Source organism: Nesoenas mayeri (assembly GCF_963082525.1).
Source record: "Nesoenas mayeri genome assembly, chromosome: 2".
Lineage (NCBI taxonomy): Eukaryota > Metazoa > Chordata > Aves > Columbiformes > Columbidae > Nesoenas > Nesoenas mayeri.
In genome coordinates this window covers 134,963,869-135,035,957 of record NC_137543.1, presented here as the reverse complement: position 1 = coordinate 135,035,957, position 72,089 = coordinate 134,963,869, and the positions used below count along the sequence as shown (strand labels likewise).

Sequence of the window (72,089 nt, the reverse complement as noted above, 5' to 3'; positions counted from 1 at the left end):
ATTGAAAGAGGAAATAAAGTCACAAGCATCCACTTCAATTTATGTGTGTGGTCCTTTTGTGTTTGCTATGCCAATAAGCACAGGTGGTACCTTGAAGGAAATTCTTACTATTACGCTGTTGCTCATGACAAAATATTTTGGGTACTCTCCTATGAACAGGACAGGATGGCATTCAGCTGTTCCAGTCAATCCATAGGAATGTCAATTGTCACTCATGAGATAGGACAGTTCAAAGTCTGCCCTATCTTATAGGGGTAGGGTATATCGAGTATAGAAATCCCTGTGCAGAAGACTGCATTGTTACAGTGCAGCAATGCATTCATTAATTCTTCTTGCTGAGTTATCAGAGTTCTAGATAATCTAGATGTACCTAAGGATACTTACTGAAGCTTTTTTTTTTTCCTTAGTAGAGTGTTTTAATAGAAATGACTTTCAAAACATACGAGTGCTCGTGTGTATACAAACTTCTAGGCAACGTACCTAGTTGTTTGCAGAATTTGAATTACTATTCAAATTTTTTAAACTGTTAGAGAAATGCTCTTAATTTCATATGAAATTCAATCTATTTCTGCAAATGGATATATATCATCTATATTCCACAGGCAGGAGAATATAGTTTTTTTCATCCCAGGTTAATGCCACTGTTTTAACCCACCTCTTTCTTGCTTTAAACTGAAGGTACAAGGAGTTTTAGGAGAACATTCCAGTCCTGGGTTCATGCTCCTGGAACATGTTCTGCACTGAAAACCCTGCTTTTCTTTCACAAATATTTACCTGGAAAGTTGAAACTCTACCATTCACTGCACATCCGATATATACCAGACAAAAGCATGTCAGCTTTAGCATTATAAAAGCTGATTTATGAAAACAAGAACCTTTATTGCACCATGTTATTACACTTGTAATGCCTATATGAAACCCCAGTTGGATATTACATTTATTAATGATAATGAACCATCCTAACATTGGTTAAGTACTAAAGGAGTATTTTCTTGCCAGTGATGATGTTTACAATAGAATTAAAATGACAAAGGGCAATTTACTGAAACTTTTTTTTTTTTTTTTGGCTATAGTTTGCAAACTAGAGAAACTCCAGAGATCTGACAAATAAAAATGTAAAGGTCAGTTTCTGTTAATGAAAGCAAAATATACATAGAAGGAAGGAATTTTCATGAAAAGCTGGGCCGCTGTGGACTAATTGCTCATTACTCTCATCATCCCTTAGGAAACAAGTAGTTAATCCTATTTCAAGACATACAGCAGAGCTGAAATGTAGGCAGAATGAACAAGGCTTGAATGTACTACAAAGGACCATATATCAAAGGTACAAAGGACTCACTTCATAGCTAAGGCAGGAACTGTAAAAATCCAGTCTGGTTGAAGAAGACTGGGGAGACTTTCCCAGATTTGCCTGTAGAGAGCTAAAAATGTATCTCCAACAGCATCTTTAAGTGTGCTGCAAGAAATCACTAATCTATCAGTAAGAATAAATATAACATCACTCATTCCAGCCCTATCAATGTACTACTTCTCTCTCAAGGGAGCCCCCTCACAAAGCAAGATGGAATAAGATCATGCTCTTTGGCCCTGGGATCAGAAGCAGCGTGGTGAAAAAAGATCTCCCAGGCTGTCATTTGTTTCAATTTTTAGCCATAAAGTTGTACAGAGTTTTTTCAAGTAGAACAAATGCATTATTTCTATCCACATGCTATATAAGTAGCATGTGTTTTACATAAAAGATTTAAAGGATCTGGTCTGGCAATGCAAAGGTTTGTGGGGTCTTTTCATTCACTAAAAGCAGGTACCAGATCATATAATCACTAACACATAGGAACTGAACATGACCACTAGAAGTGGCCAATTTTTAATGCACTATAATATGAACAACATAATTTTCAATTTTAAACCTCTTATGTTCTTTTCTGTGTTGGATTGCTCAGGTATGGCCAAATGCATGCTGCATCTCACTAGGATTTTGGCTCAGAAAAACTGAAACATCACCATTGCAAGGGATAGGATCAAGGCATGGCATGCCTGTCAAATATAGGAATTATTTTCCACAGTGAGTTTTCTGTTTGCTCTTTATCCTCAATTTTTTTGTGATGGTACTTTTTTTAAATTTTTTTTTTTACAAAAAACGTCAATTTTCTACTAGACTGAAACATTACATAACATACACAAATACTAATTTATTTTTTTTCCCAATACCATAATACCTCCTGAAAGATGTCTTGTTGTCTAAGGTGACTTGACCAGTGACACAGCAATCTGCATGGTATGGAATGATCTATATACAATTATTTTGGAAATGTGGATATAGGGTATTTAACACATTTTTAGAGTATGTAGAATATGAAAATATTTTATTATGGTAGTCTCCAAAGACCTTTTACTGTCACACAGAGCAGTGTCATTCTTTAAGCTTGTATCACATAAGCATTACCAGAAGAAGATAAATCATAATAAAAACTGCCCAGCTGAAATGGTTGCAGAGTTACGTTTGTATCTTCTACAATCCCTTAGGGTGAAATAACTGTGAATGTCTATTCAAATGACTGGGTCTTCTGACACCTTAGGGAATTTTCCTTTCCTGGCTACAGAAACATTTGGTAGGGGGTTTTTGCAGATTTTATTCAGATCAGAGTTCAATTCTTTGTTTCTCTGTTTTTAAATGAGGCAATAAAGTCTCAGCATCTCATGAAAGGAAGGTGTACCTAAGAGAAAAGATGGGAATGACTAATCTGTCTCTCTTACACAAAATTCTGTCCACAAGTGCTACAGCTGAAATGAGTAGCATTCTCTAAACCTGAGTATTATAAAAGTTTCTAAACAAATAAACCAAATAAACCAAATAAAGAATAGGCAGCCCAGTTATCATTCTTGAAGTTGAAAGCAAAGTTTCCTGTAGCTTTGATGAGAATATACTGTTTCTTTGCTGCCATGTCTAATATAATACATATTTACAAGCCAAAAAAATAAACAAAGTACCTAATACCATTGACTAATACACCATGCACGTTTAATTACCTAATTAATAATAAACATTTCATTTTTGAGCTAAACTTTTCATTGAGAAACCTAATTATTTTTTCAGACTAATGCTCTACACTTAAAAAGCTAGTGCTCAGGGATTTTTGTAGTCTTGGATTTTTCTAGCTAACTTAAAAAGAAAACAAAGCAAACATAACCACATGAAAACATAACAAAACAGACCTGAGAACTAAAGAGATGGATACTCAGCTGCTTTTTAAACACTAAAGGATGAATATACTGGACTCCTAAGACTGCAAGACCCCTAGGCTGGAGGGGGCCTGGAACAAGAATTGCTTTCTCTGTGGCTTCTAACTTTGCACAAACTGAACACAAAAATGACCCACTCAGAAGAAAATGAGACGTGTTCAAAGGCTACATTGAATGAAAGCAGAAGATGGTTTCAGCAGCTGAGAGCTGCTGGGATTTGGGATTTCATTTACAGCCATTTATTTTCATTCCACTGGACACACACCACCTACTGACAAGATTGATAAACAAAATCAGAAGCATGTCTGTAGGCTCTGAGGTACACAGAAAATTATGCTTTTTTTAATATATATAAAAAATAAAAGTGCTATTGGCAGGTGTATATCCTAAACAAAATAGGTTAAAATTTTTATTTAATTTTGATGTGGTGACTAGACTTATGGTTCCCTTCCAACTCAGGACAACTCTGTGATTTTAAAGTTATGGTTTAAAGTTTATGAATATGACATTGGCTAGAAAGTAACAACATATTCCAACTTTATATGTTGCCTTTTTAAATTTTTTTTATTTCCCCTCTTATAATTGCCTCAGACCTTAGGAAGTTGTTTTATGAAGGTGGATAGAACTGACATCATCCTTACAAAGCAGACAAAATCCTCATGTGAGACGGAGAAAGAAATGTAAAGAGAGATATCTGGAATCCTATATTCTACTCCACAATGTACAGCTCATTAAATTGAAGGTTTGAATATAGTTTTAAAAGCCTTCAGGGCTATCAGTTTGTCACTCTAGAGTAACACAATATGGAAGGAAGGTAAAAGAAAGGCTCTGGCATCAAGCTTAAGTCCTGTGTTAAAAAGCACTTATGATGGCTAATTGAAAACCCTTTGAAAAGCTGTGCTTAGACTCTTCTAAAAATCAGAAAACTATTGTGATGTGTATAGGCAATGGTTTGAATTTCCAGGGAACTATCCAGCCTAATCAGAAGCTGTTGTTCCCCACTCCCTTCCCTTTTCTACAGCTGTACAGTGAGGAGTATGTTTCACAAAGCCCCTAGTGGCACTAATGATGTTATCGCTCCTTTTTGCTGAGCTGTCATTTCCCCTAATTATCATTTATATTGAGTTCTGCTACTTTCTGATATTAATATTGCCACATATATACTTTAATTGTTAGGCAACACTATGCAGTACTTATTCATAAGAGAATTCCAGCTCCCTCGACTTCCCTGAAACCTTGAAATGTTGATGAATATCTTTAAGATGCTCCCTGCTTAATGCTCATTACCAGGAGAAGAGTTAGCTGTCCATAAAACCTTTTATTTTATACATGCAAATGTCCATTGTTTGAGCAAAATGGATAATTGAGTACCTAATTAGTGAATACCTACTTGCACACACAATTAGCCAGTGTGCCAGAACAGATGCTGGTTTATGAATACAGTGAAACTAGTTGCAGTGGTATGCAAGTTCCTTTCATAGGCAACTCCCTTTGACCTCTTAAGTGTCAATTTACTCTCCTTTCCCAGAGAAGATGTGGGGAGGAACGGAAATGACACTATGTCAAGTATTCCCTTTAGGATTTTATACTTGAAGATACCATACAAATACTGTAAGGGGTCTAAACAAATCTCTAGAAATTCCCTCACCCTTAGGTCAGATCTAAGCACTGGCTCCATTACCTTCATGTGAAGCGGGACCAAATGCATTTGCTCACCTTTTCTCCTTCACATCAATCTTAGCTAAATGGAAGATCAGTTGATTTAGCAACTAATTAGTAATTGTTAAGATCTACTCAAATTTTGGTTCTATAACATTATTTCAGTAAACCCTACAGTTAACTCCTGCAACATATATTTTTACGACTGCTCATTTAAATCAGTAGGTCACTCTATTATCATAGCTATAATAAATGTTTCTTCGTCTGGAAGTGGGTTTAGTTTGCTTTTCTTTGATGAGTTCATATTCTACCAAGGAAGTTTGTTGACTATACTTCCACAGCATCATCTGATCACTTCCATTCTTTGCCTTCAAAAGAGATCTCTCAAATATTTCACAGAGGAAGATCCCTCTATGTATTCAGATATTAGAGCATCTCTCTGCAACAGATACAAAGCTAAGGTAAAGAATGGAATTTCTACAAACCATGAAAGCTGAGCTGACTATCTGGGGAGCAGTATGTATGTCACAGACAAGGATCCACCAATGCATAATTCTGGCATTTCAGCCACCAAGGCCTGGTCCTATAGCTTTGTATTGCTCTTTACATTACAATCAGAATCTTAGTTAACTAAGACATACACAGACAGGTGCCACTTCATGTAGAGTGCAGCACAGACAGATTTTCCCGGCAGGGTCACTCTGCTGTGGGACAACCTCCAATGTAGGCATCAGCAAAATCTTACTCTTGAATAAAGAGAAAAATGGAAACTGGTACAATACAGGTGTTTTGACTTTGTAAGAGAGAGGTGGAATTGTAATTAGAAAACAGCCTGATCTTTGAAGAACTTCTGTGAGATGCCAGATCTCTCAAAAAAATCTTTCCATTTTAGCTTATTTTAAGCCTTTGCAATAACTGATTTCCTTACCTCATTATAACGGATTTATTACTTCCCCTCCCAGAACTGGGAAACATCTGTTGTGGTTTGTAATTTTAAAAGTATAATAAACACAATATGCACATCTCTGGAACAAGAAGTTGTTGTTTAAAGTAAATTTTGTTTGTGAAGAGAGGTACGGGGACAGATGCTCTCTTAATTAGTGTGAAACAGAAGTAGAGCTTCCCATAACTCTAGGCAGTACTATGACTCACTCAAATTACTAATACAAACTTGATCAATTCTAATTCTGTTTTCTGCGGAGATGAATTTGCTGGTTACATTTTATTTGCTTGAAGAAGACTAAGAAAAGTCAGTTTATAACATTACACATTGAGGAACTTTCTGAGTTTCTAGAACTAATTGCTTTTACAAAGCTTAATTCTAGCTTTACTTTCTGATTTAGACAACCAAATGTTGCTGAAAGCAATTGCTCAAATATCTGGCCTTCAACAATGCTGTTCAAAGGACCAGCTTGTAAAATAGAGATATTTGAATACATATTTTGATTCAGTGCTATGTGGTATGTTTGCTTAAGAAAAAAAAAATCTACAAACAAAGCAGCATGTTTCAAAAAAGGGAGAAAATAAGAGTTGGAGGCAGGGAATATGATGACACACTCCAGTTCACACTTAAAATAAAAAACAAACAAACAAAACAAAACAGAAAACACAGGCAAAGTGGTTGTCTTACAGCCATAGAGTGACTTGGTGAATATTAGCTGTCCAGAATGGCGTAAAGTCACAGTACAGATACTTGCAACTGGAGACAACCGTGAGACCATTTAGAGCCAGTTATGGGAGGGGAGGAGCACTTTATCCACCAGTTAGCAAGAAACCATTAAAAGTCTTCTCAGCAGCCAGTATGATGCTGAAGAAAACCTGTAAATGAGTCAGCAAATGGAGTTGCTGTCTTGGAAGGGATGAAATGGAGGTCTTCTAATGTTATCAAACCAACTGTCTCTCCTTTGTGAAGCACAGAGACATACCTGTAATGTGCTCAGACACAGCAAGACCCTTCCCTCTCCATGGGCCAACCAGGCAGCCTGCATTAGAAGCAATTCAGAAGGAGATATGTGGTCTGGAATGGCCTTTTTTCCATTTTTATCTGCTCTAGACAATGTGTGGATCTATTTGTGAGGTGATCTCATTGACTTATTGTAATTCAGTACTCAGATTTTAGTGTGCTCATTATAATCTGAAATTTTTATATTAACAACATTTCATATTTTGGAAACAATACTCTTCCTTAAAATACAAGACTTTCATAAAAATCTGTAAACCTCTGGACATTAAACTTCAACTCAGATTAGCTTCCAAGCATAAAAGGCTTTCCTGTCCCTCAAAAAAAAAAAAAAAGTGATTGTACTACAATTAAGAAACAGCCTTTAGTGAGATATAAAGAGCTGTAAGTGCTAAACTCAGTCTTTTACATGAGAAAGCCACCCTTTAACCACAAGCAAATGTTTTCTTTATAAAGACAACCTCTACTGCATCTGCTAAGAACCAATAATGCAACTAGTAGCTTTCGTAGATCAAAGATGTTGCTATTTATACACTCCACTTAGGTACACCAGTTAGCAAAAACCTTCTCAAAGCTCAGGAACCAGTGTCAGCCACTTCATCATCTATTTTCATTGTCAGGCTTGGTCACTTCATTTTTAAGAATATGCTTTCATATCCTGCGAGAAAAATGGTCAACAATTCATCTGGATTTCTAAACTGTCCCTGCAGCTGCTGTTCAGCTCAACCATTTTACATTTACACAAGATCATAATTTACTTGGCAAAGAGCAAGTAGAAAATTGTTGCTAGTGTAAAAAGTTTGGGAGCTCAGTAATTTACAAGAAAAAAAATGACAGTTATTTTGACATAACATTACAATCATCAAACTAACAAGCATGAAATTAACCTAATTCACCAGGCTTGGGATTCCAGCTGAGTGTCCTTGAAGTTTGCAGTCATTTCTTCTAATTGCCCATAAGACAGTTAGTTATTATTTCTCTGTTATAGTTCTGATAATTTCATCCCACTCTGCTGCTTTAACCAGATATAAGATTTTGTTTTCATATATGTATGAATTTCACTTAGTTTCCTTGTTAAAAAAAAAAACAACAAACAGAAGAAATGACATTAAAAGCCTCTTTTCAAAAAACAGTCCAAAATTCTTGTAATAAAACATTGAAAGTTATACCTTAGTTATGCTGCAAAGTACAGTGCCTGATTCAAGGTGTGAAGCTGCTGAGAGATGACTAATATATGGCTTAAATTACTTTCTGAGGTAATCATATTCATTGAAGGAAAGTATTCATATTCACTTTTTTTTCTTCAGGAAAAAGAACATCAGTTTTCTGAACTCTCCTCTTCTGTTGCTTCCCATAACACAGGGAGAATATGCCCTCATCTGTAACATTATGGGTGTGTTATGGCACTGAAGATGGTCCAACTTTAACACTTGGAAGTCAGGAAAAGCCAGAATTATATGGTTTTCTTGGAATCCTAACCCTGCTGTGAGGCATCATTAAAATCATTTGTGAACATGTCCTCCTCAGTTCCTCTACTTCCAGGTTGCTCCTTTCTAAGTTTGTGATAACTTAATAGGTATGTGGTACCTCCACTGCAATTCCCACGATGGCTAATGCAGGCTCTCTTGAGACAGCATTGGTAAAACAGAAAAATCTGTATTTTTTTTCCTTTTGATTTCTGTAAAACTTTGCCTGTGGTAGGCCATTTCTCCTTCCAGTATCAGCTGTGGACTTCCAGACCTCTGAGAGTAACAGAACAGGAAAATTAAAATACAGTTTAAATAAACTAGAGGAAACTTAGCCTCTTATGGTAACACTGTGATTAAAGGATTTGATTGAATTATAGAGGCTTAGATAGCATGAAATGAAAGCAGAAATACATCAAGAATCAGTGTTTCATGCAGAAAAATCATAAAAGTGTGTAACGGTCCACAAGGTAATATTTATCTGGGAATAGATGACAGAGGACTTTATGAGACAGAGCTACAAGGCATGAAGGATATAAAATGCAATAAAAAAAGAATAAACTCAGGGCTGATAAAGAATAAATATACAAATATTAATCCACAAATAAATGATACACCTACCGTTTGTCCTTTCAAAAGTAAAGGGTCTTGGTATTTATCTTAAAAATTTTAAACTTTTATGATGATTCAAAAATGAAACAGCCTGCTATTTAAATTATTACTTCTGAATATGAAAATTTAATATAATTTCCTGTATCCAAAACTAAAAATGCTTTCTGCACAATCTACTTCATCTTTCAATTCATCTTTTCGGAACATGTTAGTGGTTTTAATAAAGCTTCAAAGGAAACACATTACCACAGATTTTACTTTGCATGTCTTTAAAGAAATTCATCTACTGTCAACAGTTAAGACCATCTCCTCCTTTAAATCTCCATCTATAAAGGTACGCATAATGACCAAATAATATCAAAAGAAAGGACCATCTCCATCTGTGGGTTATTGTATCTAACTGCGTCTCCAAACCACTTCAAACCACTGGACTTTGTGCCAGTATTCTGAAAGGCAGGCTGCTGATGAATACAGTAAGTTACAACATCTAAAACTGTGGTCAAAATAAAAATAGGTCAGATCCTACTAACAGTTATGCTTACAAATGTGTTGTTTTTTCAATGGTGATTGACTGTAAAGATGTTATTCAAATGTATTTAGTATGTTTATAATCATTTCCATCATGGAAGTCTGAGGTCAGTCTGCATGTTATTTTGTGAAATATTAAAAAGCCCTTTGATTTATGCCTAACAGCCAATTTTACGTCCTCAAGACAGAAAGTTTCCTCCTAGTTAACACATGCCTTTAATATCTTTAAAAGATACATCGTTTATTTTTTTTGTCCAAATATTCAACAATTTTTTTTTTCTTCTTGTTTTTCTTTTTGAACTACACTAAAAGAGAACCGAAATTAGTCTTGGACAGACAGTGCATCTGAGTTTTCTTGAGAGATCTTTGTAAACTGAAGTCTGGAATTTAACTATCGCTTTTAAGGGAATTTAATTGGAAGGTAGGTCATTACATACCATACATGACTAGACAGGAAGGTAGCACTTGTTTATCCTCAAACGAGTCAGGGCCATTATAGTTAGACTGCTGTTTACTGTGCAGGCAAGGAAATAAGAATAATTGGGTCGCACAGAAATAAACTTCCATATTTTTGAGTATCCAGTAACAAGAAGTAATGGTGTCTCATTAAATCAACAGCTCACTCCTGCACTTACCTATATTAAATTATATATTCATTCACATTACCTATTCTGCAACAGTGTTGCCTTAAATTATCTCCATATTCATATTAAGCTGGATAATTTTATGGCTGTAACATTTGCATCTCTTAACAGACCGGGATAATCAAATCTCATGCTGATGGTTGTAAAGGAATTGCCATGGGGAGACCCTCCCACTGCTGCAGTCAGCATCATGGGGTGAGGGACTTGCATCCTTCTCTCTTCACCATCTGCCTTTAGCCACAGCAGGTGGCAAGATATGACACTTAGTAGGTATTTAAGCACTCGAGATGCAGCATAATGGTGCATTAGGACATATTTTTTTGATGACTCCTGGAGGAAATTAAAGCTGATAGGAAAAAAAAACAAACCAAAACAAAACACAAAAACCCAAACAAACAAACCAACCCCACACAAAAACCACCACCACCAATGAAAAAACCCACACACAAAACCAGAACAGTTTCAGTTTGCTATAGTAAGGAAAGACATGCTGGACTCAATATAACACATTGACTTTGTCTCTGCTCTTGCATTACATACATATGAATTGCAATGAACAAAACCAAATGGACTTTCTGGCTACATACAGGCCAAGTTAGCAGCAAAAAAAGACAAGTTTGCACTTCACATCATCTTTTCCAAAAGAACAGGAGTTATCATATGACTTCTTCCATGATTTTCAGTAGGATTTTATCTGTTTACTTTGTCTTAAAGCACATTAGAACTGACCTGTTCAAGTGTAGGACTTCCCCCTTTGATCAAGCCTTGGCCACTGGTGCTACACCCCTGTTTTATCTTAGATATTATCCTTTCTATAGAGATACTGTTAAAAAAATATGTCACTTACACATTCTTGCTTATATATAGTTATTTCCAGAAAATATTACTACTCAAAGTCACATCTGGAAGTAGATAAGTTCAGAAAAAGGCACGACCACATGCAGATTTAAAAATTTTCTATAAGATTCATGCTACTGCTATTACAAGTTAAATTTAACCAGTTAGTTCACTCATAGCATAGATACAAAACCAGGTCACATGTATGCATGTTAAGAGGTATGATTCCTTTTTTTTAAAATTCACTACTATTTCCTTGTCTCATACAAAGGGTAAGAAAATATGTGTGACAACATACACCAGGCAAACCAAGAAAAAAAAAATGAGGGATGTGTTCTTCTCTGAATCTTATGCTACTTAAACATAAAACTGGTATCTTTAAGATCCTGTGCACTCTGAGTTAAAATCTGCTTCCACCTCGATGCAAACAGTACTCCTGTAAGGGGCAAGGCACACACACACAGCTACGGAGGTGCTGTTGCCTTTCTGTTAACCTGCAAAGTTTGGCCACCTCTTGAATTTTCTTCCCAGGGCTGGGTAGAAAGCTAGAATAGTAATGCACCTCTTCAGTAGTTCTTCAGTTTATTCAAATTATCTTCCCTAACCTGAGGCCAAATACTGGAAAATGAAGTAAAAAATTGTTCATGGAATGGAATGAAGAGAACAGTGTAATTCAATGCAAAATGATTGAGAATAAGATTAATTTAAACTTAAGAAAATGACATTATTTACCTTAGTAAAACTAATACAATCTAAAGTTGGAACTCAACATTAAATGCTCAACTCAATATTGAGCTGGAACTTAATATTAATGTATCATTGTTCAGTATCTTACTCAGTAATACAAATTCACTACTGCTTTTATGACCTCATAGAAGTAATGAAAACTTAGACAGGACATGTAGATGCAACCTTTCCCCCCCATATTTATAACTGAACTGGTTGTATCATGTAGAGTAGTCTATGCACATTATTATTTACTATTAGGCACGCAGAAGTCAGATGTTCTTGTCAATGAGAATATTTTAGTAGTCATTCCATTTATCATTTATTTTAGTTTAAAAATTAAGATTAAATTACTTTGGTTTCTCTCATTAAAACATAGGCTAAAACCACAACATCAGGCCAGTGTTTTTACAAGACAGCTCTTCTGACTGCAAAACATGGAAAATTTTATTAATAATTTCAGTTAAGATAAGAATACAGCATATTACGATAGTATATTCAACTTGCATGCTTAAATTCGATGTGAAAGAAATGCTAAATCTTCATTAGGACAAAAATTGAAACAAAAAACCCTTTAAAATGTAAAAAAAAAAAATGTTGCATATAAAAGTTCAATGCTACCTGAGACTCCTAGACAGAATACCTGCCTTAAGACCTTCTTTTCTCAGACCCCTGATGAAAAGTAGAATAGTACATTATCAACACTGCACCTCTGTCCCTAAACACAGAAATCCAGCATGCTGCTTATGTCCAAGTTAATACCTAGTCAGGCATTAACATCACAACTTAATGTGTGCAGGAGTCCTACCTCTGAGAGCCCCTTGTCTTCCTCTCCATATGCACTTTAAAAATAACTTGTTTGAATTTGGGATGGAGAAGGGACCAATTCAAGCAGCCGCTGATTTCACTTGAGAGCAAGCAGTTAAAAGCATCCTCAGCCTCTCAGTTATCTAACTCCAGCTACTGATAAACTGTGGTTACTAGTTTCTTTTTCTTACCATGTCATCTCCAGTGCCCCATGTTTTATTAAGTATTTTTGGAGTTGGCAAGTTGAAATGGTGATTTGTGGTTTGTTGGGTTTTGTTGTTGTTTGGGGTTTTGTTTGTTTGTTTTTGGTTTGGGGTTGGTTTTTTTTTTGTTTGATTTTTCTGTTTGTTGTTTGGTTGTGGGGTTTTATTGCCTGTTGTCATCCTTTTCCACAAAGCTCTATCTTGGTAAAGAGGCTGAGAAACATTAGTGTAGCAGGGGTGGAGGAAGGGAAAACTCAAGCTGAGGTTCTCCTCCTAAAAAATGTAGCCTGATTTGCCAGCATTGTCTGCATCTAGCTTGCACCCCTGGACACAGAGGGCAGCTCAAATTTGCCCTGGCTGTTTTGTTCTCCTCAGTTCCACAGTTCATATAGTGTTACAAAATCCAAGCATCATGTATGGGGTTAAATAAATGGCAGATTTAGGCCACAAGCCCAGGGCACTAGCCAGAGAGTACAACCCAAGGTAAAGAGCTTTTTCAAGTTGGCCCTTTACAAGCTGACCCATGTAAATGGAATCTTAGAATAACCTTTGCAGAAACTAAAGGGAGACAAGGAAAAAATACAAGGAAAAAAAAAAAAAAGACAAAAAAGCAGACAAAACCCTCTTAGCTAACACTTAGCCTAGTGGACCTTTGGTATAACACTGGGTTTGCCTCAAAAAAATCTGTGCTTCAGGAGGAAGGATGAAAATGAGCTCAGTAAACAGTGAATTAGAGGTTAGAAAGAATAAACTCAATCCTATTGCTCTCCAACTTGTGGACATTCCACAGTCAAGTAACCTTGTGGCTACTTGCCCTTTCAGCAGCCTCCTGGCCATAATAACATGGTACTTTCTAATTCATCAGTTTAAGCCTCATGTGGTACATCAGGAAATACAGCACTGCTTACAATATATTCACATTTGGATTGTACCAAAACCTCTTTTGAGATGCTTTGATCTCTTCACACTTGTCTGCAGTTAATAAAGCATTATTTTCAATTTCTCCCCTTATCTGGCTGTTTGGATTCCAGCAGGCCTAGTCAGACACTGTAGCTCCTTTGTGACAGCTGTGACCCTAGAAAAAATGCGCAGCCACAGAGAAAAGGACCAGCTCCCAAAATGCACTAGTTTGATTATAAAAGGAACAAATATTTTCCAGAACAGTTAATTGAGCAAAGAAACTTGAAGCCCAGAAAATTTCTGCTCTCCAGCTCTTTTAACACAGGACTTCTCTTGTTCATGATGTGTCTGGAGAGGCAGAAAAGCCCAAATTGCCTCATTCTTAGCAACCTGCAAGTTGGAGAACTCCTCATTAAGCTCTGTGCTTAGTAGCAAGGTCTTGCTTAGTAGCAAGTCAATCTGACATTAGTTAGATAATTTGCATCAGCTGAACTAGGTAGTTTGCTAAAACCAATAATCAAAATTCCTTCTTTGTTTTAGGGCAGTTGGTGACCATTGCTTTTCTAGAGACTGCCATAAAACACTATACCTCTGAGTGTGAACCCATCATTCGCCTCACTTCAAACCTGATGCCACAGAACTAGCCCAACAGTTTTGAAACTGATGGCAGGAAATTGTGAAAAGGTATGACAATGACATTTGAATTTTTATTGATACAGAAGCTCAGTTGTAACGTTGGTAATGGTGCTGATTTTTAATATCTAAGAATAACCTGACATTTTCTAGTGGAAAGACCTATGATTTGCTGCATGCTGGATTTGGTAATTCAATCTCACCAGACTAATTAATTCAGTTATTATTAATTATGATGAAGTAATGCACTAAAATGACTATTCCCACATAATTACCTTTGCCAAAACACTCTCCTGAAAAACAGGTTCTTACTGCAGCTGCCAGATCCAAACAGCAGCTCTTCCCACTTGTTAAAACTCAGAACAAAGCAACTGCCCTAAAAAAATACAGGAGTGATATAACTCTATAAACTTGCAGCAGCTGATTTGCAACATATGCCTTTAGCTGGAATGAAATTTAGCAATGCCAATTATAATTCCAGTATTTTCCTGTATATAGCCACATGAAAAAAAAATGACCATAGAATAGCCATAAAAATCCTCAAAAAAGGAAGAAAAAAATCCTCAGAAAGGGCTATACTTATTGCTGAGGTCAGTTTGACTGTACCCTATGACCTGTACAATTTTTTTTGAGAATATATTTGTGTTTTTCTGCCTAGTGACTGCTATTGGTTTCTAGTGGCCATATGGCAGCCCAATGGGGAAGAGGATTCTATGAACTGCATGTTCTCTGTGGTAGGGGATGCCACAGTCACAGCACTGAGGAAGGGAACTCTCAGCACTCAGCTGCTTCTGTTCCTCTACCCTTACCGCTTCCCCACCAGGGGTGCACCAAAAAAACCACAAACAAGGAGAAAACCTCCTGTGCCCACCTCCTCTGCTCCTGGCTTCTCACTTCCTCCCCGCTGAGGTCTCCGAGGTCAGGAGGAGAAGCCCCGCGGCAGCTCTCAGCTTCCCCTCGCGTGCCCCAACCCGGTCCCCGCTGCGGGTGCAGTTGTAGGAAGTCCCTGTGAAAGGAGTTCCCAGGAACTCCCTTCCTGTTGTAAGGGGCTGGCATCATAGCTATGTTATTAAATTCAATGCTGTTACGTTAGCGGCTTTAAAATGCAATGAAATCATCTAGGCCATTGTATTTGTTCAAGCCCAGTGAAAAAGGAAAGGAGTGGCATAAATAGTGCCAAGAAATTAGCATGTTAATATTCTCTTTTATTAATAACCTAAACCATTACCATTAATCCAGGTAGAAGGAACAACAACAAAAAAGGAACAACACAAACATCTCACATTTAAAGAATGCTGCCAAATTTCAAAGAGGATATCATCATCCTGTCCTGCTGCAGGCTCTCCTGCTGGCAAGCAGAGCAGTGGGGACATCCCTTGGTAGACAGTTGGTTTATGGATTTGAGACAGGTAATCCTAAAGCAGAAAACTCATTAGGGATCAGAAGGCCAACACAGCGGCTTTGATTTCATTTTGGATTTTGTGAATTTTAGATTATTAATATAAGAAGCCCAAAGAGAATTTTTTTAAAGGATAAGCCAACCAGTAATATGAGTTAGTTTCCCACAGGCACTTTTGCAATACCATTTTCTTTCATAACAGTTCGATTTTCCTTTTGTTCGCATAAAACCCATTGCAGATGGAACTGTATTCCTGTCTTCTGCAGTTTAAACCTTTGTTTGTGCACTAATGAATCTAACTAGGTGTCATAGCAGACTCTAATGAGCATCACTCGCTTTCATTTAACTCTGTGGCTTGCCATTACGCACTTTAGAAGACCTGTTGGTTTATTCATAGCAATCACTAGATATTCTTTTTCATTAGATAGATACTAGTTTTCCCTGTTGTGCTTTTCATTATTAAAGGAACGATGAAATGTTAATATTGGCCTCAAAACCCAGGCCAAAAGTACCCCCAATCCTATTTGAAATGCAGCCGCTTGTATTGTAAATGATCTTAAAGATCTGAGCTTGAAATTTTCTTCATTTATTTATGAAAGAATGAGAGAAAGAAAAATCAAGAAGGTGGCTCTGCATAACCCACTTGTCCAATTTACCTTGTTAACTGAATTTTGTGTAGTTAATTTAAGCAGCAGGACTGTAATTATAAAAGCATCCATGAACAGCTATGAAGAACTGTCATATTCCCACCCAGGTTCTTAGCTCAGACTGTAAAACTAGAAATGCTTACACTTTTCAGAGCTTTACTCTGAATCCACTTGGAGAGGGTTTTGCCCTACCAAGCTGTCTTTGTAAATGCTTGATTTTGATAACAGGAATATTGCAAAGCAGCGATATTTTAGCCATATTTTTGAAGACTTTATTGCTACCACTGATGGTCTGGCCAGATATTGTAAGGTTCAAAACACTTAGCAGGGATAAGTCCTGAAAAGAGCCAAACTCCTTTTTGTGCTAATGATGGCAGTCCTAAGTTTATATTAATTTTATATGATGTGTTGATATCTTGTAAGTTTAGAATTTTTAAAGAATGGATGTAATACTTAAATTTGGAATCCTTTTTTAAAATTAAGAATGTTTCCATGCTGCTAATTTCTCTACCTTTCTTCCATAATATTGTAAAATAGACAAATTTTAAATAGTTTCAATTAGGCCAAATATAAAGCCTTTTTATTTAATATTAAGCAATGTGTGCTATCTGCTCAGCTCTAGGTTTAGTAGAAATGTCTAGCTCCTGTTTTTATCAAATATATAAAGGGTATTCAAAGATGTATTACTTTGGATTTTAAAAAAAGAAAAAAAAACACAACAAAACAAAAAACATCCACTACCAAAACACCGAAACACAAACACAACAAACCAAACAAAAACAACACCACAAACACACACACACCCACAACACTTGCCAGAGTTTATATTTTTCCAAAGAAAGTGCCAGTTTTCATACTACTTTATCTCATATCTGTGACTGATTTAGGGTGATTGGCCTCTAAATTAAGATAAATGTAGCCGTTATTTTTATTTAAATTTCATTATTCTGTCACTTCATGCATTGAAGACAATGCATTTAATTTACTTGACAGTCAAATCATCCTTGTACATAACCTGCCAAAGAATATTGTATCCTAGAACATGTCCTAGTGCATAATCCACCTCAAATAATTTATGTTACTTTCTTGATACCCCAATAAACATTTGGCTAAACAGTATTTGTGGTTTATTACTGTGCTTTAGTTCTGCTACATAGCCATTCTCTGAGTACAAAAAGACTCAAAAGCACAAGAACCATTTTTGTCAAGTTTGGTGGTTTTTTGTTTTTGTGGTTGTTTTTGTTTGGTTGTTGTTGTTGTTGTTTTTCTGTTATAAGACTAGAGAATCTAAAGGGCAATAAAGGAGATTATCCTCAGTTCTGTTTTAACAACTCTTACAATAATGACTATAACACAATCTGTCCCCTAATAAGACAGATTTCTCATTTCACTTCCAGTCATGTGGTCTTATTCGTATAGATAGGCATAATTATTCCGAAAACTTTTTCCCCTCTTGTGCTTACCTGGATAAATATGAACATAAAATATATTGAGTATCAGCGCTCTATAGATAATTATTTGGAGTAAATAACTAATGCTTTCTTGTTATGGTTTAACTCCAGTCAGCAACTAAGCCCTGCACAGCTGCTTGCTCACCCCCTGCAGTGGGATGGGGGAGACAACTGGAAGGGTAAAAGTGGGAAAACTCATGGGTTGAGATAAAGACAGTTTAATAAGCAAAAGCCATGCACATAAGCAAAGCAAAAGGAATTCATTCACTACACCCCACAGGCAGGCAGGTGTTCAGCCATCTCCAGGACAGCCAGGATCCATCGTGTGTAATGGTTACTTGGGAAGACAAAACACCATCACTCCGAGCGTCCTCCCCAAAATACACACTAAGCACGACATCATATGGTATGGAATATCCCTTTGACCATTCTGGGTCAGCCATCCTGTCTGTGCCACCTCACAGCTTCTTGTGAACCTGCAGCCTTTGGCTGAAAAGTCCTTGACTTGGTATAAAAATTGCTTGGCAACAATCAAAACATCCCTGTGTTATCAGCATTCTTCTCACAGTAAATATGAAACACAGTGCTACACCAGATACTAGGAAGACAACTCTGTCCCAGCCAAAACCAGGACACTTCTGCTGGTTGTAACACCACACAGGAATTCTGTTATACCAAGATTAATGGCTCGAGAAGGTGTAATTCCTGAAGAACCTGATATAACCAGTAAAGCAACTGTTTATATACTAGACAGTCACAACTGTGAAGTACATTACCGGTTTCTCACAGTGGGAATGAGCAACTGGGAAGAAAATGTTTGTTGAAGATTTCAGTTCACAATAAGAAATGCAAGAATTCATCTCCATCTATAAAACATCAATAGAAATTCTTTTAAAAATTTACTCCTTCATCTGTCCATGTACGTGCACTGCAAAATAACAGACTGGTGAAACCTTGTATAAGGAATTCCCCAGAAAACCGGGCATCATTAAAACATCTGGAAAGCTTCTATTTACAGCCTCCCTTCGGTTTTCTCTTCCTCTTTTTAAGCCTGATTTCCATTATGTTCAAAAATTGTTAGCTCAGAAACTTCATATGTAATAAAAAAACCCACCCAATTTCAGTAAAGAGTAAATAAATAAACAAAGAAAAGTAAATGTGTTAGACTGGGGAAGAATTATGAAAGAAAATAGGCTCACCTCTGATAAAACCTTGTTTATTAATATATTTTTTCACAGATAGTCTGGAATATGACCCTGAAATTAAGCCATGACACATCCAAGACTGAAGAAACGAAGAAGTCCCTTTCAGTGTTTTTTGTTTGTCTGGGTTTTTCAACCTGAAAAAGACTCTGGAATTAGAAGGCAACTTGAAAAATCTCTATACTTCTCTCTTTTCTACCACCACATAATAAGAAATTGTTTCTTTCCTATAAAGCTGAATGTCAGAAGCATCCATTTCTTTCACTGAGATTTCTGTTACCTCCATATAACTTTCTCTGTATTCTGCCCTCCCCTGTAACAGTAGTTAGCTAATTATTTTTTTTCTGACAGCATGGTTAGAAGTTCAGGATTTTTTCAATTATACAAAAAAAAAAAACAACAACAAAACAACAAAACAAAAAAAACCAGAAAGTTGTCTATGTGTATCTTTTGTTAGTAAAGACATATGCCAAGAAGATACTATATATTCTTGCAAATTGTTCTCAGGATAGTTTACCCCTACAAAGAGTAAGAAGACAATCAGGTCTTTCCTGTAATCAATTACAAAGCAAAACTGAAAGAACTATAAATAAACTAAAGAACAAATACTAAAAGCAATCCACATGGTATCACCTTGCTGAGAGCATAAGTGGTTTTGAAAACTTTATCAGCATAATTTCAAATATTGAACAAAGCCATAAATATTAAATCATCTTAATTATTCCAGAAATGTATTCATTTCTAATTTACCTTAGCATGCAAATAAATCAAGTTGTTTGGTTTTTGCCTTTTTTTTTCCCCTAGCAACCTTTTTCATATGTTAATTACTAGTTTGCCCTTGGGCTCCTTTGTCTTACAAAGGATTATAGTTTTGCATTTCAGTTTAAATCCAGAATACCAACATTAAACTATCTTTTCCATCCAGTGGATACTTGCAGTTACAGAGAGACAGGAGAAATATTCCATATTGTATATAGAAAATATAGCATCTTATAAGGAAATATGTTAGAAGTTTTTTTGAACAACAAAGAAGTCAGGAAACATTTTAAGTACAGAATTGTTTAGTGTATTCCCTACCTCCTTTCTTCCACCACACTTATCTCCTCATCTATGTCCTCTTACTCTATTTCCCCTGCAGTAAGAGGGAAAAGATTAGTGGATGAATGGAGAATAGTGGAAATGCACTCTTAGCAAACTTCAGATGGTTGTGCTGTAATCACTCTCATTTTAAAGAAATGCTGAGGTTTTGATTGAGATAACTTTGCTACTCCCCCACAAATTAGTTGTGTAAGCCTAATGTAACTGCAAACCTGCCAAATTACTGCATGCCTAAATTGCTGCCATAAATAGAACGCACCCCTGCAGACAGAACCACATGAGCATCAACAAACCAGTCGTTGTGCTCACACATCTGCTTCACTGTCACCTATATTGCCCCACAGAATCCATCAAAGCTCAGGAGCTGGCAATCAATCAGCATTTGAACATAAAATAACCAGTCTGGTAAGGAAAAGGGTGGGAGAGGAGAGATAAATCACCCACAGGCTTACACCTGTGATCTAAGCCCTCATCTGCAGGTGATGTTGGGCCCCAAGGGGCTAGCAGCTAATTAGGGGTCTCTGCTCATTTAGTGAGGGTGTTCTAGTGAAACAACATTTGCTAATTTATCTAAAGCATACTTTTAAAATATAATAAGTTCTCAGAGGAATAAACTGGAGACTAAAAGTCACTTACTGAACCTTCAGGAAGGGAAGGCCACACATGTGGAAAAACTGGCCTTTTAGTTCTAACATCAGTTATACTCCATGTGTGAGGAAGATTGGTCTAACATAAGAGAAACTGAAAACCTCTTTCAGAACAGTGAGGAATCTATGGGATTAAAAAAGGCACGCTATCTCAGGCAAGGGAGAACTTCACTGAATTAGACCATTAAGTTCTTCAAATGTTCATTTAGTTCAATTACCTTTATGTTTCATGATAATGTATAATAAGGGAATAGTAGCAATAGCATGACTTTAAATTGAATTTCAAACAAATTTATAAAAAAATATAAACATTAGCATAGAGGTCAAATCTCATTTCATCATTTCCAGTTCAGTTCAGACCAGGAGTGAATTATAGTTAATATGAAATGTTACTCATTGACCAATGTAAAATGAGTTGTTGGTCTCAGGCTAGGTCCTAACAGCCAGACATGTACAGCACAAAACCATCTGTCATAATTGTTCCCCTGAGCCTTGATCTTGCAGATGTCTGCACAGTTTTATGTACATGAGCAGCATCACTTTCTGGTTTGGGCCTTGTATTCATGGGAACTTCTCATATTCATGGATATCAGTACCTATGTAAGCATTTGCAGTGTCAGGATACAGGCTGACAGCCTTGGCAGAATCGTCAGAAATGGAAGAAATATAAAAATTAAAACCATCCGTTTGCCTATTTGTGTGGGACATCTAATTCTTTATGGAGAGGCACTGATGAGTCTGTGGCTGCATGTCAGCAGCCTGCTAAGGCACTGCCCCTGTTCATGGATACAATGTGGAGGACATCTTTGCACTTTAAAACCAGACGATGTAAGTTTGTATTTTTATTTTTATTTTATTTTTTTTTTTAAAGCAAAATGTATAAAACTATAAGTATATACTATAAACTATATAAAAAGGCTACATTTCTACATTTTAAAAAGTGAATTTCTCAATGCAGGTTTTGGTGCTTCTCCCCACCATGCACCTCTCCTTTCCAAGACATGCAACAGAAACATCTACCATTTAATTAACTGATGAAGACTGTAATAACGATGCCTCTTATCAAATTCAGGTTGACCAATAAATGAAAACTCCACACATACGCATGAATAATGATTTATGTCCATTACAGCAATGAACAGATTGCATTGCTCTGTGCAAGCCACAGGAACAAAAGGACCATTTTGTTACCATATCGGTATGTACATGAACAGATAAAAGTCCATGTAAATGATCCTCAAGAGTTGCAGCATATTCTACTAAAACTACTCTACTTTTGTGATTTATAGAACCGACTATAACCTATGGGCAAACCAGAGATGGTTGTGCCTTGCTAGTGCTAATGAAACAGCATTACTGCCAGATTTTATTTTTTGTTCTTCCCTTCTGCATATAGACATCTCTTATGCACATTACAACAATGTACCCAAAAAATGAATGAATGATTTTTAAAAAGAACCTCACCTCTTACACAGCTCTCAAAAAGATGTGAAGCTATAATTTCTTACAAGTCATACACATTTATATTAAAAGTTTGCTATATTGCTTGTCAGATTCTCATCTCCTGCTACAGACATAAATGCAGCTTTTTGAAGAATATACTGCAGAGCACCAAAATTTATTTTCCTAAAATTTTAGCTCTATTTTAAGAGTACTTGAAAGAAGAAATTGCAAAATCAGTGATGTTACATGTGATTTTAATGTTCTAACATGACTGCCTCGTCTAGAGCTGCCCAGATGCACAGTTTCTGAGTCCGTCAATGACTTTTTGCTTTACATCTATGCAAGCCATATGTGATATAGCCATGCAAGTATTAAAACAAACAAACCAACCAAGCAACCACACATACATAAAATCCCCACACATACACAAACAAACAAAACAACAACCAAACAAAACCACAGACCTGTACGAGGTCAAACTAAAGGTTCATTTAGTCTATTACCTATCCTTTATAGAGGCTGAAGAGGGATGAAGAGTTAAAACATATGGTGGTAATTCCGCAGTACACTCACCTATTTTCCAGAGTCCTGCAGCAAAGGACTACCACAACTAGAAAGAGTACAGTTGTAAACAGCTTGTAAATTGGACTACAGGCTATGAAATTTGGTACTGATCTACTTCTAAAAGGTTTCTGACTGGGATAAAAGATTTTGAAGTTGTAAACACTGTCTTAGACCACTGCAACACATCTGTGCCTTCAAGAGCATAAAGTCAGAACAGCTTAAAGATGGGCAAACCCATCCTCCTGAAATCCCAGTGTATATTTACTCTATGTAAATTATTCTTGATTGATTTTGCTTCTATGAATGTGTTGAATTTCTTCTGTACCTGTGTAAACTTTTGGCACCCCAAAAAATCTACAGCAATTTTATTCTCAGAGTAATTTCTGCCTTGTCACTAAAGACCTCTTTCTATTTGTTTTGAACTTGTGACTTGATAATTTCATTTCTTAGTTATACCAAATAATCATTACTTCCCTATTTATCATTACCATGTTACTCATAATTTATATACCTCTATTACCCACCTGTCTTCTCTTTCTGAGGTTAAAGAGTCCTACCCTGCATAGTTGCTTCTCATATATCTTTCAATACCCTCATTGCTCTTCTCTTCACCCTTCCTAGTTATTATATCAATGTGTTAAATGTGTGTTTTAGTTGGTGGCACATTACTGATTCTAATTTTTGACTCAATATATTTACGATTTTGATCTTTGAATTTTCTTTACTTTTCAGATAGAGAAGCAATGTTACCTTTTATGTCTATATATTCAGACTAGGATGTGTAAAAACCCAAGAATCTGTAACATCACGAGCGAAAAAAACAAAGCTTGCAAAGGTGAAATCAGATGAACTATCTAGCATGAGTCATGCTGCAACAGAAAAAGATCAGATGATGCATGTACTTCTTTCCTAGATGCAAAAATAAGTCTCGCATCTTAATCACATAATTTATGATTCTGTTTTGAGTAGAGGCTTGTGTTTTTCTTTTTCCATGCTTTGTACATTTTCCCAGCATTTTGCTGATTGTTTTAGAAAATATGGCTATCCCTTGTGAGACAGACATATTACAGACACCACCAGCTGAGGAACCAAATAGCTTGGTTTAGCTTCCCTTTTGATTGAATTTAGAGAAATAATTTGTTATTTTGAGAACTCAGCTGTCTGGCTGATCTTCAGCATCATTACTGACTCTTAAACATGCTGTGCCTTGGAATCTGGCCAGCAGGGTCCAGCATCCCAATACAGAAGCACAAAATAGCACAATACAGTAATGCATTAATGGAAGTACAGAACATAATATTTACATGGCATGTTCCTAGACAAAATGTTTTGCATTTTCTGCTGTATCAAACATGTAATGTTTGCTGAAACAAGTGGGTTCTTTCCCCTGTGATGGCAATATATTGAAAGAATATTCATAAAGCACCATTAACATAATGAGTAATAAAAATAACAATAATAATAAAGAAACCACTAGTTATAAGCATCTTTATTGGAAGAAATCATTTTAGAAAAGACAGGCATGGGGGAGGACAATGTTAGCAAAAGAAAAAATAAAATGTTTGAAATAACTGGAAAAAGTCACCAAAAATTGGTGAATCTCTGGTTCTTCTGTAGTGTATCGGAGATTGTACATTGGTTTGGACCACATCAGGAATTCACCCACTGAAAGTTATTGAAACTGGAGAAATACATAAAGCATCCATTCCATCTCATGAGAGCTTTGGAATCTCAGAGGACAAGTCTATTCTCCTTCAAGCTGTTCTGGTTTTATGCCCTCAGGGACAGACGGGTTACAGTGATCTAAGATGGCGTTTGCAGTATCAAAATGATTTACTCCTGTAAGAAACCTTTACAAGTACATCAGTGCACAATTTCATAGCCTTTAGTTTGAGTTATAGCTACATCTAAATCAAAGACCAAATAAAATCCACAGAAATGGCATAAAACCTAACCTGAAATTAAGCATTTCTCTTTACTGAACATAAAAAGGGCACAAGTGTTTACAAGGAGTTTCACACACTGCAACCACTGTTCATGTTACTTCAATATAACACTTTCTTACAATGTCCCTTTAGCAATGTATACACTTTTTAAAATGTCTTTATTGACAAGGGCTTTTTCATGTGAGCAGTCTCTCATTATTTGCTAACTTATTATCACCAAACTTGAAATATATTTTATCAACACCTTTACTAATTGCCATAATTTGGCTTGGCAGTGTGGTAGCTGGTTGTCTCACCCCCTATCAAGCAAAAGTAAAAAGATCTCTGGTGGCATTTGCCTCATGGTTCTCTGTCTCTCATCTGTTAAAGTGTCTTCTTCAGTAGAAGACTGACTTGCCAGCTAGTAGGATAATCAAAGTATAAATGAATATTTGATGCCAAGCATTAATTTGGGAGATCATTAGTAGAAACTGCAAATAGTAGTGAAACCAAGCAACTGGATGGCCTGGGAAATTACAAATTATATTAGACAGAAACAGAACAGTTAAGATACAATTCTTTCTACATATGGGATAACTTATCAAAGGTTACACTTGGAAAGTACATTTTCATCAAAAGCTTTGGACATATTCTTACCATATGTAACCACAATTTACCTATTACTAGGAGTAAACCAAACAGAAAAAAAATCAGTATTTTCTCTTTTTTATGTTTATCTATTTTACATGCTTTTCAGTACAGTGTGAAATTATCTCTATACTGATGGCTATCCACATTTTCTGTTTAAATATTTGACTAGTAACATCAATTTATTAGGAACATAATTTACTGCTTTACTGGGATAGATCCTAAAAATCTTCATCAAGGGTTGGTGCCCTCTGTTCTAATCATTGTATCCTCATCCATAAAGAGCTCAGAAAATGTTCATACATGATCTTCCCCAGCTTCTGAATAAGACCATTTATAAGTAATGGAAAGTGATGTTACCTAGCATCTCATCTCTAATTTAATTTTAATTAGAATAAGACCTCTGTAACAGACTCTAAACCACATTTCCATAATCCCATGTACTTAAGTTCAGGCCCAGCTTTGTTATATCAGATCTATTTAACTGTTCAAGAATTGCTGGGCAAGGGCTTTAATATCAGACCATGATTTGTGTGTTTCCTGTAATCATGGTGCATGGCCATAGGTAGAAGATAACCTATGGGCCTGATGCTTTGATACTCTTAGTCTGATGATAAATTGCTGCAGATTAAGTGACCATATAGGGCTACAGATTATTATATACACAAATAGACAGGAAGAAATGACAGTAGTCTAGTAGGAAAGCAGAACGAGAGGGTAAAAACAATATTAGCAGGAATGAGAATTTATCCTAAAACACTGAATGTTGAGTGCTGCTGCACCTCATTTATTGTTTTTTTATTGCACTTGGGTAAAGTAATAGCACTGAATAATATGTGGGTTAGCATGAGTCAGGATCATACAGTTAAGCAACAGGGAACTTGGAGATAGGCAGCGTAAGACCGAGGAGCAGGGTGTGAGCGAGTGCTAACAGTGCGCCCTGTCTTGGAACACAGAATAGCTTCATTTCTGTAGCAAAGTAGCTATGTTGCAATTAACTAGTACAAAGACATCAGCAAAGCCATCCTACTGATGATCCTGATGAATTACAGCAGGATTTACTAGATCAGACACAGCACAATTTGAACCTGGCTAAGGGATACACAGCAGGCCACTTACAGAAGTGCTGGGCCTCCTTAGGTACCCTCCTAGGAGAAAGCACAAGTTCAGCTGCAAAACAGATCAGAGTGGGTTTTGCACCCAGCCAATAAACCCACTGGAACCAAGCACATTGGGAACAGCACTGCAGGGACCCCTGATTCTGCCTCGCCAGAAGTAGTGAACCCTAATAAGCTGGGTCTTAGGCATACCTGTAGTGTAAGCATTACATCCAATGGTCCACGTAAGTTTTTGCATCCTCTGGGACATTATATGCTTTTATTACTTCAGCTAATGAAAGCTGACTACTAGCCATGCCTATTTGGAGGTAAAATATTATCCCAAAGCATGCAGAGTTAGGGTATGTCCTCTCTGCATCACTGACTAGTTATAATCTTCATAGTTCTAATCAATAAACTCATTTAATCTACGATGAAACTGATCTGTGTTAAATTGACCCTTTTATATTGAAATAGCATAGCAACTATAACAGAAAAGGTATTTGTTAATGAAGAGGCAGAAAGCAACAGGAAAGAGCTACTTGCTCCAACAGCTGTTGTTTGAGGGATTAAGAATTAAGATGGTTTTTGAAGAAAGGATCTTAAAAATATTGTCCATTCCCATAGATTCAGGTATATTAAGCTTTGGCAAGGCTACTAAATAAAAGAGCAAAAGTGGTGAGAATGCAAAGTGCTGGTATTCCCTATAGCACTTCATGAAGCAGAAGCACTGCGTATCGGGAGTGTGATCACCACATAAGCACCTGGTTATGCACAGTGCATTTCCCTTCTGTGAAATGTAACTGTGAGGACATTTCCCCACAGTGCAGAGCAACCTGCATGAACAGTGCACTTTCTAGAATTAACTGAAGAAGTAAAATTTATCTCAATTAACTACAGGAATAAAAATTACAGTGGTTGGAATACCAGCAAGACACTCTTTGTTTCTGTTTTGTCACTTTTCAGTCCCATCCTTTCTCTAGGCATATTCTAACAGCTGAAAACAAAGATAGCAGCTAGGTATCTAATCTCCCAGAAAAAAAAAACTCAAGCCCCCAAAGTAACCTCTTCCTCTACACACTGAATTTGCTCATTCTTCACCTCTTAAAAAAAAATGATTTCAAGGTGACAGGGCTCTGACAACACCTCCAGTCCTGGGGGTTTGGCTGCCCAGGCTCAGGGCAAATTTAGACACAGTGCTGCTGATGTCTGTGGAGAGAGCTCTTCCAGACAGGCTGTGGGGATGCCCCCAACGCACTGGCTGGCATGCCAGCCTGCCTTTGGCCCATCCCTGTCCCCATAGCCCTGCCCAGCCACCCTGGGGCTGTGGCTGACCCTGGTTACTGTCTCTGGACCTCTTCCCATCTTTAAATATGTGTTAATCTGGAAAGACTGCATCTGAACAAATGAACAGAAGCAGCACTTGTTCAAGTGGGAAAAAACAAACAAACAGACAAACAAAACAAAAACCAAACCAACCAACCAACCAACCAAACAAAAAAAAACCCCAGAGATTGAATATTAAAGGATTAAGGCAATGGTCTCAGGTGATGGCAAACAGTGGAGCCAGAGCTGTTGTCCCAGCACAAGGGCAGAGGAAGGGTGAAGACCCTAACCAATTCAGTGCTATGAGCTGGATGCCAGTCTGGGGCACCAGAACTGGCAGTCACATACTAAACTTACAAGTCTACATTAAAAATATATTTTAAAAGACAGCATTGAAAGTGGTTGAGTGGTTCACGTTTCAAACAAGTGACTAGATTTTCTTTCCATCAGGAAGACGAGATTTCATGTGTACTGACCATTGGATGAACAATTAAAATCTGCTTCACACATCTTAAAAGCGTAAGTGGAAAGAGCATTTCTAGTGTTTGAGCCAAAGTTCCTATCACACATTTTAACTTAACTATGATAATATCACAAAGATGGTATCTTCCTGTAGTTATGTGATTGTCTGGAGAATTGCTTGAAATAAAGCAAAATCTTGAATGATCACATTATTGTAAATAAATGGGTGCTGACTTAGTCACTTCCTAGAAATAACAATTTATACAGGCAATGCAGATGCACCAGCGGATAGTGAGTTCAGGCAGTATTGATTCCTGTTTGCTCCTAAGGAGAAATAGTGCTGGTCTTGATGGCTCTGTACACCCACTGTCCTCTTGTAGTTTAGGATCGCAGGTAGGGCTGAAATCAAGCCACAGGAAAGCCAGCCATGCAACTGATAAGGGGTATGAAAGAAGGGGCTCTGTCTTCCATAAGGCTGAGAAAAACCATAGCTGTAAACTATTTTCAGTATTTTGAAGTGAAATTACTTGTGTTCTCATTCACAGGTATTTTTGAACTGTTCTGAGCTATGGAGGCCATTATGATGCACTTTAATGTTCCCTGAAGCATGGCTTCGGTACAACTTCTGACAAGAAATGACTATTATCTAGGTATCCTCAGGAGGCGAATACCATGATGTCCATTCTGCAAGAGTTTCAGTTGATATTTAGCTCATCTAAGTCCATTATCTAAGTAGCTTCTGTTTCAGTAGGTGCATTCAATCTCTCTTAAGGAACGCATTTCTAGTTCAATCAATAGGATCGTTACATTTGCATCATTCTTCATTGTTATTATGGGTTCATGCTGCTTGTAGTTGATAAAAGGTGAAATAACTGGTAGCAGCCAAACCTAAGTAAATAAATGCAGAACAAATTTGAACTGACAGTCACATGTACCTTTAATTGACATGTATTGATTTACAATTGCTAGTAAGCCTTAAAGTGTTGTCCAAAGCTATAACCTGGCTGTGAAGAAAAGTGTTATCTTTACACGTTATGTAGTTTACTTGACGGGAGCTTTTTGTTCTCCAAAAGCAAACACAATCAACTTCAAACTTAACGGCTAGATAGTTAAAGAATACATTGTTTATTAAGCCTTAAAAGCTTGCAGGGGAAAAAAAAAAAAAAAGGAAAGAAAGATAAGAAAGATATGCTCTCCATGTAAGTTCAGTCTGAGGTATTACTAACTAGAATCCAATGAAATGCTGAATTGGAAGAAGATTCACTAATGTTCACCAGCACCACCGGTGGGACACTCCAACACGGCACCACCTGAGGATTCTCCATCTGTTGAAATTGCTGTGACCCCAGGCAGCAGAAATTCAGCACTAGTGCTCAGCCTGCACTTACACAGGGCAGGGGATGGAGTCAGTGATGCAAGGGGAAGGACCAGATTGTTATAAAAAGATAAGCCTATAGACTATTATTAAAAGTCTACGTACAAGCTTGAAAGACAAAAAATCTGACTCAGCCTTCTATCCTGCATGGATATCTCCAAGTTTAAAAAACAAATAAACTTCAGATTGTGATCTGAATCTCCCCCTACTCACTCAGCTTCTCTTCAGCTCTTTAAAGCAAAGGTAAACTTTGAATTTAAATAGTGTCTAGGATATTAGCCAGATCCAAAAGAAGATTTAGGCTTCATTATGCACTTTATGTCCAGAACCATGACAGCCGCCTTAGCAGGACCTGCAGCAGCTCTGAGGGATGCCTGGCGCTCATCAGATATCAGTCACTGTGATTCCACCTGAACTCCTAATTACCTTTCTCAGGAGTTAGGCATCCACCTTTCTTTGTAAGCCTTAATGAAATCTAGAAACTTAACAGAATAACTTAAACCTAACAACTGGAGTGCACAGCATATCTGTCACTCACCTACAGAGCTGAACCTTTCATAAAATACTGTTGTAGTTGCTTTATTTTTAAAACGTGGTTGTAAACCAGTATTCTTCCCACTGCTAGGTAAGAAGCTTCAGTGAGACTGATATCACTCCAACAGGATCACAAAACATCTCAGTTTCCTGATGTAGAGCCAAACAATACTTTGTATCTTCAGTAGGTCAGAAAGGGAAATAGCTGTTCTGCTGAGCTGAAGCAAGCATTTTCCTGACACTGTGGTGGTTTTGGTCCCTGCTCAAATATGCTTAACTGAAACAAACCATTTACTGCATCTTTACATCTCTTTCTGCTGAAACTTGCTCATTGATCTGTTTTGGGGAGCAATGGCATGTAGTCTTTCCTCTGATCCTTGACCCATGAAGCAAAAAATTGCCAAAAGTGGGGCTAAGTTTGGCTTTTTTCAAAGGCCTTCTGACTTTCTGACATGAAAAATCCTTTCAGTGGCTGGGAACATTTTTCACAAATACTGAGAAATTTCCTTATTCAAGGAGGCTGAAATAGCCTTTCCCATACACTCAGCTTTCACTCTCTAAACCGTAAGTGTGGCTACTGTCAAAACGTATTTAGTAGATCACATACTGATGTCTGAAACCCTATCTTTATCTTTTCTTCTAAGCCTCATAGTCCTCTGTACATTTTTAGTGGCCATCATCACGCATTACCTACAACCTTTGTTTCATCCTTTGTTTTATTGGAGTCAGGCAGCCCATTCTCATCCAAACTCATTTGATCACTACTAGAACAGTTAAAACCATAATCTATATACGCTCATACATAGTAGTGCCATTATATTTTTCCAAATCTGCAAAGTCACCTTCTGGATTTTTTTAAGATACACAAAACATCTTTCTTGTCATCAGAAAAACTGCTGATTTAAAGCAAATTGATTTTAAACATCGTATGTTTCAGGGTGTAGCAACTTCAGTTCTCCTCCCCATTTAAAAAAAGCCTGGTAAATTCTACCTTAATTTCAACTATCATTTGCAAAGCAAATATAGGAAACAAATGCTGTTGTTCTAGTTCAGTTGCAGCACTGAACAATCCAGCAGCCTGCTGGGAAGGACTTTGATTCTTTCCTTTTTTTCTTCCTCCTTCCTTTTCTCTTTCTTTCCTCTTTCCCCTTCCCCCTTTTCCCTTTTCCCCTTTCCCTTTTTCCTTGCCTTGCCTTGCCTTGCCTTGCCTTGCCTTGCCTTCCCTTCCCTTCCCTTCCCACAGCAATAGGGACACTGTGGATATGAAATACAGTAAGGTAATTCTTCTTTCTATATCCTTGAAAAGAATGGGAAAGAGATGTAAAATACCCAGCAGGTAGTTTAAAAGCTTAACTTTCTCTGAGTCAAAACTCAAGTAATTTCCTGCTTCATTTTAGTATTTTAGTATTTTTTTTTTCTGTATGACACTATGCACATGCTGATGATTTTCACATTTGATGTCAGAGAGTACAGTATGTTTGAGAGATTATAGCTATCTCACTCTGTCTGGCCCTGTGCTTCCTAAATCTTGAGCCATATATCAGCTTTCAGGTGTCAGCTATCGCAAATCAAGTGTCAAAAGTGTACATTCAGGAATAAAAATGAAGATAGAAAAGCAACTTTTCAGCCTGATCATATTGATGGCAAAAGCTATGTCATTCCCAGAGATCCACGAGGTGGACTTGAGATAAGATATTAAATCAATGTGCTACTGTAATATATGAATAGTGCTCCTACAAACACACCTACATGTCAAGATAGACATTTCTGACTTCTCTGCTGCACTTGCACATAAGCTTCACTTATTCTCTAGAAAGTTTTCAAATCCTGGGACATATGTATTTTTACAGAACATGAAATCAAGTGAAATGAAATCAAATCAGCAGTCTGGGAAAATGTAACCCATTCTTCTCAATATGTTTAATTCAAATTGAGAGGTAAAATATTCTAGTCTTTCACACCCAAACACAGAAATGTCCAAACACTCTACTTGACACATGAACGTTCTCAGAAACACAGATTTCAATGACTGTGGTCCATCAGTGAAATGTTCACACTTTCAAAACTGTGAACTCCTCAATTAAAATACACTGTCCTTCGAGCATTTTTTTATCACTATTCAAGCAAACTAAGCAGTAACTTTATATGGTTTTAAACATGTTCATCTGTAATTTTTTTTCTCAAGGTCTAACTTAGAGTAATTGATGTCACTTCCTACAATGTTTGCCTTATGCATGAGCAAAAATGTGGTTGTACGTTTTCCTTTGAATGTTCATAGGCCATCTGTATTACAAGTCTGTTTTTCACTTCAAACAAATTGCTTATCAATTTACTTACTTCTAATCTCATAATTAGTCAAAGGGGAATTTTAACCTCTGCTAAACACTCCTTCAGACATTATATAAATGTTATACAGAAGTTTTTCCATTCACAACTGGCTTCGAATTATTTCTGGTTCTTTCAGATTTTCTCAGTTTCCATGGCACTATTTAGAATACGCATACACCTTGGAAACTGAGTATTAAAAGAATATAGGAGTGCATGTGACACAATAAACAGCTAGAAAGAGAAGTGCACAGTTAGAGTTACTTATTACTAATGATAGTTTTGAAATTAATTTCTTTGTCCAAGAAACAGATCCTTTAACTGGAAGCATCTAATCCTGGATTCCTTACTGAGACAACAGGTAAGGTCAACCAAAGGTCTGTGAGGCTAACATCTGCAGATGCAAGACAAAAAGGGAATTCTATAAAGTAATCTGTTTAGCAATAAATGCATATTATTTCTGGTATCCACCACTCAAAGAAGGGACAGAAAATCTAGAGCTTCATTTTGAAATCTAAAGCTGTAGCAGCAGAAAAGTAATCTATTATGAATGAATAACAGTTTCTCTCAGGAATCAGAGATCAGTGAAGTCTATGTATCTTTTGAAATAAGCATGGTTCATTGTGGGGGGAAAAAGTTAGTTAAATCTTCAGGCAACTAAGGCTGTATTCTTCAAATCTCTACAGTGCCACCCAACAACAGAAGTTCTCTCCTGTATTATAGAAGAAAGAATAAAAGGATAATTTCATAAGATATGATCCTGCTTAAAGATGGCATTTCTCTTTGCTGCAGTAGAATTCTCTGCTTCCTTTAAAAATAATAAAAGCACATTCTGTATTACAGGAATGAATAAAATCTTCCTTGTGTACGGACTAGAAACACTGTTGTTTAGGAACATACTCTTTGTAAAAAGTCCATTCAGGCCAAACTACTTTTGCAATAGGAGACTAGACAGTAACAGGGTGATTAAATTTTCAATAAATAGTTTTGACACATTTCTCATGACAATAATGAAAAACATGTTATAGCATCCCATTTCAAAGAAGTGCAAAAGTAGACAAAAAATCAGACATAACAAATTGTACTCATTAAGATAATTGCAATGCAATTATACAATAATATTTTCCATGACAAATTATTTTTCTGATGATCATTAAGTTAAAATTTTAATTTCTAATTCTATCTCACCTATAAGTATCCACTAGAATTCTGGGTAATATACTACAGCAGAAACATATACATTGCCTCTGGAAGCACTTTTGTACAGCAAATATCCCAATTAAAAATTATTTTATTCTTCTGAAGAAACAAAATGCATTTGCAGGTATTATCATAGTGTCAATAGTTCCTTAAAACAGATTTATTTATCTTACTTTCCTTCACAAACTATGATGCTGGTTTTTATAATTATTTTTTAAATATAAAACCTATATATAATGGACATAGAAAATCACATCTTCTGGTATCTTCACCTGGCAGACTTTCAGAAGAGGCTGAGGGTAGTTTGACATGACTAGAAAGATGAGATCATTACTCTGTAAATGTTTTGAATAGTACTTCCAAAATACATATATATTTGCAAGTAGGATATCTGGCAAGCTAACACACATAAAGTTATTTTAAATGTCGGTCAAACCATCTAGCATTTTGCTGCAGTAGGTAGATTAACCAAGATGTCTTGACAAATGCTACTGATGAATATGATATTTACTGTTGCAATACATACAATAAAAACACATTTAAGCTAAAAAGCCAGGAAAAAGCTGGCTTCGGGCTGTATGTGAAATAATTTGCTCAATGTTACCTGCTCACATTGTTGCTACTGATGCTGAATCTTCTGTTATCTCTTCCTTTTCTGTTATGGGTACCATTTCTCATATTTTAATAATGGCTCAAAAAGGACTTTATGCATCTGTTAGACTGGTGCCATAAATCAATTCCTATGAAGAAATGATGGAATAAACTCTGCAGAAGGTTGCACAGATTGACTCCTGAGCCTTAAACAAGGTGGGAGAGTCCTAAAGAAAAAATAGAGGACTCAAGACCAGATTTCTCCCAAGATGTTTCAGAAAAAGAATATGTGAACTTTTTAAGGTGCAAGTGGATTTTCCTGCTGCTGATCAAGTTACCAAAAAAAAAAAAAAAAAAGCAAGAAATATTTATTTATTGCATTGTGACATCTAAATTCTGTTGTGTTAGCGAAGTCAGAGGGAGACTGAGTCATCATCACTCACACAACTTTCCAAATGCAGGAAACTAGGTCTTCTCAAGGGTTTATGTAACTTATATGTATGTCATTTCTTTTCCCAAATGTACATAAAAAAATGTATTCTTTTTAAAGTTAAATAAGTTTCAAAGCTCAAAGGCCAAATGTTTCAGTGGTTGCTCAAGTCTGCCCCTGGGAAGCTACACAAGTTAAAAAGCCTCTCAATAATAGGTTTAAATCTGCATATAGTCCATTTGATTGCAGCTAGTCAAGCCATACATTAGAAATAATAAAGCTAGAATCTCCTTGCATGTATTTTCCTCCATCAAAAATGGCAGTCTTGGTAATATATAAATAAGACGAGTCTAAGAGCAGTGGGGCTGCTCAATAAGTATTATTCTATGTCCATATGCACGGCAGAAGCCAGCCACAGCTGCCACCCACTGCCACTTCTCTAAGGTAGAGACAATGGTTCTGCATGTAATTTGTAAAAACCTTGTTCTGAAAGAAGTTATTCAAAAGCATTAAAGTATAATCACTAGGTCATTTGCCCAATCGATTAGAAGATTTATTTTTCTTTGTTTAGATCTGTGGATTGTTGTCAGTTTTGCTTTTTTCTCATCAATATTCAGCTATATGTTTTTTCAAAACAAAGGTGAGAATATGTAAATGGGAGAAATATGGGCTATTTTCCCTAGAAAGTATTGGAAGCATGTATTGCAGGGAGCAAGCTGAAGTCTTTATACAGCATCAGAATTGTGGAGGAATGGGAAAAAAATATGTTCTTACAGAATATAATAACCTCCTTCATCTGTCAACTAATGCAAAATTTAAGCTTTGTACACATGTAATGACCAAAGAGAAACTACAAAGTATATGCTGCACAAGACCATGATGTGTTGCAAGAATGACAGTTATCAATAGCCCTGCAATATATCAGAAATATGTCAGTTATAAAAGACTATTTATGTTTTATTCATGCAAAATAACTCAGTGCACAGGCCCTACCATCAGAAAAAAACATAGCAATGAAAGTATCCATGGCAAACTATATTGAAGTATGAAATGTGTATAAAATATTTACCATAGAATACCATTAAGATCATCAATCCTGAAGTACAGAGAATACTTGACAGGGAAACAAAAAAATTTTTCAAAACTTGACTTTCAAAACAAAATCCAAACAGACCAAATTAATTGTCCTGGTTTTGCTTAAAACAAGACCATTTCTCTTTTAGTGAATTTTCCTTTGAGCTAAGTTCTTCTAAGTAACTGTACTTTTCTGAATTTGGCTGCATATTCTTCAGACACTCTCAGACACTAACAGCTCCAGAGCTGATAATGGTAGCAATGATATGCAGAAGCCCAGGTTTAAACTTATTCCTGCAGCAGCCAAGGCTGCAGATAAATTTTGCATGTCCCATAAGTGAGAGGGGCATATTTGCAAGGAGGGAACAGGTGACCAAAACTGACCGACTAAGTATGCCATCCCATACAGCGTATAAAAGTGGGAGATCACGAGGGTCTCGCTCTCTTCAACCATGGCCAGCATCTGAGGAGGACCCTGCCTGTTGAGCCTGTGATCCGAGGCCTGGTTCCAGATCCTGCATCCCTGAATCCAGTTCCAGTTTACTGAGGAATCCAGCCCAGGACTTTGGGTACCTGCCCTGCAGTCACCGGAGCAACACCAGCCCTGTCTAAGAGTAGTTAAGGGAGAAAGTATCGTCCCTCCCATCAGCAACAGATAGGAAGCCACACTCACCCATATTACTTCTTTATATTCTAGATCAGATGGGGGCATTGTTTTTGCTGAGGGGGAGTTTCTGGACTTGGAGATAGCTTGGAAATAAAATGGGTTCTGTACCCAGCTCAGTGTTCATATAGCATGCCATCCATTTTTACCCTGGTAGGCTATACGAAACAAGGTTTATGCAGTCACTCTGTCTGTGTGTCTGTGTCCCAAGTTCCAATAACTCCGAAGGTGTTCACCTGTTTCAGCTGAGTTTGAGAGATAATACATTTTACACAAATTTCATAAAAATAGATAGGCAGAAGAGACACAAGGGATTGAACATTTAGGAGTTAACACCTAATAACTTTCCATGCAATCAGCAAATTTCTACAAATTCCGACTTCTGAATGTGGCAGCCTGCGTGTTGCTGCCAGAATGCTCTGCAGGAGAAGATCCTAGGTATATGTGCTCATAAAAGAAAATATTATTATAATCCACGTAAATACTCAAGCCAACCAACAGGCAAATCCATAGGAAACCAGTTTTCATTAGTTTCAGCGCACACATCTTATAGTTCTGAAGGATGCAATAAATGTCTGAAGTTTCTTCAGATAACCAATGCTGGTGGATTCTTTGTTGGTACTTCTAGGGGGTCTATGTCTACTGCAGGTGCTCACAGGACTTGGGAGCCTGCACATTGGCATAACTGGCTGCTATAGATTGCTAATTCCAGCCCTTCCACGGACATGACTCACTTATCATGTCCCAGCCACAAAACAACTTGAAAGCAGATTAATCACTTGGATTTCTTTACTGATGTACTATCAAAAGTACAAACTTCACCCATTTAGTGATCTGTGAGAACTAAGAACTTGTATTACTTGCAGTTGTCCCATAGTTCAGTCCAAAGGTGATGATCTCAACTTCTCTGTTCATGATGAGTGTTTCCATTTCATACCCATCCTGCTAGCACTAGCACTGCATCCCACCTATTTACCATGCATTTATGAACTGAGTAATTTCTGCATCTTAGCTTAAGCTTGCAATCCCCATCCACTCATGATTCACATCATCTGTTCAGTTTACTAAGTGGAAATATTGGATGTTGCGCAGCCTGCACTTCCTTAGTGAAAAATACCCTTTCTGTAATCACCCTGTCTTGATTGGCCCAAGATCAGTGGCCCATTTCAGTAACATTTTTAAGCATCTCATCACATATTTGAGCACTTCTAATGTGCTTCTAACGTACATGTTTTTTACCGGTATATTATATATTTTTCATGTTTTTGAAGCCTGCATAGAGGGTGTGGCACTTCATGGCACTTTCATATTATTTTTTTTATTCTCAGTTGTCCTTGTATTTCTTTAATCTATAACAAATACAGTATATTTAATATACATATTGATATGATATATTAATATATTGTACATTATATGGTTGAACTTGCAGCAAATGGGTGAGCCAGATCCTTCCAGTATTTCCATTTCTCTTCCTAAAATTATACCTTTAACATGTACTTCATAACTGAAAACACCACAAAGCAAAGAGATATCCAGAGATATGTTCCCTTCCATCATGACAGCTTTAAAGAAAAGAAAGGGGGGGGGGGGAGGCGCGGGGGGGGGAAAGCACTCTGGAAATATCAAAGCTACAGAGGAAAGGCTATGGTGAGTAGTGACAAGTATTTAATAGGAAACATGTCTACTAATTACAGCAAGAGAGAACTAATGGAAAGCCCATGCTAATTTCAACTGTTGAATCTATCATGGCAAGGGAAACAATGTCTCAGGTAGCCTTGCAACATCCTGACCTGCATGAGGCCTTACAGATTACTTGAAGGGCTTTAAGTGTTGAATAAAATCTGCTGCAGTCTAAGGTGAGAAGTTGTTACTTGATCAAAATCTCCATATGAATCGAACTTGCTAGGAATATTTCCCTTAAATAAATTAATATTGAGAGAATTTGTCAGACTGTGTAACTTCGAGTTGCCAGAACCCAGCATGACCTCCTAAAGACATCCCAAACACCTTTTTGTTAGACCTTCTCTGGCACATCCTGTGCTGTATGATGATTTAGGTCAATGTGCCTGCCTGCCACTATTCTTTCAAACAATCTAAAAGGCAAAGACTTTGTGTTCTCACATTCTGTTTGCACAGCTGGAAGCTACAAGTTTTCACACTCTGTTTTGTGCTCCTTGGATCAATACAAAGTTGAGCCAGAGCCAAATGCCCATAGCCACTGAAACCAACAGCCAGGCCTGAGCCTATCAAATTCACATCACTTGGCATTTGCTGGTTCCCTGAAGCAAGATCCAAGATCCATATAGGTCATGAACATGTCAGGGCTCTGTTCAAGGTTTCTTACACATCATTTTATAGTTAGGAACCCAGAAAGTGCTGTGGTCAATCTTGCTGCAGAGGGTTATTTGTATGGATACATCAGGAACCTCGAATGGTGATGGGCCAAAGACTCAGACAGAGGTCTACCTGAGGGACAAAGGACAACCCAAGTCTCACTGATATTGTCAGGAGTTTGACCATGTCTGGTTAGAAAAGTAGAATCAAGCCACCAGTAAGCAGCATGCCGGCCTCTCCTTTACTTGACTGGATAATGAAGGCTAGGGCCTATTGCTAGCCGAGACCTCTTAAACTCACAGAAAACACCAGGACATTCCAAGAATAAAGGGAATAAATGGGCTGGTATTGGCCCAGGCCAAGATACATTCAGACGTTTTTTTTTGTGAGTGCATGTTTGCGTGGGGGAACATTATCTTCTTGCTCATCATTTCCTGGAGATGCAGCCAGGTGCTGGGCACACTGCTGGCAGGGCTGTACCACAGGTGGCCTCACACCTGCACCAGCTGTGGGTGGCTGCTGGAGGCAGCCTGTCTCCGGAGCCTCTGGAGCATCCTGGTGCCTTGACCCACTCCACTGTCCTAAGGACCTTGCTTCCTCATCCTGTCCCTGAACTCTGCCCCTATGCTTGCCCTTGCACTTTGTTACAGGTGCAAATCACAGCGTTTCTCCCAGTCTGATTCATTCCTGAAGCCAGAATGAGGCTCCAAACTGGGCAGAGCTCCTCCTTGGTCTGCCAGCCTCCTTCATCTCACGCTGTGTCCCCCCTGTGCAGCTCTTGTCCCTCCGGTGCCTCCATATCCCCACAGTGGAGCGTTCTCCCACGTTGCCATAGGCACTGGGCAGTGGTTTTTACGGACCAAAGGCAGGCACATGAAGAGCAACAACCACAAGTAATTTGCTTCCAGTGTGCCTCATTTTGCCTTGGCAAATCACTCAGAGAACATGTCACTGCTCATGGCCTGAATAAACATCAGCTGCACAAGCAACTTGTATAATGCGGTATTTTTAAAACTGAATTGCAGTGGTAGTATCTAGTTTTCTATGACCTTTTTTCTGCTGATGCCACAGCTTTCCTTGCTCGAGCACCTCGTTTCCCCTGGAGCACAGCATGGCGAGCTGCTTCCACCAGAGCCATCAAACAGGGAAGTGAAAATGACGGCGGTGGCTTGAAGGCACCACGAAGCCAATTGCAGTAAGAAAAGAAACCGCTCTCTCCTCGTGGTTAACACAACCCAGTGCTGATGTGCAGGACGGCGAGCACACAGCCGCAGGCACAGCAGCAGAAAACAGCCGACAGAGAAGCCCAGCGGGGATGCCCGGGCTCCCCGTCACCAGCTGCGCACAGGGGCCGCACCGCCCCCTGATTTCCTTTTCTCCTGCTTTTGCTTCACCCCCCGGGCCCGGGAGCACCATTCACTCCTCAGCCCGGGCACCGCCTCACGCCGAGCCGGCGGTTTCTGTGCGATTCCCGGGCCCGATTCCCCCCTCCCGGAGATGAGACACGGTCCGCCCCAGCACGGCCGGGCAGCAGCAGCCACGGCCAGCGCAGCGCAGCGCCCAGCGGCGAGACCGGCGGCTCGGAACCCCCACGCCCCCTGGGTGTGCCAGGCCCAGCACCGCCCGCAGCTGAGAGCGGCGGGACAGGACCGAGGCGGCACCGCCCCCCCGCGCCTGCGCACGGCCCGGGCCTGGGGTTTAGCGCCGGGGCATCTGCGCTGCACCTGGAACCCGCGGTTCTGCCGACCCCTGTGCCCGGCGCAGCCCGCCCTGCCCTGCCCGCGCCGCAGGTGGGGAGAGCCGCTGCTGCGGTGGGGGGGAGGCGGCGGGCCTGGGGCGGGAGCCGGGCTGAGCGCGGCCTGTGGCTGCGAGGCCCTGCCGGAGCTGGGCGGCCGGACGGGGGCTGTTGCTGCGGTTCGTGGGTTTCGGCGAGGCCTGGGCAGGCCCGCGGCGGGGTTTTGCTGATCCCCGGGCGGCCGGGGCTGCTGCCCGCCCCACTTGGCGCCGAGACCTCCGGCCGGGCGGCTGCGGGGCCGGCCCGGGTCAGCCCGGTAGCGGCCGAGATCTCCGGGCCTTGGTCTGCGTCTGCCGGCTGGAAACTTCGCCATGTTTGCGAGAGCAGCTGCTGCTCTGGCCTGACGGGCCTTGAATCTCAGGGCGGTTCTTGACTTCTATGGTTTTGGCAGCGTCAGCCTTACCGAGCGGGCTGTGTCTGAGAGGTGGGTCTGTAAAGCGGCTGTGAAAGGTGGCACTGGAGGTGCCCACCTGTGCTGAGCAAGTTTGTGGCTGCCAAGTCATTGCCTGACCCTGCTGCGTTCTCTGTTTTGGAGGCACTTGTGATGCCTGTGATTCAGACACAGCTGACAGGCCAGGAGATGGTTGTATTTCAAAATCTTTTCCTGTTTTGAAGAAGAAGTAGGTTTGTAACTTCAAGTTCATATATTTGCATATAAGGGGTAAGAATGCCACTCTAACTCTTTGAAGAAGTATAGCAATCTAGCTTAACTCTTTGAAGTTTCACTGGGTTTCTAAACAAGAAGTATTTTTCCCAAGTCTCCTGTGTAACTCAAGATGTGGTGGTTCTGTGTGCGTGGGACGTTGTTTGGGTTTTGTCTGTGTACTGTCCTGCTGCAGAGCCAGAGCACTCTGAAGGACGCAGTCTTAAATTCAATTCCCATATCACAACATACTTTTTAATTTACTAAATTCTTTCTTACAGACAGTGAGTTCAAGGAAACCCAGACAAGTCCAAGGAGACTGGAGTGTGTCCATCAGTTACCAGGGAGAGACTGGGTCAAAGCACAGCTGTTAAGGAAGTAGGGTTTGTGACTCTGGTGACAGTGTAGAGGCTGTCACATATAAAGATGGTCTATTTTTAGCTCTACTATTGTTCAGCATATAAGCTCTGGATAAAAATACAAAGCATTCTTGAGTTTTGGTCAGCTGTAATAAGGGTCCATGTTTGTTTTGGGGGGCAAAGGGCAGAGCGTGCTGAAGGAACATTTTTCACTTGAACATTGTCTGTTTTCTCATTTGTGAACCGAGACGTGCCTGTGGCAGCAGAAAAACACTATTAAATTCTTATTATTGAAGCACAAGTACAGTTGGCATTGGAGGATACATGTGCATTAGTATTTTAATTCAAATTAAGGGTGTGTTCCTGAAGTGAATTCCCAGTCATCCTCACTTGTTGCACTCTGGTTCATGGCACAATGTGACCTGGGAGTGCGTGAACTCCCTTCCTTTTGGAAGAAGCTACAAACAGAAAGCGCACTTCAGTTGTCAGTGAGTGTTCAGTCTAGACTGGAACTAGTATGAAATAAACCTGCAAAACCATGTGTATTGTGGATATTGGATCCCTAATAAGTGTTTATTTTTGTGGAGTTGCTGCTTGTTCTGTGTGTTTAGTAGTTAATGTAGACATAGCCTGAGCCTACCATGAGTAGAACAGGTAAATTGAATAGTTTTAACACAACAGCACCAGGGATTGATCCTGAAGCGTTCAGACCTGTAACTGTGGCAGCTATTGCCTAAGCTGCAAGACTCAGGTTTCATAGCCTGAAGTCTGTAGGTCAGCTACAAGGAGAACATCAAGGAAAAACTGCATGTGGAATAATTGTCAACAACTTTTTCAGGGAACGTTTTTCAATAACTCAATACTTTATATTTTATTTAAATAATTCCCATTATTGAACAGCTCTCCAAATGTAAAATGTTTAAAAAGTGCTGTATCAACATAAGGATAAATAGTTTTCCTTCTTGTAAGGGTTCCATGGCTTAAATGAATAAAATATTACTAGATATTTACTGAAACAGGAACTGGGACTTCTTGGTGGTTGTCGAATTACTTAGGAAGATTTCCACTTGTATGGCTTTAAATTTCGAGTGTTGTATGTTTCAAAGTATTTTCAGTGGTATGGCTGAAAAACTATAGTAATGAGAAAATGTTTACATTTCCATAGGTAGCAAAAATTGCTATTGTGATTAATACTTTTTTTTTTTTAACAAGTCTTTATAAGTGCTATATATTGAGAGCATTAAAGTAGCTCCCATTGTTTTCCTTTACTGTCGTGTGAATTGACGCTCTTGAGGGTTGAAGGGAATTATCAGTTTAAACACCTGGAGATCTATGTTTTGGAACTTGGAAGCTAGTAGCTGATTCCATGTTCTCAGTAAAACAAAACAAGTCCAACCTTGAGAGCTTATTAGAATTTGACTTGTAGTGTGTGTGTGTGTGTAATCAACTGAAATTTGTGAACTTGGTTTTTAGAGCAAGAAAGTCTTGAATTTTTTCTTTTTCTAAATAGAGATTGATGTGTTGTGTGAACGTCTCTGTGATAACAACCCTTTGAAAAGCACTGTGAGACTGTTGCAGCCTTTTGCCAGCTATTGTACTATGCTAGCATAAAAGCCTCTCTTTGGTCCCCCTACATGTTGAGCATATTAGATGGTCTGCACAAATGTTCCATTTAGTTCAGGTTGTTACAATTTGGGATTGACTCCAGTTTGACCAGGCCTTAATGCTTTGAAGGTCATAAGGGATCAGAAGGCAACAGGAATCTTATTGGAGTAATGACCGTAGACAAGTAGTTACCTGATACGGAATAAAATGCAGGCCTGGTTTGAATCATTCTTCCTGAAAACTTTCTTCTAACTTTTATTTTAGACATGGGAAAATCACTTTCTCACCTGCCTATGCACACATGCAAGGAAGATGGCTATGATGGAGGCACGGTGTCTGATAATATGAGGAATGGGTTAGTTCACTCAGAATTGCACAATGAAGATGGCAGATGTGGAGATGTATCGCAGTTTCCCTATGTGGAATTTACAGGCAGAGACAGCGTCACTTGCCCAACTTGCCAGGGAACAGGAAGAATTCCACGAGGTAAATTTTCTATATTTCCTTTTTAATCTATAAATTTACTTCAGAAACTTGTGCAGTTATAACTATAATAATCTGTAACAAGTAACTTCCCAAGTCAGGATGATTTTTTTTCATCTTTTTGACGTCTTAGTACTAAACATTACACTGGATGAATGACACATAAATTGAGCCAGCTTTGGCTGTTACCTGTTAGGTGTTCTCTTATCTGTTCAATTCTAGTGTTCCTTGGTTCTCAGCTTTATATTTGCACATATACCTAGTTGTTGCAAGTTCTAAACCTTTAGTTTTGTGACTTTTTATTGCATCTTTTTTTTAACCACATATTTTAAACCTGTGTATGTCCAAGTGGTGTAGCAGGTTGCCAACCATTTCCCCTTGGACTATGGGGGCCTCATTCTTCATTCTGCTCCCCTTCCCTGTCTTCCAGCTCAGGGTGCTGAGTACCCAGAGAAAAACTGGTCTTACTATTAAAGACTGAAGCAAAGAGGCATTAAGTACCTTAGCCTTTTCCCCATCCTTTGTCACTAAGTTTCCCCTTGAGTCCAGTAAAGGATGGAGATTCTCCCTAGCCCTCCTTTTGTTGTAAATGTATTTATAGAAACATTTTGTTCAGTATCTTTCATGGCAGTAGCCAGTTTAAGTTCTAGTTGGGCTTTGGCCCTTCTGATTTTCTCCCTGCATAACCTCATGACATCCTCATAGTCCTCCTGAGTTGCCTGCCCATTCTTCCGAAGGTCATAAATTCTCCTTTTATTCCTGAGCACCAGCTGAAGGTCTCTGTTCAGCCAGGCTGGTGGTCTGTTCCACTGGCTTGTCTTTTGGCACATGGGAACAGACTGTTCCTGCACCTCTAAGATTTCCTTCTTGAAGAGAGACCAGCCTTCATGGACTCCTTTGCCTTTCAGGACTGCCTCCCAAGTGACTCTGCCAGCCAACCTCCTAAACAGGTCAATGTCTGCCCTCCAGAAGTCCAAGGTGGCAGTTCTGCTGACCATCCTCTTGACTTCCCTGAGAATCAAAAATTCTGTTGTTTCACGATCGCTGTGCCCAGGACGACCTCTAACCATCACTTTTTCCCACAAGTCCTTTTCTGTTCACAAACAGGTCCAGTGAGGCGCCTGCCCTAGTTGTCTCCCTCACTGTGTCGGGAAGTTGTCTTCCATGCACTCCAGGAACCTCCTGGACTGTTTCCCCTCTGCTGGTTTTGTTTGCTTGATGCTCTCATCCTTTGCTTTCCCTTTTCTTTTAATAAAACATTTTGCTTTATTACAGTTCTATATGGTAAGCCATCTGTTTAGAAACAGACCTTTGAAAGGAGAATGCAGGATGTCTGAAACTGGGCAAGGAGAGAGTGGCAAATGCAGTGTGCCAAAGCACAGCCTTCTGCTTCAGCTGTAAGATCTTCCCTTTACTGAGGGGAGGAACTGATGAGAAAGTTTAATGTTTGAGACTGTGTTGCTTTTGCCAGAACTCTTGTCCAACATAGTCAGATTATGGGGTATAAAAGCCGTCAGAACTGATTTTGACCAGCAGCTTGGGAAAACTGGCTGATGTCTGACATATTGCCCTTGTACATGTGCTTCACTCAAATTTGGTTCTGGTATAGTTCACAAATACTTCTGTCTCACCTGAGAATAAGTGGCAGGGGCTCAGAATATTTAAACGATTGAAAATAAGGGATTTGTATGTTAGCTGTTAAACTTTATACTACGATGTATTCTTTGAGTACCTCTGAAGTCAGCAAATTTGAAGTGTGGAAAAGCTATCTTAACCAAAAGACTACAGAGAAGACGGTTTGCTTGGTAACTTGAAAGATTTGATAATATTGATGCCAAACTTATAGTGCTAGTTAAAATGCAGTAGTAGCAGGATTCTTGTGTTCAAAAGCTTATTTTTTGGAGGATTCTTGGATGTGATAAATTAACTCACATTTGTCTAAGTATTAAACATTTTGCAGTAACTATTAAAAATGCATGTTGTCCATAAGTTCTCATGAAATAATATTATTAAAGCTAGAACTTCAGATGAGTTATTAGAAGAAATAACACTGTCTTTTTAATTATTCCTCAGTACTTAAAAAAAATAATGTTTAGGTTTTATTGAGGGGAGAGGAGGAAAATTAAGTGTTCACAGAATGACTGCATGACTAGGAGGGATGACTGTCATGTGATATAATGGTTGATTAGCTAAGTGATAATGCTGGTCGTGTTGCAATTGACTTAAAAAATGCAAATCTGACTGGGTCTTGAGACCTCTCTCTTCTCATATAGATAAATCTCAATTCCATTTTCTTGTAGAGCAAATTGCAAAAGCTATAGAAACAGATGTAGTCTATGTATTTAAAACATCTGTGGTTGTGGTTTTTTATTTCTACTGTTAAGATATCCCCTCTTAAAAATGCTGTCTAGTGAAGTAACTTGTTGCTTGGAGAATTTCCAGTAGATACTTCTTTGACTTGCAGAGTGCTGCTGCTCAGTCCTGTAAGGAATGGTTGTATCATATATGCTAGTGACTTCTGAAATACAATGTATGTATAACTTGTGTTGCCAAGCTGGCCAAACTGATATAGGTGTTTGTTTTTAAACAAATCCGTCTTCTGCTTTTCAGAAGAGTACATGTAGAATGCCTTCTGGATTGGTTCTTACTGCCTGAGCTTCTAAATGTTTTTTTTTCCTGTGATTTCATATGGTCTGACAGAGAGAGCTGAAAGCTGTTATGTACCTCCATTTCTTCTGAGAAAATTGTGCCAGAGGCATGCTGCCTCGTGAGGATGTATGCAGTGCAGAGGCAGAACTTGTTACTGTTTTGGTCTTTGTGGGCTTGGTGGTTTTTCCTTTCCACATTGTGTAAGCCATGACCTATTTCAGAAGGTGACCTAAGCTACAGAAATATTCTACTTGGGCCCTTATCTGGAATGTAAATGTTTATCTTTAGTATTTATTCTTTGGTGCCATTAAGTTATAACAGGTGTTCTTTATTTGAAGCAACTGAAAGAATACTTATTCTTTGTTTAAATTCTGAAATGGTGTTTTTATTTCCAGGTCAGGAAAATCAGCTGGTAGCATTAATTCCATACAGTGATCAGAGACTAAGGCCAAGAAGAACGTAAGTTAATAGTTGTGGTACATGAATCTACAGTTAGTTTCTCTCTTCTAGTTAAAATTCAGCAGTTTAAAGGAGATGGTGTTAAGAATAATCAAGCAAAAGTCACTGGAATGTTTTCTTGCATTCAGTATTGAAAGAATCCTCCTTGTAATATCAACCTTAATCTCTAACTCTTGGAGAGTTATTGAGTAACAGGTATGCCTACTCCCATCACAGTATGTCTTACAAAGCCAAGTAATACTGTATCATTTTGATTGATCTAAGCAAATGTATCTCCAGTGTTAAAGTCTGGGTAAAGTGATAACTGCTTTAGACCACTCCTACAAAATAAGTCACCTGGAAATTAATTTGTAAAGCTCTGAGCAGCTAGCAAAATCAGTGAATTCATCATTCTGATATAACATATGTAACTTTCTTTTCTACGACCTACTTAAAGGTTTAACTACAGAGCTTAGGGCTTTTTGTTCTGACTGTTTTTGTGTGGAGAGTGTGTGTTTGTTGTTGTTGGTTGTTTTGTTTCCTTAATTTTTGGATGTTTCTGTAGTAAACGGAAATGCGTGTCAGGAAAGAAAATACAGTAACTTCACATAATGCTCTTCTCAATCATATGTCTGATGTAGTAATAGTACAAATTTGAAACATGTTACTTTAGTATTCTAATTTTGAGAAAATTGAAGCTTCAGTTGAGCCTTTTATTTGTGTATTTTTTTATCAGCTTAGGTTAATTGTGAATTTCCTGTTCCTTAGCAGGAGCCTAACACTTTCCTTAAAAGTCTCTTCTGACAAATAATTCTGTGTGAGGCATGTAAGAGCTTTATTCTTCTTTCTGGGTGTATTGTGCAAGAGTCCTGCAGAATGACACAAGTTCTGCTATAAATAAATTTTAAGAGGAAGTGCTTATGTTTCAAAGTACATAAATATTTACCTCTTCTGTTTTCCTCTGTAAGTTAAAAATGTTGGGATAACAGCATGTTTTGACAATTGATTTCTGCTGTATATACGAGAGTAACATTTCTGTTTGAGACATAGATTTGAAGGACAACATAGTGTTGTTTTTTTTCCCCTCAGTTGGAAACTAATGGAAGCTAGAAATAGGCTGAACTAGTTGTATTGACTAGTCAAGCTCCTTATCACTTAAAGGAAAATAACATGCCACTATTGTTTAACATGCTTTTGACTCTGAAATGTGTTCTTTTATTCCCCAGAAAGCTCTACGTGACTGCTTCTGTAGTTGTATGTTTACTGCTTTCTGGGCTGGCCGTATTCTTCTTGTTTCCTCGCTCAATCGATGTTGAATACATTGGTGTGAAGTCAGTATATGTCAACTACGAACAGAGTAGACGTATAATATATCTAAATATTACGGTAAGTCTAGCTATCTGCTTGGACATCTGTAATGGATAAATGCAACAAGAGGTACTACTGTGACAGTTTAGTGCCTTAAATACAAGCAGATATAATGACCAGTTTGAAAAATGTAACTGGCCCTGCTGTGGCTGGTTCCAGTATGTAAAGCTAATAGAGGTGTAGTTGCAAGCTACTGTTGGGTCTGTTCTTCTCATGGAAACAGTGACTTTGGAGTTCTCTGCATTATTTTTGGAATGTGGGTGACATGTAGAGTGTGTATGTAGGAACACTATCAAATACAGTCCTGGTATTATGCATCTTAGCAAAACTGGTTTTGAGGAAAAATGATTTCTTATCCCCTTTAAAACTTCACATGCTTCTTGACTTTTTGGTAATGCTGTCAATATAGGATTACCTAAAGACTTCTGCTAGAGTTCCTCATTTTAAATAGAGCAAAGCAGCTATGGGATAAGAAGGTCCTGTGATAGCTAAATGACAGCCATCCTGGCTTGTAACAGAAATCGCGTGGCCGGCAGGATGGGGGAAGTGATTGTCCCCCTGTATTTGGCACTGGTGAGGCTGCATCTCAAATCCTGTGTTCAGTTTTGTGTCCCTTACTGCAAGAAAGACATTGAGGTGCTGGAGTGAGTCCAAAGAAAAGCAGTAAAGCTTGTGAAGGGTCTGGAACACAAGTCGTGTGAGGAGCAACTGACAAAGCTGAGGTTCTGTGATTCTAAATTTCCTGGGAGGAATAGTTGAGGATAAGAAGAAATGCAGGATTTGCAGTGGAGGGTGGTCACTAGGGAAGTCGTGCAGAAGTTTTGCTGCTCAGTATATTCACACACACACACACACACACACAAAAACACACACCAAAAACCTGAGAAAGATTTTAAGTTATTGTCCCTTACCTTCCTTGCTACCAATCCTAGAACGCACGGAAATATACTCGCATGATTTCTGATATTCCTGTCTCAGGCACAAATTTGAAAATGTGTGCTCATCAGAAAGGATAGCTATTAGTGTTTTGTGTTTGTTTTGTTTTGTTTTTCCAGAACACTCTAAATATAACAAACAACAACTATTACTCTGTTGAAGTGGCAAATATCACAGCCCAAGTTCAGTTTTCAAAAACAGTTATTGGCAAAGCACGGCTAAACAACATCACCAACATTGGTCCTCTGGATATGAAACAGGTAAATAAGACAGGCTTTCAAACTTGAATGAGTGTTAATCATCTTCTATAAATCTACTGATTTGTGTTTTCATTGCTTTTATTTTTTTCAGATTGACTATATGGTGCCCACCGTCATACAAGATGAAATGAGCTACATGTTGTAAGTGTACTCGCCTCTAAATATCACATGGGTCCTACTAAAAATTACAATGGTGCTAAACAAGTCAGCAGAAATGTATTTGCAGAGTTGATGCAGCATTTTCTTTGTATGAGTTTCATAGTACTGAGAAATAGTTGAGCCACGGTTGTTTCAATAGTTTCACATAGTGGCTTGCTGTTCCACCGCTTTGAATGGTATCTGTATCCCAATGTTTTAGGCCCTGGCAATAGCTACGATCCACTGCTTTGGGGGCAGAAAGTGCAGGTGTGTTCCCCCAAAATGTTCTCTAGTAACTTTCCCACAGACTTCTCTGGTGGTAGAGGGAATTTGTATTTAATTCTATGCAAATTAGAGACTAATTTGTATTTTTTTCTTCAGACAATGTGCATACATTGGTGTAAGCAGTGTTTACATCTGTTCTTTGAACTTTTAAGCTGTTTTATTCATAGCTTCTGAAAGTTCATTTGACCAGCATACTATTAGCTCAGTATATCTTAGTAACAAAACCAGATGTTACTTCTTTTACACTGGAATTCATACTAAACAGAAAGAGGTAACTGCTGAAACTTCTGGTCTGTGTGCAGTTCCAGTGGATGGCAGCCCCTTTGGGGTGGGAGAGAACTTTTATAGCTTTGAAGTGTTGGAGTAAATAGAAATAGATACGAAATAGCAAATTGGGAGCTAACTTCAAATAAGCGGAAAGTGTTTTATTTTATTATATCTCTGTCACTTCTTAAAGGAATATAAGTTAGGTTTATGTAAACCCTGAATCCTGTGAATCTGTGCTTGGGATGCAAGAGGAATAAATAAATGTGGCCTTCATAGAGCTCATTTTTTGTACCTACGTAGTCTTGCTTTTGGTGTGCAATAATGTACTGAAACTTCTTTCATGATCAGTACTGTGACCTTAACTTCAGTAATGCTGTTGAGAGTTTGTTGCCAACAATAGCTGTGACTTTTAACTGCAAACTGGTCATTAATCTTAAAAAAAAAAAACAAAACAAAACTGGATGACTTTGGGTGTATAGAGAGACGCGGACAGGCAAAAGCTGCTCTGCTTGACCTGTTAACAGTTATTGTTGTTGATGGGGCTCTGCTCCTTCACTGTACTGTGAGTCTTGAAAGCCTGGGTTCACTGTGTGGAATAACCCTGGAAACAGCTCATAGGCTTCCTTAGTTTGAACACCCAGCTGACAGCTTCAGCTAGTCTCAGTGAGGTTTTGTATTAGTTACTATTTGGGTTTTTTCTCCACACACAAATATTTACATTTCCAAGGAAGGCGCTAGGATAATACAGATAGTATTGTATTTTCACGTTTCCCCAGCTAGTCCATTTAGATCTTGTGTTAGTCATAACTAGCTGCTTGTTTGGATCCTGGAGAGTGTGTGTCCTTCTGTCCTGTAAAATCAGCTTAGGTTGAACACAGGAGACCTTAGAGACCTGAAGTGTCTGCATACAGTCATCTGGCTCCAGCAGGCCTGTATGATGAAATCGGCATCATACATTTATTTTAGAGAACTGGCTCTATGTGACGTTTACCTTCACTGTAGTTTCCTAGCTACAGTGTTGTGCTGTGTGGTGTGTTTGTTTTGGGGGCTTTTGTTTTTTTAAGAAAGACTTATTTCCAGATACTCTGGACTTAAAACAAGAGTGTGTTGGTGGTGTACCTCTCTGCTTGTTGGCTAGTATGTGCTGTTGGGTACGAGCTGGATTTGTGTGATGTTACATGTTGTCTGTATTTTGGATTAGAAAACTACTATAACTGAAAGTCTCTGGTATTATGGTCTAATTAAATCCTGCTTCAAGCCTAGCAGGAAAAAAAATCCAAATATTTGTCATTACTATAGATACCAATATAAAAGTATTTTTAATACCAAACTATTTTATTTGTATTTTCATATCATTTGGTTCACTTCTGTTTATTCAGTGTTCAATACTTCATGATAATGTTTGGTGCTGGGGAAAAGAATGACAATGGCATGCAAATCTTGTAGGTTGCTGCCACACAATCTTCTTGCACTGACCACACGCTTTTCATTCCAGAGCTGATAAATTTGTGACCAAGAGCAATTAATTTAAGGAGGAGGGAAGGGAAGGTATACACTTAAATAGCGCTCTGTGTAACTGGTATGTAAGTGTACATCAGAAGATGTAAGTCTTAGCAGGGCATCTCACAAGCAAACAATAACTCTGACTTGAAAAATCTCTGCAGGTTGTTTAAAGGTCATGATGCATAATACAGAAAGTGGAGGAGTGCAAAAAAGAAGTTACTTTCCAAAGTTCTTGGTACTTTTTGACCAAGAATAACAAGCCTTCAGGGCTTTTTTTTTTTTTCCCCTTCCATATAAATTGCTGCTTTTACAAGAAAAGATACTGAAGTTGGCATACCATTGATCATAGAATAGTTTGGGTTGGAAGGGACCTTCAAAGCTCATCAAGTCCAACCCCCTGCAGTGAGCAGGGACATCTTCAACTACATCAGGCTGTTCAGAGCCCCATGCAGCCCGGCCTTGAATGTTTCCAGGGATGGGGCATTTACCCTCTCTCTAGGCAACACATTCCAATGTTTCACCACCTCAATTGTAAAAAAAATTATCTTTTATTTTAAATTTTTCTTTCTATATATAAATGTCACATGAAGTTGAATTGCAACAAATTATTGTCTATATCTCTTCATAGTAAAAGTCTTCATTAGTGACTGTTATTGATGTGCTTTAATTTGTTGTTCAGGTTAACTTTGATTAGTTTCACAGGATGCTTTTGTTGGCAAGCATTATATGTAAGCAAGCACATGTGAATATAGTTCATGTGAAGACAAGACTATGTATATAAAAGTAGACTAGGTGAATAAACAATCCCTGGTAGTGTTTTTTCAAGAAGTATTTTAGTTGTCATTGCTAGCAACTCTATAGTCTCCATATACGCAGATAGCAGAATCCAGTTGAAACCACAATTGTTGCTCTTTAGATAATTACCTGTAAAGCTTGATGCAAATCTAACAGTTGTTTTTGTTTTTTGCAGTGACTTCTGTACTTTAGCATCTATCAAAGTACATAACATAGTAGTGATGATGCAGTAAGTATGGAAAATTCCTATTTTTTGAAAGCAACTTCAAAATCCTTGTAATTCTTATTGAAATATTGCTCAAATACTTAATCCTGGAGTCTGTGCATTATAGATGAAATTAAATCAACTTGCTTTCTAGTGTAGTAGCTTCATAGTTCATGAAACTGAGCTGTGTCTTTTGTCAGGTTCTGGTAAAGACACTCGAATAGGTGTAACTGTTGTTAATGGATCTGTTCCGCAGTTGGGCTGTAGCTATGGAACTAAGGTCTCAGATGCTTTGAAATGAGTTTGTGTGTCAGCCACTGTTCAAAAATTGCTGAGGTCTTTGTGATCTTGAAGCAGTTACATGCTTTAGCTTGTCTAATAATTTGCTTTCTCTTTGCAAAGCAAGTTATAGAGTAAAGACGAGCTTTACCATCTTCTTTAGAAAAAAAAATCTGTTCTCAAGGAACCTAATGTCTTTCATAGAGAAAAATCTTTCTCAGTAAACTAGTACTGTTTTTTAACTTTATTTAAAATTTTGTTCTTAATAGTATTACATATTTTGTTCTGCAACTTTTTCCCTAAAAACTCTATGTAAAAACACTGATCTTTAGAATAGGAAACTCAAGCCTCTTACAAAACTAATATCTCCTCTGTTTTTTCTTTTTAAGAGTGACAGTGACAACCTCTTACTTTGGCCACTCTGAGCAAATATCCCAGGAGAGATACCAGTATGTGGACTGTGGAGGAAATACAACCTACCAGCTGGGCCAGTCAGAATATTTACATGTACTTCAACCTCCGCAATAAAAGCACCTGTTGGTTAGTGTGGAATTACTGCTGCTGATGCTTGCAGAGATCATTTGAACAGGACTGGTACTACGTGAAGGGGAGGGTATGTGCATGTAAAGCCTAGCGAACATGGTGACCTGTTCACTTTAGGTGCAAGGAGGGAAAACGTGCAAAATGTATATAGATGCACTTGTTAAATGTTGTGTTTTCCCCTTCTGTTTGCTTTCTGTTCCTGTAAGGAGTTCTGTCAAGTTATGTGGTGGCAGGGGGAATATCAGATTCTTGAACTGAAGTGGGACCTTTCCTTACAGTGTGGTACATCAACTTAGAGTAACTGTGTGTATGTCTGTATTTAGGTGAAGTGTGTCACTAATGAGTATTTTAGAAAAAATTGCTACTCAGAAGTTTTAAGTTTATACTTCAGTTCTTGCTATTTTACTATTGAAACTGGCAGTATTACTACTTAAGTAACAAGATTACTGGGTGTGAAACTTCTACTAGTAAACCAGTGGCTATAGTTCTTTATTTTGGGATTCTACTTTTCATTTGCTAAATGTGATTAGAGGTGACATGCAGTCTGTGAAAGCCAGGAAAGCTCTGTTGGAAGACACTATACTTGAATGTGTAACTTTCAGAATCTGGCATCTTTTCATTCTGTTCCCCCCACTACTATGGAGATGATATACAGAGGATATGTATATTAGATTGTTAGATTTAAATTAATTGTTAAATTGTTAGATTTAAAGTTGGGTTTAAAAACAAAACAAAACAAAGAATATCCCCAAGAATCATTACTGACAAAGGAAAAAATCGAAGACTGTGGAAAATGAATGAGTAAAGACTTTGAGAGTGTCATTTTACTTTGTTTTTTAGTAAACTTCTGAGCACAGCTATTAAAATCAAGATTCTGCAATTGGAACTAGGTGGGAAACTGTTTGGTCATGGGTTTGGGCAGCTTGCTGTAAATTTTCATCATTTTTCTTGTTTTAATATACTGTGTATCTAAGCCACTTGTAAGCATTAATATGTTGGGGGATGTATATTTAGTGCACAGGCTCAGTAAGCAATGCAGTATTCATCTGAATCTCCAGAGCACAGTTCACATCGAAGTTACATAAGGAAGAATAAAGCAATTCTTGCTGTAGGAGTAAATGCTGATGTAATCATGAGAGTGACCTATAACAAAGCTGTTAAATAGTTTCAGTAGGCTAGTTTGCACTGTGAGAATTTCTGGGGTTATTATCGAACATGGTGATTATAAATTTCGGATCTAAAGTTGTCCAGATTCTGAAGGCTGACCATTGCATGGGTTAGGTACAAAACTTTTAATTAACTAGATCAGGATTGTTTTATTTCAGAAACAGATAAGATGCAGCTGTAAGAAGGTACTATTGAGACTATTACATTGTAACAAATAATATATTTTTTTAAAATAGATTTTGCAGCTTTTATGCTGCCCACCTCCTGGAAATAAGCTATATAAAATGAACTGACAATAAACACTATGGAAAAGGCTGCTGAGTAACTTATTGCATCTAACAATCTGTTATGATCCAGTATTTCAGTGAAGGTACACGTCTAGTTACTGTTTTCTCTTATTGGCCTTCCTTAGGTAGACCTAATTGGGTGGGTGGGTGAAGAATATCAATGATGTAAGACTGATTTAAAATATATTATATTAAGTGACCGTACAAAAAGCTCTCCTCTGAATTGCTATGAGCACTTATTCTGAATGTTTAAAAAAATTTGGAACCTGAACTGTCAGTTTCATGTAAATGTTGATAAGATGAAGATGTCAGCTTTTAGCTTTGGAGAACTTCTGGAACTGGAATAATCAATTCTGATTACTTACTGTAGCGACATTCTGAAAATTATTCTGGAATCTGGGCACTGAAAAGTAAACATTCTTTAATACAGCTTACAATCATAACAAAAAATAGTTCACAAGTGACTCTAATCTTCCTAGAGTATAGATGAGGCTCAGTCCTATGGTTGACAATGCATGCAGAAGCTTGTCTGGTAGACTGAGAAGACAGAGGTGATAACTAAAGGCCAGGACAGTGGAGAGCTAGCTAGAAGCAGAGGGGTATACTCTTCTATATTACCTGTTGTAGAAAGATTTGTTTATATTGGAGAGTTGGGAGAGAATTCTGGTTCAAATCATGTCAGATCTGAAGGCTGCCAGAAAGTGATATGGGCTTTTTCTTTTAGACCCAAGCATTTACACCCAGAGTATTGGTTTTGTTTGTTTGGGTTTGCGGTGGTTTGGGTTTTTTAAAGTTTAAAAAACAAAACAAAACAAAACAAAAAACCAAACAAAAAACACAGCTCTAGGTAGATATTTATATCAATTTAAAACATTTTTTTTCTTCAAAGTATAAAAGGTGATATAAAATAACTGGAATGACACAATGACAGGATTATTTGGTGACAGTAGTGAATGCTGCTTGAACAAGTATGGCGGAGGGCAGGCTACAGTGTTACACAGTCTTGAGACTCATACTGACATTTGACAGTTCAGCGGACATGCTGAGCAAAATAAGTACTTAAATCTGTGGGTCTTATATTGCATGAAATGCTTGGCATTGGCTAATTTAAAATAAAGAATTATGAGTGGATTTGTTCTTTCCATGTGTGTGATGGAAGGAGGAAGATCCAACTCTTAATGTCTGTCATCCGGGATGTCTAATGGATGTAAACTTTAACACCATCAATTTGCAGTAGACTTACTGAATGACTAAGAATTCTCATCTTAAAAAGTAAAGGGTGGGGTAAAGATCCTGTTAGTGAACCCTCAAATTATGTTACAGGAGAATCAAAGCCTTAAGGTTCCACATGTGCTCATATGTCATTGCAAAACTGTCAGCATGTTACTAACCAAATGAGATGAGTATTTGAATTTAACTACTGATCTTAATATAGCATCTTGTCTGATAAGCAGGGAAACAGTTTGAATACTTAACTTAGACTTGATTTCTGTGGCTGAGCTTGGAAACATGATAAGGGAGCAAGGGAAGTCAGTACTAACTTGTATAACTTTGTGAACAAGCTGTGGGAATAGATCCAAGTGATGGACCTGTAATTATTTCACTTTTTTTAATCTTGATTTTTAAATAAAAAGGCAAGCCTTTCAGTTCACTGTAAATAAGTACAAATTCTCTCTAGAAGGTCAGCTTTGAAGAATTGTGATTTTTTTTAAAAAAATTTTTTATTTTATTTTTTTCCCCTCCTGTTTGTTTTCCTGTGTGTAAGGTGATTTCTGAAGGACTTCTTGTGAAGTGATTCATAACTTGCAACTTCCCCCTAATCTTCAAATACTCTCAGATACATATATAGTGGCATGGTAGTATTGTATTTCAAGGGATTTATTTCTAGTTTAATTCCTTTCACTTGAATTCTTTGTAGCAATTTCTGTACCAAAACCTGTTGCACTTTAAAATGGAAGCTCTGTTAGTTATCTCTTAAAACAGTGGTCCAGATGTTGCACTTTAATGGCACAACTGAAAAACAAAAATTAATGTGTTCTGTATAGAATTACTGTAAAATTTGAAAATTATAACAAGGTAAATTAATATGAACACTTAAATGCATGAAAATGTTGGCTATTTGGCCAACATTCCGACCTGGAGAACAACATTATTTTAAATATGGTGCTTTAAAAATAAATTAAGCCACCAAGAAAACTCAAAGATCTAACCATCAAATATCTATTTGAAGAGGTTTAAAGGGAAGTGCTCTTACTGAAGATGTAGTACCTGACACTTACTCTTGAATTCCTGGTGTGGGGAAAAGCCTGTAGAAGCTCATTCATAGTTTGTTTACTTATCTTGATATTTAGGGGTTAGTTGCTTAATTCTTGATCTTTTGTGAGGACAAGCATAACTACCTTTGTGGAATAGCTTTGAAGTTCTTAATGCACTTCTGATGTGTTCATGATCTTGGTATTAATGTTATTATTTTCCAGCCTTATGTTGGCAGACTTAACTACACGCTGTAGTTGACTTTGCTCCAAATTGTCCTTGAAGTTCTTCAAGTGAAAAAAATTTCTTATACTAGTACCTTGCAAATGTGACTCTAGACTTCTTAGCATGTGGTGTATAAAGCAAACTGCTTAAGCGCTGAATCTCTTAAGTGCTTGGGTTGAACTGTTGAGGTCTTTAACCATCAGACTGAAGTGTTGTGCCCTTATGATGGGAAAGATAGTGCTTGGAGTAGCATGTGAAAGATTTCTAGATTCAGAAAATGTTAAAGAGTAATTTTTTATTCAGCGTTTAAGGTTCCTTTTTTCTCACTCCTTCTTTGGCAGGGGTGGTTGGTTTTGTTTTGCTTTTCTTCCGACATCCCAAATCTTAGTGGGACATCTGTATATTCCCAGACAGCATCTTCCAAAATGGGTGACTTGTTTCAGAGCTGGGCAGCTGTGTGAAGCTTAACATCAGGTGGACTGGAGTTCAAGAGTTAAGAGAAATCAGACTAGCAGTAATATGTCTGAGACCTAAATTTTTTACTTGCCTGTCTAACAAAATGCCACAACCTTAGCAGTGCTTCCAGGCTTACTATTACTTCTGAAAGGAAAGGGTAAGTAATGTAAGTACAACCAATGTATTTCAATAATGGATTATTGCAACCAGCAAAACATTTGTTAGTGTTGGCCCTGATCATGCCAAATAGTCTAGATGGGGTTTCTTTGGCTTCGGGGTTGGGGAGAAGAATAAACTCAAGCCAAAACCCAACCAAAACATGTTGAAAACAATAATTTGGTATAGCAAAAACAACCAGTGTTTGTCTATTTGGGAAGTCACCTTCTATTTTACCTTTAGGTGGGAATTCTGGTCATTACCAGAGGGGCAGTTTGGGGTAGTTTGTTCTGCTGTCCTACAGCTTATGTCATGTAAACCTGCTTTTCAGCCTGTAGACAGTACTGTTGGACAGGAACAGTTGTCTGCAAGGAATCTGCACAGCTGAAGTCAGTGTCAGGCCCTGCAGCGGAGTGTGAGACTGTTGGGTGGCAGTAACACGCTGATCCTCTTACTGTCCTCTTCCACCAGCCATTCAAGGGTCTTAACAGCCTGGTGCATGTGTCTTTGGGTACTCAAATGGCTTTTGCTTTGTATGGGCAGGGATATTTAGTGCCAGACCTGCAAGTGTATTACTGTGCCTGAATATTTGGGGTCTGACTGTCAGTGATTTAGTTCCTTTTCTTGTTTTGTTTAAGGAAGCAAACTTAACCACTGTTACATCCACTGTACAGAGTGTGCATATAATAGCTTGAGATATGTATAGAAATACTAATGAGTGATAACTATTTTTGTAACTTAAGAATTGTAAACTGTTGTTCTTGTAGCTGTGTAGCAAACAATCTATCAGCTTAAGCATGATAAACACTATGAGTCAAGGGGTATTTGGGAATGATTTGTAGGATATAAGCTATCTTAATATAAGTTAACTGGGGCAAGGGATGTTGTTATTTAGAGGTTCAAAATCTGGAGTTAACATCATTATTAATATGTTTCTAGACAGGATTGTTTGACTCGCAATGATATTAAATTTTCTATTAAAAAAAGCTTGAGTCATGCATCTTGTTTTTCAAACTGACTTAATTTTTGTTTCCTCCTTCCATATCTCTCACAAGTTTTCCCCCTATCTCCCCATATTTTTCCCACACGCTGTCATGTATTTTCAATGGTATGATTTCAATTTTTGTAACTCTCGGCATTCTATGATGTAAAAACTTTGTGATCTACTTTTTTTATATATATTGTTTTATTTTAAGTCTGTAATAAACTGGAGTATCTGAAAGCTAAGCACCATATGTGAATGAATTACTCTTGCCAGACTGGACCACTAAAGGAACTGAGTTAAGAACCAAGGCCATGGTGGTGGGTTGACCCCAGCCAGCAGGTGAGCCCCCACCCAGTCACTCATACACTTCCCCCCCCAGTGGGATGGGAGAGAATCATAAGGGTAAAAGAAAGAAAACACATGGGTCAAGACAAAACCAGTGTAATAGGGGAGCGAAGCTGTGTGCACAAGTGAAGCAAAATAAGGAATTTATTCCTGTCAGCAGGCAGGTGTTCACAACAGGATGACAAACACCGTCACCCTGAAATGTCCCTCCTTCCTCCTCCTTTCCCTCAGCTTTGATTGCTGAGCATGATGCCATATGGAACCATCCCTTTGGTCAGCTGGGGGCATCTGTCCTGCATGTATCCCAGCTTCTTGAGCACGCCCAGCCTGGTCACTGCAAGGCCAGACAACAGAGAATATGGCTTTATTTGAAGCATTCAGAGCATTTGTGGCATGTTCAAATGTTACAGGTGTTTTGGAACACCTTAGTGGGGGTTTTAATGTTTCTCCTAGAGAAACCTATTGTATATTCATGACTGCTACATTATTGTTCTGGTATGACTTCTAATGGGGGCTTAAGGTGTGGGGCTTTTTTAGACTGTTTTATTTCAGCTTGTGGATCTCTGTAATAAATGCTAACTTAAAAAGAAAAACAAAACCAAACAAAAAAATACTAAGGTTACATGGGAAAATTAGTCATGCCTGCTATTTTCTTATACAGTCCTTTTTCTCACTCAGTTATCATAACTCTTGTCCAAAGTTTCCTATTTGGACAAGGCCTTTATTGAACACTGTAAATTGGAGAAAAAAAATAACCTCTAAGCAGTATTTTACCATATATAAAAAAGAACTTGAAGACATGTGAAGAACCACTTCTCTCTTGTTCTACCTGTCTGGGGACAGGTAAGCAAAAATACGTCTTCGGCAGTGAACAGTTTTATTTGATCCAAATACTTCAAACTTACGTGATTTGGTTCCTCACCTGTGTTTTTTCTGTCTGGAGCAGGTAGGGGAATACAAAGGTGAATTCCAACCAGGAACATTTCAAACATCACGTCTATCTGGAGAGCTTGAAAGGGAATGATGAAAATAGGTAAACAGATATTAATTTGGACAGGTTTAAAGACCTAAAAATTGCTATTCTGGAACACCTAAAGTAGATATTTTTGAGATCTAACTACTGAAAGATCTGACATCTTAAAATAACAAACTTCTGAAAGGTTTTGGAGGTTTCCTTGGCTGGCTGTAGGTTGCTTTCATTCTCAACATCTCATACAGCTTTCCTTATATAACTGAGCACATGTTTGAGATACGTTATTGTGCTAATACCTGTTCACCTGGGAACTTTGGATACACTTGTGATGAATGACACTAATTGCCTTCCAATGTGAAGACTATGTCTATCTGTCAGCTTAAAGAATACCAAGCCACACATTTAATTTTGTTTCAAGTCTCTCGATGTCAGATGAGGTAAAGATCTCTACATTTTTGTTTGATTGGATTGTTTTGTTTTTTGTCTTCTCCTCCAGAAATCCCTGCCTCTTAAGCCTGAGAGCTGAGATGTCTCACTTGAAGTTCCTGCGTATGGGTAGCAGGTGGCATGCGGTGTAATGAGCTGCCACGGGTGCTGTGGAGCTGACACTGCTCCATGATGGAGCTGCTTTTTCATGAGCCAGTGAATCACCTAATACAGTAAAACTAGAACTTGATTAAGGAGCTGCAGCATTGCTGTAATGTAACATTTCACTGACTACAGTTATGGGTGTCTGAAAGGTAATGATGTATAGCATTCTTGAGAGGTTTTTAGGAAGTAACACTTCTAGCAGCCCTAGCAATATAGTTGAGGTTGAGAAATGAACATAATTTGCCTTTGTCTGACTTTGACAATCATATCACAAGGCTGTTGTTCTGGTCTTGGTCAGAGGAGTGATGCAAGAGTTACCACAATAGATGGCAGTATCTAGAAACACAATAGGTAAAGATATACTGACTATTTTTCATTGGTTTTTGAGGCTTATACACTACTGGGATATATATTATTTCTTAAATGTTAAGTATGTCTTAAATAGCTTAGGTTTGGGTAATGTTAGCGGGCGTCTGCATGGAGATGCATTTAAGTGGTTGAATTCAACCACTGTAAAATGGTGACCAAATTTTACATTCAATGTGTTTAAACACGTTGATTCAATCAGTGGAACTATTTCACTTTCCATGCTGACACTAAATTTGTGAACTTTTCATCAAATCTACGAATATGCAAAGAAATGTTAAAATGAGCCTTGGAAGTCCAAAATATTGCTGCAGAATGTAAATTCTAAAACTTGTGCTTCTGCTTGCTGCCAGTCCAGAGGTGGGGCAGAGCTGGTATTTCCACACTGCTTTCCGTATGCTGTGTGACCTGACATGCCTGACTTCCCTGTGAAGGATTTGTGACCAAGAGAGGATCCAGCTTTTTGGGTAAATATTCTCAGAGGTCAGGACTGAAGTGTTGCCTCATAGACTTTAAGAGGGCCAGCAGTGTTCATGGAGGGAGCTAGCAGATTTAAGCCATTCTTCGATTTCTGGAAGCAAACTAAGCTCTTGTGTAGACATACCTGGTGTCTTGCTCCTGCAGATGGCTACTGAGCTTGTCTTTGGTTTGTTCTTACTAAAAATGCAAAGTAGTAGGACAGAAGGGAGCTGAGACTTAGAAAAAATGAAATGTGCTAATCTTATGTTGCATGCTGACAACTACACTGTTTGATATGCTAATACTTGAAAAATCCGATTTAAACTGAAAGCTGGGCTTCTCAAACAGGGGAGGGATTCCATTTCCTTCTCAAAAGAGCAGTAGAGAAGCTAAATACAACTCACGGTTACTTAGTAACCTTGATGAGACCAGCTAAACCCACATAAGGAGTATGCAGGGCCCTTTGTTTAAAAAACACAAAAAGAACCTCCCCAGCCCTTAAGACATCAACTTCCCTCCAAAACAAACAAACAAAAACAATTAGAAAACCTACCACCACTATTATTGCCAATATATTTGTAGATATAACTGATTGCTACTTACCATTCAGTCTGAGGCACCATAGTTTCTATTGTGGTGCTTTTTTATCTTTCTTTTGTGTATGTTGAACTAACCTGCCAGGGTCAGCATGTGCTCCTGCAAAGGGTTGTGCCCAGAGCTTGCAGGATGTGCTGGTGGCAGCAGCCTCCTCAGCCATGTGGGGGTCGTGCAGGTGATGCTTGAGGAGCTGAAGAGACCTCCCTGTGGAGGGGAACGTGGCTAAAAGTGTGTTTCTGCCTCCCAGCCCTTCACTGTCCACACTGCCACAGCATTTAAGTGCAAACAGAAGTAAAAATAATGTTCCAGAAAAGAGCAGAGCTGTCCCTGATGAACAGTACAGTTGGAACAGAGTTTCAAGTTGATAAATCTATTATATGACTTTCATTCTGAACATGTGAAATATTCAAATGTCTATTTTGGATTTTACAATGAAAAAGACCTGAGTGTGTATTAGCTGAGTAGCAGTGAGAATACAGAATGTCGATGATGAGAAGCTGAATTCAATGAAAGACCTTGAGCCGCCCCTGTTTGTGTGTATGTGTAGCTACAAAAGGCTTACTAAAGTCAGAATGTGTTTTCTCTCCTCCTTCTCTTGTTGTGATGGCCAGGTAACCATAGCCTACTTTGACATTGAAGCTGAATTATTTTTGGTTTGTTTGTTTTTTTAAACCATTATTCTCCAGTTGTGCTACCTAATGTCTTTGCTCTCTGCCTATGGTACACCAGTTATGGTACTAGTTAATGGTACTGATGATAGTCTTCTTCAGAAGTTTGCTGCCCAGGTAGGCTGTGGACACACTCAGGCTCAGCTCTGTCTGCCAGCACCCCAGGCCCTTTCCAGCGGAACTGCTCCCCACTCCCATGGTACCCAGGTTGTCTTGTTGCAACGGTTATTCCCTCCCAGGTACAGGGCTTTGCATTTGTCCTTGTCAAATTTCCATAGATCCCTGTGGCACATCCCTCTAGCCTGTCCAGGTGGCTTTGAATGGTGGCCTTCCCATTGAGTGCTATCAGTTGGTCCCTTCAGCTTGGTGTCATCTGCAAACTGGATGAGGGTGCACTCTGTCACCTTCTTATGATCACTAATACAATTTTAAACAGGACAGATGCTAGGGCAGACACCTGCCCTCAGAGTAGTGCCTGCTAACTACTACCCTCTGAGCCAAATTATCTAGTCAGGTTTTTAAACTGATTTATCTGTCCACCTATCAAGAACATAATATTCTTGCTTAGATACAAAAATATTGGGGGAGATGGTTTCAAAAGTCAAGCTAAAGTGGAGATAATTGATATCTACTGCTCTCCTTTGATCCAGTCACAGTGGTCACTACATCTCTTTCATAAATCTGCTCCAACTGCTTCTAGTCCACCCTCTCCTTCTTCCCAGGAGCATCATCCAGGAAGATTTGCTTTGTGATTTTTCCCAATGAGGCTGAACTGGTATTTAGCTCCTGGATTTGTCTTTTGACCTTTTCTGAAGGTGAAGGCAACATTTACCTCTCTCCAGTGGTTTTAGACCTCTCCGGGTCTCCACAGTCTTTCAAAGGTGGCAGCGAGTGGCCGTGCAAGGGCATCAGCCCCTTCTCCCAGTACCTGAGGATGCAGGAATGTGGATGGTGAGCCTGTGCCTCTGAAACAGCAGCAAGAGGCTGAGCACGCAGGGAAGTGAGTGATGGGTTAAAGGCCCCAGGTGGAAGGCAAGCTTTTGTAGAAAGATAGTAAAAATTGATTGCCAAAGCACATGCTTGCTTTCAGGCAGAAATGTTTGAATTATACAATTACCAATTTCAAAATGAGTCTGTAAGAGACTGATGTAATACTCTAATACCCTATGAGTCAGCATTACCTTTTATCTTGCTGAAACTGTGACCCTTGGCTGCCTCTGAATTCAGCAGGTTTGGATTGTTCCTATACCCAGACCTGTGCAAGGTCACTATAAATCCATGGTAAGGGATGGTACCAACACAGCAATTAATATCACTGTTATTATATTAACATAAACATTGATAGAATCAGATAAATGTGTGTTAGACATAGAGGTGTTTATGTGAGATACTCTGTTCAGATTTCTGTATTAAAAAAGCATTGCCAAGAGTTGTTCTTGATTAAAAACAACAGCTGTGGACTCTGTCCCAGGATCACATCTGCTGTTAATGAAGCAGCTCCAAAACTGCATCACTATGCATGTTTCCATTGATGTGTCAAGTGATGGCTTTAAATGCATATTGTGTAATAGAGTACTAATATGGGAGAAAAACAACCACCACCACCACCAAAACAAACAAACAAACAAAAACACCCCACACCACAACTTTTTTTGCAATGTGAAAATGTGCCTATCTGGGTATAAATTTCTGACCCTGCTCTCCACTAGGTGTCTTCATTGGTATTTTTAAGTACATTAAATTAATACTAGACTTTTAAAGGTACTTTGTCATACTACTTTAGGGAGTGAAATACAGAAGTTACATGCTCAGGCTTTTGAGTTTTACCATATGATCATCCTTAGATAGCAAGCTGTTAACAGTGCGTTGAGAAACCTACCCTGAATTCAGTCTCTAACAAGTGCCTGGGAAAATCTTATTCTCAGACACGCCTCCCTGGTTTTAGTGCACTCACATAGTAGACTTTAAGCATGTATCTAGTAATTTATTTAAAATCAGATGTATTGCTTAATGGCTTGGACCCAATGTCAAAAACCCCAAAATTTCTGAATTCATTCCCAGGCTCTCAAATTGTGAGCTTTAAATAGCAAACTGCCTTACTTATTTTGAAAATGCGGATATTCTTACCCATTCACTACAGAGAGACTTCAAGATGTGTATGTTAATCATCACTGCAAATCAGATTTTGAAAAGCAATTTTCTCATGGTGTGAACAAGAGTACGTTTCAGAGTTACATGTACCAGTGTATTTGGAGTTGCTATTTCCTCTAGACACTTAGTATAGTAAATAGATAATAAAAATAGCCTGGGGTGACTGAGTTATTTCTTAATAGCTGGGGGAAAGGAAATTTGCCAGGAGGGTACAAATGTTTAATATAACAACAAATGCAGTGAGCAGATTCATTACTGTTTCACATCCACGCACCTCCATAGTTTTTATATCTATAAAGCATTGAAGAACACCTCTGATGTTGCAGGAGATATTTGCAGTGACCATGCAACAGACAAACTGGTCTGGGATTTAACGTTGGTAAGGATGGTGTTTTGCTTGAATTTTTTATTTTCTTAGTCTCCTGAGCTATTTGAATAACAGATGCTGTAAGCATAATAGTATTACCTTACAGGACAATCAGTATAGCCTTCATCTGACAACATAATGTGATCATGATGGGCTTCACTAAATACATTCCTGGGTCTAACTTATCTGTTTTATTTTATTTTGGGAAAGTCACCTGGGCAGACTTTGCATGCTACTACTATTGTGATACTAAATCATGAGTAGGCGCAATCTCATGCAGTACTGTTTCTGGATATTTGTTCAATACCTACAGTCCAAGCATATACAATTAACTGTCTCCAGTAATCCAGAGTTCCTTTGCCATTTTCTCTTCAGGAAAATTGGAATCCAGGTTCACAGCTGCTATTGTCAGACTATGGCAGATGTGGTGATATTGCCGGACACTGTGGCCATGACCTCTGATGAATTGCTGTAGTGCAGAAGTGCAGTGGGTTTTTTTTTTTGTTGTTTTTGTTTCCTAAGCCTTAACTAATTATTTGAACCAATTACCAAAGAAATTTACAGATGAATGTCCCCAAGGTCCTAGGGTATGGGTTCCTGTGGGAGGGCACACTGTGCATAGTGCCCTTGCCTTGCAGCAGCAGCGATTGCTCCATGGGGGCAGCTGATTGATGTAGTGTGTGTGCAAGTAACTGCCAGGAGACATCGGTTGGGGCTGTACAGAATATAACCCAAATCTCATCTGAAGTGTCAAGAAGAGCAATTACTTTATTACGGAGATCTGTGACATGACTGGTGATTCAGCCAGGATGTGTGTGCATGAGCTTTCACACACGCACACGTTTTCCCGTGTGGGCTACCAATCCATTGCATTTGCAGTCTCCCCTTCAAGACTTTTAATACTATGCTGAAAACTCATTGTAATAAAATTTATAGTTAGCATAACACTGTTCCAAAAAGGATGCTTTGGAGTTGGATATTTGAAGATAAAACAATACTTTTTATCTTTCTCTTTGACTATTCTTAAGCTGAAGTAAACAAATTCTGCTCTGACAAAAAAATATTTAAATTGCATGGATTCTAAATGGTGATGTCATCAGGGTTGGTTAGAACTGACTTTACAACAGATGATGGCATAAAAGTCTCAGAAAATTTATATTTCTACTCGTCACCACTGGTCATGCATTGCTGCAAGGGTGGTGAGCACTTTCATTGAGTAACATCATGCAGCCCTGGAAAAAAAAAACAGACAAAGCAATACCAACAAAATGTAAAAAATTACAAATATTGAATCTTTGTCTAAATAGCAAAGTACAGTCATAATTCATGAAACGTCAGAATATGTAAGTACATATGATGTCACTGAAATGTCAAGATTCTATAAAGAACAATACATCCCTCTCTCACATGGAAAACTGACTTCCTCAGAGTTTATGTGATACATTGCATACTAAGTGCTTGGGTGAATCCTTTTAGAAAACAAAATATTCATTGTTTAAAAAAAAAAAAAAATTTTATATATATATGTAGTGTGTATATATTAATTACATATATATACACACTATATATATGTGTGTGTGTGTCTGTATCTCCCTCTAATATCCCCAAAGAAGCTCTCAGGAAGGAAGAACAGATGTGTTACTTCTGATAGTACTTTACACTGAAATGCTGACTGTATATTTGGTATATTGATAAAGTGGACCAGTTTTCAAATATCCACTGGAAAGCTAATGAGATTTGCATCTGTGTAGAACTTTTGTGAATTGAAGTCATTCATTTAAAAGATGAATGAGTAGATGTCTGATCCAACTTCTGGCCTCTGTGCTTTATTCTTGGGCAAGAATATTACTTTTTATTTAACAGATTTAAATTCTCTACTTCTCCCGTTGGCAGGTGGTAATAGCAAAACATGCAACCAGGAGAAATTGTATTGTGCAAAGAATCATTGCCAATGAACAGACTTTAATCCCTCAAAACTAAAATCATCTCCTGCATAACAGCACTATCAGCATGAAGTATAAGAGGAAGAAATTGTAAATTAGATGCAAACATCAACTTTAGAGCATTGTTTAGCAAAGCAACTCATCTAATTCTCAGCTCATCTTTTCAAATTCTTTTTTTTGCATAGAAAGAAGAATCATGTAGTAGGTTTTTCTGCCTGTTACAAATACCTCGATGTTTTCCTTTGTCAACTTTATTATTAGAGATATAAAACAACTTAAGTAATGTTGAAAAATTGAAGGCTCTGATAATGAAATATTAAATGTTCTATGCATAAGAGAATCAGTCATTCAAATGCAGCAAGACATAGAGTGTAAATAAGACAATTTTCGTAGAATTTTGAGTAGTTAGATAGAAAGATAGAGAGAGCTCCCACGGAAGGGTGAAAGGATGGTTTGTCCCTTGAATCCCTAGTTCTGTTAAAAATTAATATAAAATAATCAGGATACCAAGGAAGCAATGTCACATATCTTAAAAATGCATTTTGGGCAGTTCAAACTGTTACAATTTTATAGGAAAATTGCTTGATTTTTTTTTTTTTTAACTGAGTTCTTCCAAATGCATTAAGTGCTGCTGTATTAGTTTAGTAAAAAACTAATAGTCCAAAACAATCTTCCAGAAACATATCTGGCTTTTGACACTGTAATACTTGATCTTTCTTTTATAGGCTTATTTACCCTTTATTTTTCCTTCTGTACATGTTTATAGATTACTGCTCAAATGCCTAAGCCTCAGCAATAAAGTATCAGTGCTGGCTGAAATTTTGTATTAATGAAAAAATCTGTATTTTATTTTGAATCAGAACAAAAATAAGGAATTTTCCAGGAAGAAACTTGCTGATTAGAATATAATTTGGAAACTTAAATTGTGAGGATCTTGTCAGGTAATGCATTTTGCTGCAGGAGCATGGTCCCATAGGCAGCTTCAATCCTGTCATGGTTTGTGAATGGGGGATCTGCCATACAAAGAGACACCAGAGTTTCTGTGGACTCTCATGGGCATAGCTGAACCCAGGATTTTGGGGACCTAAAATTAGTTATATCAATATGAGAAGCATTTGAATTTGATAAAGGCTTCAATATGAGAACAATGAGTATGGTTGGTCTCTCTACTAGAAAAAATAAAAACTATGAGACTAGACATGAAACCTCTGCGTGGGAAGAGCAATGGTATCAGTACCACTGATGTTCTGACAGCCTTCACCCATAGAGTTTGTCTTCAGTGAGTAAAAGTGCACTGTAATTTTGACCTCTGGAGCAGGAAAAATGTCTATGTATACACGTTTATGTCTATATATGAACACACGTCTGAGTTATTAAGCTCTGAAGGCCCATGAAAGAAGGCATAAACATTTATGGTATCAATGCGTCTAAGGATTATTCTGTTTTTTGCTGATGAATAGGCTCTTAGGCTTTAATAATTCCTTGTTTAAACTATATTTTTGCAGAAGTATCATTACCTAATGACTGTCTGTGCCTTCTTTGTAATATATTGATGGTCTTGACAGATTTTCAGGAGACATGTGGGGGTCATTTGTTAACAGTCCCAGGAGGCATGTCATGATGATAAATAATGACTGCATCGTCTAGTGTTGTCTCTAGAGCAAGGTTCCCTCTGGAACAGAGTGACTGGGGAAAAAATGGCTAATGTCCCAAACTGAATTGACATACAGACTGGAGTTTTCATATTACAGAATATCAAGCTACAGGCGGGTTCTATATGTTGATACACATCACCTCTCCTTAGTGTGTTTTTTATCCAAATTATTTCCTGAAATAGTTTGTTCAGCCTTTCTCACTTTGACCATGACCTTATTCCCGGATACAAATGGTGCAGCATCCACTCATAACATGTGTGATGGAAATGTCTGGCTTGTAGGCTGCATCTGAAAATGTATTAAGCAAAAACATACTAATGCCTGGAGGCCAGAACCATTGACATGTCAGGTGGACAATGCTGGAAATACAGTTTATAGTTTGGCTGTCGTTTGAGATGCTTTGAAATTGAACAGTAAAGTTAATGTTTATATAAGTAGCCTATGTATTTTGGTGGGATATCCAGAACAAAACTTTCCATGCGTCCATGTATGAAATGCGTTTTACAGCCTTCTGGGCCTTACCCTATCACATGTAGGCAGACCTTCTGTGCCCAGCTCACAATGATGAAGGACCTGATCATTTCAGATGATCAGCAGTGGCTCCCCAGGCAGCAGCTGGAGTGGGACTGTGAAGGAGGAAGGAACAAACAATAAAAACTTCTTGGTTCTGGGAATTAATTACTTGATATCCACAAACCACATTAACAGACTCAAATAAATAAATAAATAAATAAATAAAGATATTAGGAAAGAGATGTTCCTCCTTCTGGGTTTCTGATCTCCCAGTTCACCTCTGTGCTGGAGTATTTTCCAACAGAGCAGACTTATGATTAGTCTTCTTACGTTAAATTTTTGTCATTTCCAGAGAAAATAATTCTACATTTTGCTGATAGGAAATTGTTTAAAACATTGTTTCCCAGGTTGTTCATTTCCATTTGTTCTCACGAGAACATATGCCTCTGCACATATTCAGAATACTCAACTCATGCACAAGATTGTGGATGGTTCTGCAGCAACAAACACAAATAACAATGTGAGGTAAATAATATTCATTGAAAAACTGTTAGCAAAACTTATTCCTGCACCTCTGGGAAATCTACAGAATTCTGTCAGAAACATCTTTTTGTGTCACATTCTGCAAACACCAAGTTAAATAGTGAATAGATTAAAGAGATGTTCGTTGCTCTACTAGAAACTAGCTATGGAATAGCTGCAAGCCTCAATGTAGTCAGCAGAGGAATCCCACTGAACTGGATTTTGGTGCAGACTTTATTCAAATTGAGGAAATTCTTTTATTGTTAAAATTTTGTTCATTTATTTTGTTAAAATTTTAAAGGTAACTTGTATTAAACAGAGTTTTGTGAGGTTTATGAATTTTTTTGAGATCTTTGGTCCAAAGTTATGCAAAAACATTACTACATTTTTAAATATAATTTAAATAGGAAAAAAAATTGTTTTTTCTTTTGAAGACAAAAATAATGCTGTAGATTAGATAAGTATGCTCAAGTTTTTGTTTTGGGCAATCATAATTCTGCCAATGATTTTAATGTGATCTGGAAAGGCTGGCATCTCTAGAGCTATGATAACATTTGCTTTCTGCTTGGAAGCCAGCACAGAGCTGGAACTTGGGAGAAGGGAAACAGGAGATACTCCTTGATCTAAATAATACCCATAGGTTGTAATGTAATGTGAAATACTGTCCAGACACTCTGACCCATTCCATTTGGTCACTTACTGGATGTGACAGTCCTGTTGGACAACTGGAAAATAGCCCTTAGCTTTGCAGTTAAGCCTGCTTAACTGGTGAACTTGTCAGTCAAGTTCACCCTTGGAAGGGCAGGGACTGAAGGATGGGGAAGCATTGCTGGCGTTTCAGAGTGACCATTCAGTTCCAGGTGCATGCAGCACCCATATGTGTTAAGATGCACCTTGCACCATGTTGTGCCTTCTCTGTGGGTGCCCACGGCTTCTGCTTTGCCCCAGCAGGTGCCTGCAGATGCTCCACTGTAGTGGGGTGGCAGGAGAGACATGCTCCCTTATGTGTTCTGTGCATATACTGCAGCAAAGACCCTCCAGCCTTTCCTCGGGAGACTGCCATGGTCAGTGTGACAAACCCCACTTGTCAGGCCCTGTCAGTTCAGGGATTTGGTGTCCATAGACAGAAGTTACTTGTTTATTTAATCTTAATTCCATGCCTGAATTCAAGGCAGCGACTTTGTGCATGTGTTTACTTGCTGTTATATGCACGCTCACATCCTTGTACCCTTGGGTCATTGTACATTGAACTGGAAAAATACGCATGTTTGTAATATGCTGTTAATATTTAATCAAACTCCCTAGTAAGGCAACTATCATAAATGGGGTTATTTGGTAAAGCCTCAAGTGGATTGTTTTCTACACTGTTAGATATGATAGAGAAAATATTGTTAGAGAACAATGCCATGTATCTGCATTTTCATATATGACAAATGACAAATTTGCAGGGAGGCTCATACTGTGGAGACAATTCCCACTCTGTTTATATTGTTAAGCAACATATGTTTGGATGAGTTAGTGTCCAATCATAAATTCAAGCCTTCAAGCAAATTCTGACAAATTGTAAATGTATTGTAATTGCATTGGAGGGAAGAAACAAAGACATTTCTTAGGCTAGGGGTTTGCAGAGAGATGTAGGTTCCACCCCTCATTAGGCTAGCTTTATGCAGTGTGCCAACTGCAGCCAGTTTAACTGAACCACATCCTAGAGCTGTTTGTGTTCATATATGTCAATGGCTTTTTTCCCAGGTCTCTTGCTGGAAAAGTTGCTTTTCTTGATTACATGTTTTTAACACTATGATTGAACTGTGAATAACATTGCAAAACATTGTCTACAGTCTCTGGTCTCTGACTGTACAGGTACAGTTCACATGGAGTCTCATCTGAACTGCTGAACTGTGAAAGAGCACATTAAATCTATCCAGTATTCAGACCAAGGGGAAAAAAAAAAAGTTGTTTTTAATTTTGTGTGAACAAACATTTTAAAGCCTTTGTGCAGCTGACAGATGGCAAAAATGAAAGGTGAAGATTTTCTCATGCAAGCAAGTTCACATGTTACGAGAGTTACAACACTGTCAGAACTTAAGGTTTCCTCTTTCTTAGCCTCATCTTCAGTCTCACAGGCCACAGACTTCTTCAGACCACAAAGAAAACTGTGGAGTTGAGTGCAACACACAAGTCAATCTTCCACACGTGTCAACGCTCTCT

At 38.1% G+C, this 72,089-nt stretch overlaps 1 protein-coding gene across 3 annotated transcripts; it reads left to right on the top strand.

The window, feature by feature from the left end:
- The first annotated feature begins 40,353 nt into the window (after positions 1–40,353).
- TMEM106B (transmembrane protein 106B) lies at positions 40,354–58,962 on the top strand. Of its 3 annotated transcripts, XR_013921785.1 has the most exons (9): positions 40,510–40,870; positions 43,318–43,539; positions 46,581–46,644; positions 47,850–48,009; positions 49,047–49,187; positions 49,279–49,328; positions 51,373–51,456; positions 52,351–52,404; positions 53,049–53,089. XR_013921785.1 is itself a non-coding variant. In XM_080338986.1 (8 exons), the coding sequence occupies exons 2-8, from the start codon at positions 43,320–43,322 to the stop codon at positions 53,185–53,187; spliced, it is 828 nt and encodes a 275-aa protein (XP_080195112.1). In that variant the 5' UTR covers positions 40,354–40,441; positions 43,318–43,319; the 3' UTR covers positions 53,188–58,962. The 3 variants fall into 3 exon arrangements, 2 of the variants coding, with proteins under 2 accessions (XP_080195112.1, XP_080195111.1); XM_080338986.1 differs by lacking the exons at positions 40,510–40,870; positions 51,373–51,456 and adding an exon at positions 40,354–40,441 and having other exon boundaries at positions 53,049–58,962; XM_080338985.1 differs by lacking the exon at positions 51,373–51,456 and having other exon boundaries at positions 53,049–58,962.
- Positions 58,963–72,089: the final 13,127 nt, after the last annotated feature.

Bases quoted from the DNA above. Each gene is read 5' to 3' on its own strand.
- TMEM106B (XM_080338985.1), top strand. From the start codon at position 40,825: ATGGTTTTGGCAGCGTCAGCCTTACCGAGCGGGCTGTGTCTGAGAG. The intron at 40,871-43,317 runs GTGGGTCTGTAA...CTTTTATTTTAG, and splicing joins GAGCGGGCTGTGTCTGAGAG to ACATGGGAAAATCACTTTCT. The intron at 48,010-49,046 runs GTAAGTCTAGCT...TTGTTTTTCCAG, and splicing joins TAATATATCTAAATATTACG to AACACTCTAAATATAACAAA.